The 72089-nt window shown below is 35.3% G+C and overlaps 2 protein-coding genes across 2 annotated transcripts; one reads left to right on the forward strand and one right to left on the reverse strand.

Moving 5' to 3' along the window:
- Positions 1-12858: 12858 nt before the first annotated feature.
- On the reverse strand, positions 12859-25419 carry LOC107849274. The gene is made up of 18 exons (XM_047401568.1): positions 25123-25419; positions 20878-21677; positions 19953-20553; positions 19403-19489; positions 19228-19302; positions 19031-19111; positions 17325-17813; positions 17014-17091; positions 16909-16961; positions 16328-16694; positions 16096-16188; positions 15548-15634; positions 15371-15445; positions 14664-14728; positions 14380-14566; positions 14165-14253; positions 13632-13746; positions 12859-13142 (listed from the first exon to the last, which is right to left on the reverse strand). Exons 3-18 carry the CDS (start codon positions 20340-20342, stop codon positions 13095-13097), a joined length of 2379 nt encoding a protein of 792 aa, XP_047257524.1. The 5' UTR covers positions 20343-20553; positions 20878-21677; positions 25123-25419; the 3' UTR covers positions 12859-13094.
- A 569-nt stretch (positions 25420-25988) lies between these two features.
- Positions 25989-26321, forward strand: LOC107849273 (CBS domain-containing protein CBSX5-like). The gene has a single exon (XM_016693892.1). The coding sequence runs from the start codon at positions 25989-25991 to the stop codon at positions 26319-26321; it is 333 nt and encodes a 110-aa protein (XP_016549378.1).
- Positions 26322-72089: the final 45768 nt, after the last annotated feature.

A 72089-nucleotide genomic window follows, 5' to 3' on the forward strand; every position in this document is an offset into this window, starting at 1 on the left:
CTCATCATAAAATTTCCAAAAGACTCAATTGAAGTTGTAGTTGACCCTATGAGAACTCACCCCTGGTCCTAGATTAATCAATTAAGGTATTAGTTAAACATATGAGGTAGTAAGAATTGGTTCAACTCAGAGTGATTCATCAACGACTCTGGTCGAGAGGAATGCAATACCGTCTCATCATGCAATTGAAAAAAAAAACTCAATTGAACTTGTAGTTGATCCTATGAGAACTCACCCCTGGTCCTAGATTAATCAATTAAGGTATTAGTCTAACATATGAACTCAATTGAAATTGTATAAAAACATATCTTCAACCTATTGCAACAGATTAACCATCTGTTGTAAATTATCAAACAAATTAAGTCATTTGTTGCAACAGATTACTCATTTATTGTAAATAATCAAATAGATTAATCCATCTATTGTAACAAATTACCCATCTGTTGTAAATTATCAAATAGATTATCTTATATCATAACAGATTACCTATTATTGTAAATTATCAAATAGGTGATGCCATCTATTATAGTTGACCCTATGAGAACTCACCCCTAGTCCTAGATTAACTAATTAAGGTATTAGTTGAACATATGAGGTAGTAAGAATTGGTTCAGCTCAGAATGATATCAATGACTCTGATCGGGGGAACGCAATACCGTATCATCATGCAATTTCCAAAAAACTCAATTGAAGTTATAGCTGACCCTATGAGAACTCACCCCTGGTCCTAGATTAATCAATTAAGGTATTAGTTAAATACATGAGGTAGTAAGAATCAGTTCAGCTCAGAGTGATCGATCACAGATTCTGGTTGGGAGGAACGGAATACCGTCTTATCATTCAATTGCGAAAACACTCAATTAAAGTTGTAGTTGACCCTATGAGAACTCACTGTTGGTCCTAGATTAATCAATTAAGATATTAGTCTAACATATGAAATCAATTAAAATTGTAAAAAAAAAAAATGTTCAACCTATTGCAATAGATTAACCATTTGTTGTAAATTATCAAACAGATTAAATCGTTTATTGCAATAGATTACTCATCTATTGGAAATTATCAAACAGATTAAGTCATCTATTGCAACAGATTACCCATTTATTGTAAAATATCAAATGGATTAAGTCATATATCGCAACAAATTCCTCATCTGTTGTAAATTATCAAATAGACGCTGCCATCTGTTGTAGTTAATCCTATAAGAACTCACCCCTAGTCTTAGATTAAAAAAATTAAGGTGTTAGTTGAATATATGAGGTAGTAAGAATTGGTTCAGCTTAGAGTGATCGATCGACCATTTTGGTCGGGAGGAATACAATATCGTCTCATTCTACAATTGCCAAAAGACTCAATTGAAGTTTTAGTTGACCCTATAAGAACTCACCCCTGGTCCTATATTAATCAATTAAGGTATTAGTCTAACATATAAAATCAATTAAAATTGTATAAAAATAAATGTTCAACCTATTGCAACAGATGTATTTTATTTTGGATTTAATCAAACAGATTAAGTCATCTGTTGCAACATACTACACATCTATTGTAAATTATCAAACAGGTGCTGCATCTATTGTGGCAGATGGCCGATCTTTGGAAAATTTTAAACAAAAATTGTTATCTGTTGCACTTAGATGTTTTAAGAATCTTTTTATAGCAATTTAGGTATTTCCTTTCCGAGGTAAAAAGTTAAAATACTAAGGCGGTAAAAAATATTACTTGGACAACTCAAAAATATCCTGAGTGAGTAGTCTTATCTGATCTTTTCAATGTCACCGTCTCCCCGTGCCCCTCAAAAGTTATTGATGAATATTTAAAACCCATTTCTAGAAGAATACTCTCTCCTTCAGCCATAAAGTAAGACTCAACTCATCTATCACTCTTCTTTATTCTCAATTCTCTTTCTTTTCTTTTTTCGTCTCTTTTCTCTCTTCTTTCAGATAAGGATCCTTTCGGATATCAACTAATTAATATCTTTTCTCGACTGAATTGAATGTTCTGGTCCCTTTGCTTTTTTTACATTGCAGGTATGGTTCACCATTGCTCTTTCCATCTCATCTTTTTTTTTATGTCATTTAAATTAGATATTTACATTTGTTACTATTAATGATTTACCTATTACAAGTTTACTATTTATTGAGAAAATTGAAGGAAAGGTGACTTTTAAGTTCTAAATGAACGAACTATTGTTTTTATATCTATTGCAAAATGCCTTATCGATTGAAAAAATGGGTAATCTATTGCATCAGATTGGTCATCTGTTAATTCACTCAATTTTGTGTTACCTTTTTGTACAGACGGAGCAACTGTTTGAAAAAATCAAACCAGTAGAAAGGTTAGTTTGATTTATTCCAACAGATGACCCATCTATTGCAATATGTCATCCATCTGTTGCAAGAGAGGCCTCATCGATTGAACAGATAGGTAATCTGTTGCATCAGATCATTCATCTGTTGTTTTGCTCAATTTTGTGTTACCCTTTTGTAATGTCCTTTTTGTTCTTCTCTTGTGTGACATCAAATGTATTTATCTTGTTTACAGATAAAAGAAAGTAAAACTGGATCCACTTTTGCCCGATCAGCATTAAAGGCTAAAGTAAAGATGGGTTCAGAGGAATAAGTTGCTTACAGATGGAACCACTTCATATGTAGGAGGTATGTATTACTGATCAATCTATCGTGAAAACACACATCCAGTACAATAATTGTGTGAATGTTTGTTCTTTACTCATTAGGCATTAATTCTTCAAACAAGATATGACATTTTACAGTTAAGATTGTTAGGTTTGAACTGGTAAGGCTGAGGGACCAAGTACGTAGTGTCGATACCCTGTTAGAATTTAATGACTGTTTATGCTTATGTTTTTGTGTTAAGTTTGGGGAAGGGTTCAAGTTTTTTGTGGCAGTGTAAGTATCCAATAGTGATTAGATAGGTTTTAATGGCTCAATGGACTTCTTGAAAGGCCTCCGAAGCCTCGCACTGCTGCAAACAATGATGGAACCAATAGAAATTCCCCTGGTCTAAATTTATATAGATGGGTTGCTAGAGGAGACTATTATACAGCAGTAGGTGCTTCAGAGAATACCTGTGCGGGAAGGGGAACGTTGAGAAGGCCATATATCATCGAACTTGAAACCCAAATAAACCACAAAATAAAAAAAAATGACCAAAATAGGCCACCTATTTAATAAGTTACCAAAATAAATTAAACGTAATAAATTATTACATTTTTCACTTTTTTCTTAACGGTCAACTGACGAAAATGAATAGTAAACATGATTTGTAAAACGTAATAAATTATTACGTTTTACAAATAGTATTTGTAAAACGTAATAATTTATTATGTTTTTCAAAAAAAATTTAAAAAAAACAGTGTGATATCACATTAATTTTTATGTCAAATCATGTAGTTTGTAATAATTTATTACGTTTTACAAACAGTATTTGTAAAATGTAATAATTTATTACAAACTACAAACAGTGTTTGTAAGTTGTAATAAATTATTACAACTTACACCTTCCCATGTCACGTCACCTTTACTTTCCCCCACTTTTAAATGTAACCCCACCCCACCCCACGTAGAACCCTTCTACCCTACCCCACGTAGCTAACCCTCCCACCCCACCCCAACCCCACCTAACCGCCCCTACCTCTGCCCCTTATTTAAATATGAACTTTAAATATAAACCCCCCACTCCACCCCTACCTAACTGCCCCATCCCCTCTCCCATTTACTTAGTTCTTTTATTTTTTTTTTGTGTTAAAAATATGAAATTAATTTTTTCGATTAATGTTTAATATTAGTTTCTGATTAGTATTTCGATTAGGATTTTGAGGAGACTCACATGGACAAATACATTTTTTGTTACAATTAATGGAGTAAGAAATCGTAATTTAAGTTATGGGTGTATAAAAATTGAACCGATTAAAATGTTGTTGATTTATCTTTATTGGGTTAATGATTTTTTAATGATTTTATGAAAAAATTATTGGGTTATTGATTCGATTTTAATTTTTTATTGGGGTATTGAGATAATATATTTGAGGTGCTGACACGTACATACCGTGGCCGTGGTGGTAATAAACACATAATAAAAAAATCAAAACCGAATCAATAACCCAATAATTTTTTTATGAAATCATTAAAATATCGTTAACCCAATAAAGATAAATCAATAACATTTTTATCGGTTTGATTTTTATACACACATAACTTAAATTGTGATTTCTTACTCTATTAGTTGTAATAAAAAATGTATTTGTCCATGTGAGTCTCCTCAAAATCCTAATCGAAATACTAATCAGAAACTAATATGAAACATTAATCAAAAAAATTAATTTCATATTTTTAACACAAAAAGAAATAAAAGAACTAAGTAAGGGAGAGAGGGGATGGGACAGTTAGATGGAGGTGGGGTTGGAGTTTTACATTTAAAGTTCACATTTAAATAAGGGGCAGAGACAGGGGCGGTTAGGTGGGGTTGAGGTGGGGTGGGAGGGTTAGCTACGTGGGGTGGGGTGGGAGGGTTCTACGTGGGGTGGGGTGGGGTTACATTTAAAAGTGGGGGAAAATGAAGGTGACGTGACATGGGCAGGTGTAAGTTGTAATAATGTATTACAACTTACAAACACTGTTTGTAGTTTGTAATAAATTATTACGTTTTACAAACAGTGTTTGTAAAACGTAATAAATTATTACAAACTACATGATTTGACATAAAAATTAATGTGATAGCACACTGCTTTTTTGTTCTTCGTTTTTTGTGGAAAATGTAATAAATTATTACATTTTACAAACACTGTTTGTAAAACATAATAATTTGTTACGTTTTACAAACTGTGTTTACTATTCATTTTCGTTAGTTGACCATTAAGAAAAAAAGTAAAAAACGTAATAATTTATTACGCTTAGCCTATTTTTGGTAACTTATTAAATAGGTGGCCTATTTTGGTCACTTTTTTTTATTTTGGGGCTTATTTTGGTTCCAAGTTCTATATCATCTCAGACCTTGTTTAAGAGAAAACACAGGGTATGAAGAAAAGTGTAGCAAAATTGGCTGATGAAATTGACATGAAAAATGAAAAACTGGATGAGCTGCGGATGTGAAAGTGTACCCAAAAATGAAAATCCATCAGTCGTTGAAGAAAAAGAAGAATGGTCAAGAGGACTGGAGCTGGTCACTTTGCTAGAGGTTGTAACTAGTGAGTGTGGCCTCAATGAAGACCCACAAAATACAGGACCAGAACTCTAAGGAAGCAGCTTCGCGGGCACGAAAGGTGGTAAGATTGTCGGTCAAAATTAAAACCTGAACCAACTACTCCTGAATTAAAAATACAGGATCAAGCCAAGGTGAGAATTTCTCAAGTTAAACTTGTATCCCATGCCTCCTATTTATGGATCTGGTCAGGTCAAAGGCAGTGGAAATAACAAGGCATGGGATTTCTGCCGAACTTCAGACGTTTTTGTTTCTACTTCCATTGACTTGATCATAGCCATAAATAGAAGGCATGGCATACAAGTTAGACTTTAGAAATTGACGTCTTGGTTTCCCTTATTTTTAATTCAGGAGTTGTTGGTTCAGGTTTCAATTCTGACCGACAATCGTACCAATTTTTTGTGCTCGCGAAGCTTTTTTCTTAGAGTTATGGTCCTGCACTTTGTTAGAGCCTTTATTGAGGCCATGCTCGCTAGTTTCATTCTCGATCAAAGTGCCCATCTCCAGTCCTGTTGCCATTCTCCTATTTTTTCAATGACTGGCGAACTTTTATATTTGGATACACTTCCACATTTGAAGCTCATCCAGTTTTTTCGTTTCTCATGCCAGTTTCATCAGTTAGATTCGCTAGAAGTTTCTTACTTGCATCCTTGCGTTTCCTTTTAAATAAGGTTTGAGATAATACATGGCCTTCTCCACCTCTCCCTTCCCGTACAGGTATTCTCCCAAACACCTTCTACTGTATAAAAGTCCAGCAAACCATCCATATAAATTTGGACCAAGGGAATTTCTATTGGTTCTTTGTTGTTTGTTGTAGTGCGAAGCTTCAGAGTCTTTTTAAGAAGTCCATTGCGCTATTAAAATCGGTCCAATCACTATTGGATATTTACACTGCTTCCAAAAACTTGAACCCTTCCCTAAACTTGACACAAAAACATGAGCATAGACAGTCATTAAATTGTAACAGGATATCGACACCACCGTCTTGGAACCCTTCGGCCTTATCAGTTCGCACCTATCAAACTAAACTATATAATGCAAGATCTTGTTTGAAAGATCAGTGTCTAATCGGTAAAAAGTTACATTCACAAAATCATTGCACTTTATGTGTGTCTGTCACGGTAGCCTGATCAATAGTACATAACTCCCACGCATGAAAGTGGATCCATTGCATGCACCTTATTCTTCCTACCACATCAAGACATGTCAGACAGTGTTTTTTATTTATCTACACGCATGTGATAACTATTAAAGAAGAGGTGTGAAGAGTCGTGACTTTTTATCTTAACACATTCAAAATAGTTGATGAATCAAAATCTCTATCTATTGTAATTGATGAATCAGCTGTTGGAAGAAATCAAAACATCTCCTCCAACATATGGTCCATCTATCACAACAGATAATTCATATGTTGCAACAGATAGTAAATCTGTTGCGACAGACCAAACATTGTTTATTTATCTGCACGCATGTGATGACTATTAAAAAGAGGCGAAGAGTCATGACTTTTTATCTAACACATTCAAAATAGCTGATGAACTGAATTCTCCATCTTTTGTAACTGATGAATCAACTGTTAGAAGAAATCAAAACATCTCCTCCAACATATGGTCCATCTGTCCCAATAGATAATCTATATATTGCAACAGATGGTAAATCTGTTGTGACAGACCAGATAATGTTTATTCATTTGCATGTATATGATGACTATTAAAAAAGAGGTAGTCATGACTTTTTATCTAACATATTCAAAACAGTTGAAAAATTGAATCCTCTATCTGTTGCAACTAATGAATGAGCTGTTAGAAGAAATCAAAACACCTCCAAAAGATGGACCATCTGTCGTAATAGATAATACATATATTGCAACAGATATCTCAACTATTGCACAGATAAACCATCTGTTGCAACAGATGGTAAATCTATTTTTGACAGACCATCTATTACATATACAGATAATCTGTTGCAATAGATGATAAATTTATTGTGACAGATGGATGATCTATTGCAACAACTCAATAATAACGGTTGTTATCAAGTCTCAAAACTATTTTGAAAAGGTGAGAAGTATTAATGTGAAAGAAAAAGTCGCGAATTTTCACAGAAAATAAAATGCCACCAGTTTGACTGTAATTAATACAATGGCACTTAACAGTCATTCCTTTTGGCCTGACACATCCAGATTCAATCCTCTATAAATAGGTCCCTCCTTAATCTTCATTCTACTAAACTTTATTTATTTCTTGCATTAATTCTTTTCGTGTGACATCTTCAACCACTTCTCTTCAAAGAGCATATTCCTTTCTCATTAAAGTAAGTTTTTTTTCCATTGTAAATCTACCAGTTGGTAGTATACGTTGTATTATATTTGGACTTTTTTTCTTTATATTTGTTAATTCATGCGTGTTCTAGATATGACTGATCTTATTTGGGACATTGTTATTTCGCGCGACACAGTGCGGAAACTTCAGAGATAGGTTAATGACCTGCAGAGGGGGTTGGTCGCCATGAGAGCGACGATGTTCAGAGAGATATAGATGTTGATGAGGGCCCTACTGCTGCGAGTTGATTGGCCGACTGTCATTAATGATGATGATAATAACAATTAGAATTAGAATGCATTTTTTTTAGCATATGTATTTTAATATTTCTATATCGGATCTATACGTAATATATTTTATTTTTTGTTTAATGAAAATTTTATTTTTAGTCGACTTTGACTTTTTAATTCTTATTCAATTTTCATTGTCTATTTCTTCTAAACATACATGTTAATGTTAACATATCAACAGTTGGAGGTAAGGAGAAATTTTGAATCCAGTAGCAATAGAAATTTTGACTTTTGAGTTCTTTCAACAGATGGACCATGTGTTGGAATAGATTGGTCATCTGTTGGGTTTCTGTCAACAGATTATCTATCTGTTGCGACAGATTTGTCATCTATTGGAGGAAAATATTCTAGTTTGATGGAACTGTGTTGTGTTCTTCCGGTTAATGTCCATCTATTACCACAGATGGTTAATCTGTTGAGAATAATTATGGTCTGCTGTATTATTTAGTTCATGTTTTGCCTCTTTTTATTGATGCACAAGTTATTAAAAGGGATATTTTATATATAATAAATGATAACATTACGTTTACAACAATGAGTTAAATATATAAAAGTCCACAATAAACAACTACATAAGTTTCTGCAATTACAACGATCATGGTGGATTTCGATCCGGGAATGTAGTTCTTTTGTAGCCAGCGCGCTTACATACGGAGCACTTATTTCTTCTTGATGAAAGTGATTCTCCGACTCCACGCCTCCTCTTAGATGGCTTTCTTCCCGGTTTGATAGTGCTTGGGTCAATATATGGAGGAGGTATTAATCTCTCCAAAATCTCTGCAGGAACAACCCAAGATTCTTCGGGAGGCACCAGAGTAATATGCCCACTATATGCCATTTCATATTCTTCCACCGAATAATATTGAGAGGAGTGCTCATAAAATTTAGGTCCATTTTTTGGACCGTATTAAGCTCAAAGCGCTGCCATGGCATGTGGACTAGGTATTTTGTCCAAGTCAAAAACTCTGCAGGTACAAGATCTTGTTTGAAGATCGACTATGGCAACATCACCATGAACGGTGATACTGAATTTTTAATCTTCTATTTTTATGAGATAATAACCTATTCCCCAAACTGACGTTCGTTGATATTATTTTTTTGATTTCGAGAACAAATCGGGTTCTTTTTAGGCCCTTAAACTGCACATGCCTTTCATTAAAAAATCGATCATACTTCTTGTTTATTACTTCAAGCATAGCCTTAATGGAAAATTCTCTTTCATTGCCAAATAATGAATTCATCGATTAAACAATATTTGATGTCATAATATTGTACCTATACAACAGAATCACTTAGTACGACATTATACTAAACTTGTAACTCAAACAAGACATTAATTTATAAGAATGTACCTATCTGCCGGACAAAATGTCCGGCTCCATCTTTTGAAACCGACATGTATGAGAAGTTCTGCTACCTTGGGATTCACATCTATTATTTGATTGAAATGGTATAAAAACTCCTCTCTACTATATGCTTTAGCTGCTCTATAAAAAAGGGTCACGACCCTTTCATTATGATAGTTGGTCCGAATATTCTCTCCAAGATACCTGATGCAACAACCAAAGTAAGCTGAAGTAAAGGAAAATGAACCTATCTTTGGAATACTTGAATTTCTATCCGAAACAAAACACAACTCTTCGGTATCTTCGACGCAGCTTCGCAATTGTTTGAAAAAAATTCATAAGAGGTATTACATTCCTTGTCCGCTACACAAAAAGCGATAGGAAAGATGTGATTCTCCGCATCCTGTGCCACCGCCGCTAGTAGAACTCCATTATACGTGCTCCTCAAGAAAGTACCATCGACAGCTATGCCTTTTCTCAAATATTGAAAACCTTGAATCCAAGCACCATAGGATACAAAAAAGTACTTGAACCTTTAATTTTCATCAATATGCAATGATGTCTTACTTCTGAGATTTGTCGACTCAATCATGTAATGGTAGGCCTTCAGGACTGTATACCCATGCTCGTGTGTCCCCCAACCAAGTCTTTGGCAATCCCCACGGCCGTATATGTCTTCCAATACTGACCAGGACACCCAATTCTATAAGGAGTTGACTGGCCAGAACCCTTGTTGAAAGGCCTTTGCCATCGGGAAAATTACTCTTGAAATATTCACCGAGGACCTTTGCCGTGGCGTGAGGATTTTGGCCAGATATGTGCTCCGAACCACATGTGTAATGCTTTTCATGTTTATGAGTGATGAATCTGTCAGAACTTTCGTACTTCACCGCTCTCAACCACCACTTGCCGTTCGCATTAGCACATTTGAAGTAAAAGACATTGCTCGAATTAATCACTTTCTTTATTCTGAAATCTTTTTTCAAGAAAGAAATAAACAAAGTGGTAGATAGTTCATTCTTGTCATTGAATAACATTCCAATAAAAAAGTTGGTCCCGTCATCTTGAAGATTTCCAGACTGTGTCGATTGAGAAGAACTACCCATCGTATTGGTTGCATCAACTGGTGTAGGTGTTTGATCATTATCTTGAATATTCATGTCTAGATCATCCAACCTATCATCAAAGATGTCTTGTTGTTGTTCTTCTTCCACGTTTTGGTTCTCATTCTCTCTTATCTTTTCAACCACGTACACCCTTAACACCGGCCTGGATGAATCACTAAGATAAGCACGCAACCAAACCTGATCGGTTATCTTGAAAGGCAGTACCCTCTGATTTTCAAAGAAGCTGTGCATGTAGCTGATGACGAGTTCTTCCGGTTGACAATTCAGTCCACAATAAATGATGCTTAAGTTTACAAAATCATCATACAAAACATCACTTTGGACTATCATAGATATCTTCTCTAGCATTTCACCCTTATTCCAATGTCATACATATCGATTACTCTTCTTGATCCATTGACCATGACAATCCACCCCTATTGTTATTGATCCCTTCATTAGTGGTACCTAAATAAAGTCATTTGTTAAAAAAAGTTAATAGTGATTTCATAGTGCGGTAAATCAATCCCAACAGATGTGTGATTAGTCGCAATAGATTACTTACCTATTAGGATTCATGTTACGCTCCTGAAGCTGATTTCAACAGACGACTCATCTGTTGTAACGAGTGAATTATATATTGCAATAGACTATATATCTGTTGGGATTGATGTTACAGTACTAAGGCACCTTTGAAGCTGATTCCAACAGATAAGTGACATGTTGTAACAGATAATTAACCTGTTGCAACAGATGAGGATCTGTTGGAATCGAGGTCAAGTTTTATCGCAATATATTAGTAATATGTTGCAACAGATATTTATCGTCTGTTGGAATCGAGTTCAGGTTCTTTTACAACAGGTTAATAATCTGTTGTAACAGATATTTACCCCATTGCAACAGACAACACGTCTGTTGGAATCAAGTTCAGGTTCTGTTGCAATAGATTAATAATTTGTTGCAACAGATATTTATCACTTTGCACCAGATAACTAATCTGTTTAAACAGATAAATTATCTGTTGCAACAAATGACCCATCTGTTCGATTCATGTTACGGCCTATAGAACCATAAACATGAATCCAACATATCATTTTTCTGTTGAAACGGATGTCTCATCTGACGCAACAGATGATTTATCTGTTTAAACAGATGGCTCTTATGTTGGATTCATGATCGGGTTTTATCCATTGTTGGAAAAATAGTACAATAGCAATTACCCAGATGACAAATTCAACTAAAAATCGTAATTTGACTTACCAAAGTCTCCTATGAAGTAATGTTAAAGTGGAAAGTGATGTACGAAACAAAATTTGACCTAAGAAATTAGTCAAATAGCAATAGTACTGGTAACAACAACAACAACAACAAATGGTCAACAAGAAGAAGAGGAAGATGATAATGAAGTAGAAGATGATGATAATGAAGCAGAAGACGATGAATAAAGCAGCAACAACAATGAACAATAAAAATCGCTAAGAGAGAGAAAAAATAATGGATGAGAAGCAAGAGAAATACGCCTTTTTCCCCTCCGTTTTCCGTTATATTAGGTAAACATTGGGATCAAAGTGTAAATTTAAAAACTTCTGAGCTATTCTCAAACTTACCGAACTTTCTTAATTCATAATAAAGTAATTGTCACCTTCCTTCAATAATTAAGACTTGTGTCACCTACACCTTATTTTAAAACTTTTTTATCACCTACAGCTCAAAGCCCCTAGCTACATACTATATAATCCTAAGAAATGAAGACGACAAGAAGAAAAAAGAATGTGCACCAACCAAGAAAGAAATATCAGTGTCAAATTCACACAGTTAGAATTCGTCCCTCCTTAAAAGTGCTCAGATTATATTTGAAGGACCAATATTGATCTACTCCAACAGAGATACTTTTAGCCCAAAACTCTACTCATAGCCATCATAATCATGTTTTTAAAGCTGATGATCTTAGATCGCCCAAGCTCTAGAATTATTAGTTACTCTTCACGTGGGCATTGGATAAATCCGCTCCTATGAAATAGAGTACAAACTACAAGAGAGATAAATTGCACTAGACAAGTCTGGTGCACAAGTTGTGACTGAAAAGTCTGTTGATGCATGGTGAGGGTAATCCATGCCGAGTCTCCTATGTAAGAAATCACTCAGCCAACCCTTGCGGGTTTAGGTTTTTGTTTTGATATGTTCTGAAATTATATTCTTTTAATATGTTATAGTTGGGAAAATTAAAGATCCCTAGATAAGCAATCGAATTCAACTACATGGTGGAGATTTGAACAGCCCATCAAGCGAACTCAACTAAGAAGAGAGGTAAGAGAAATGCAAGTTGCTCACAGAGAGATCAATCCGTGCACTGAGATTTACTACTTCAGCCCAATTGCTACTTATTAAAATTAAGACGTCTGGTTGAACTCATTTTATTAATATTTAAGCTCTAAAAGCTGAACACCGGATAATTAAGTTTGCAGTTAAGGTGGTGATTGGAGTAACTGATGGTTCTTGCTAGCAGTGGAGGTGATTGGTGCAAGTTATAGGTAGGGGTCAAACTGATGTGAATAAACCAGATCTATTAAGAGCAAATAAGTTCCCAAAAAAAGCACAGAATGGATTGAGCTCTGAATAATTTATTCATACTTCCATCAATTGAAAATAAGTAGGGCTCTAAGTGTCATGATTGATTAAAATGAGAATATTCTTGCTGCCCGAGTATCCAGAGCCCTTAATGAGTCATTGATATCACTAACATCCGAATTTTAACACAAAATCAGCTGTGGTTTCGCAATTACAATAACCAAATCAACAGTCTTCAGATATTCTGGATTAGCCTCCGTCTGTACCTTTGAACTTGGCATCATATTCATAATGTTGCTGCACCAGCACAACAGAAGAAAAAATACATTCAGAAAATCTGTGTTTTTTCATTTAAAGCTAGGCTGTGATAATTAACCCCGAAGTTAGTAAGCACCCAAAAGATTGATGGGTTGGGTAGAAGAATGCGAGGCCTAGTAATTTCACTGCGTTACGAGTTGTTCTTACTGGGGATTTTTTTTTTTTTTTTGGGTCTGAACTCCAATGTCACTTCACAGATACCTGCCATTTCTTTCAATAGAATATCTTTGCACAGAACTTAAATTGAACAGAGTATCTTCCCTGGAATCAAAATGCCACAAATAAACAGAATAGGAACAGGCAAGCACTTTAAGAAAAAGACTAACAGGCTAGAAATTAAGATTCCCCACCGCCGCCACCATCCCCCCACATCCCCGCCCCAAAAAAATGAACAACACATTCCATGAACCCTTAAAAAGGAGAAAGCAGATAAGGACATGAAAATGCTCAGAGAATTTAGGCATTTACCAAGAAGATGGCTGAAATTGATCTGCCAGCAAACCATCGCTTGTGCATAGCTTGTTGAGCACGAGATGCAGCTTCGACACTATCAAACCACAAGTACACGTAACCAGAGCTATTCCTGCCAAGTGATACATCTAGGATCAATAGCTGATGAAAATACCGTTTATTTAACAGTAGGTAGCTGAATGATATAGCTGATTATTGGATCATGGTATTTGAGAATGAGAGTTGTCAAACAGGAATGAAGAGCTAGCCAATTGAAAAACCATAGGTCATTCGACAATCAAATTTGAGTCACATGCATAGTTTAGTTCGATTATAAACCTAAAAATCTCTTAGGTCTTTCCTTTTTCTCCAAGACAAAGAAGAGGCTTTTTGTTGTCTAGAATATAAAGAAAGACCGGCTGCAAAGAAGAGGAAAAGGAAAATCTTATATGGAAGTACTCAAATAAATTAAAGGATATCCCAGTCAAAGAAACGAATGCATTTTAGAAGTCAAAGCACAAAACTCGACACCAAATAAATTAACCACATACTTGTCCACATGGATATGCTTGACCCTACCATACTTAGAACACTCCTGCTTGACATAATCTTTAATATCCAAATAAAATTCTGGATCCATCTGCAACACATAATTGAAAGATCAATATATTGTGAAATAATAATATAGAGAATCAGATATGCACCTCTCTATCCTTGATGCATCACAAATTTGCGGTTAAATATGAAATTCCACGGTGACACAAACCTCAGTTGCAGGATCAAGCATGATTTTCAATAGCAAACACTCGCTGGGAATTCCAATAGGTTCGGGAACCATGGAAGCAAAGTCTTGCGTTGGGAGCATATTTGGAAAAGCTGTTGCCCCACCTGTTGGCATGCTCATTGCTGGCTGACCTGGAGCTTCTGCAGGAACTCCAAGTGTACCCGCAACACTGTCGAAGAAAATTTGAGCATTAGATTTGCACGCAAAACATGCGACAAATATACCTGAAGCTAGAGCACCCAAAAGAGGGGGAAAGCTGTACAAACCCTGAAACAGCACCCACATCGTCCAATATTGCCATAAGCAAGGCCCTTGATAGAGCGTTGAATACCTGGAATATAGAAAAATGATTCAGATGGGTTTGCACTTTACGATAGAGATGGCAATGATAAGCAGCCTCCTACAGTTCTCAAATGGAAGTTCTTTTTTCATCTCTGTGCAGCTTAATATCAGAGCAAATGAAATCATCAGATTTCTAATGTAACAGTCATCCATATTCAGAGTTACCAAAAACATTTGATTAAAAAAAACATTTTTCGTCAGTTAAAAGGAATGGGAAGAGAGAAAAGAAAGACTTCCCACTAATTTTCATATGCATATTATGAATTAAATTAGGTTGCTGCTTCCTGAGCAGCTTCAGAATGGACAAGCTAAAAGTTAAAAGTTCCATTCCCAGTACTTCAGACCTCCTAGAGTGGATGAAATCAGATCACTGCTAACTGAGATCCTTTGAGGATGTTTAGTCAAACGTGAGAAAATTATGCATCAACTAGTCGAAAAGGTGCATTCGATGTGTGTGCCCTTAGATAATTACTTTTTTTACATTGCAGTGGTAGAAAGAATGACGGATGAAACCATCATTGAACCAAAATGGCCACTCAAAGCTCAGTAATACTATCATCCAACAGTATTCAGAGAAAAGCATGGTCTACGACGACTATCTCATCACAACAAGTTCAGTCTACAGACATACCTTGATGGTGCGACCCGCAATCTCAAGCTTTCCATTCAAACTTTGAGCCGCCTTTGCATGCTCAAGTTGAGCAAACTAAGATGAACCCAAATTGAAACATAAAGGCATTACTAAAAGAAATAAAATAATGATAGAAAATATACACTGGATCATATAGCAGTTCACTAAAATACTGACTTGAACAAATCCAAATCCTTTGCAATGTCCTGTTTCAGGATCTATAGGTAATTGAACAAGCTCTACTGGCCCAAAAGCTTCAAAAATCTGAATACACCAAACATAAAAGGATACAATTAGAAACAGAAAATAAAAGCTTAGTCAGAGATGGGTCTTATTGTAGCAAGGACATTGGAAAAGTAAATTGAACATGCTGAAGAACCAATTACTGTTATAGAGGAAATAAAGTTCAGGCAAACGCATATATGGTCGTCTGTATCAAATACATCATTTCAAAAAATAATAAATTCCTAATGAAAAAAACCTTAGCGATTTTTTCTCTTATAAATGAAGTATTTGATGCATACACCCATATAAGTGTTTGTGTGAACTTTATTTCCTCTGTAACATTAAATTGTTCTTCAACATGTTATATTCTACAAGGAACTGTAGATCAGCATCGCGGAGTATTTTGCATTTAAGCCTCCACCATTATGTGGTGAACATGACGAGTGAATATTCTAGTGCTTTATTATTGTACGCAGATAAAGAGATGCCAGTCTAGTTACCTGTCTAAGCTGTAACTCTGTCATGTTAAAATGAAGATTTCCTACATAAAGTTCTCTCTGAGGCAGCCTTTGGCCCTTTATTGTGACATTCATCTCTCAGAACCCAGTCTCTAGCAGCTTCATTGGCTTCTTCATAGATATAGAGAAATGCACAAGTTATATGTTTCAGCAAGTCAAAAATTTCCTTCAACCTGTACATAGTTATTGGATTTGGCTCAGGGCGACCATTAACATACTGAACAAGCATAACATTATCGGACTCCACAAGCAACTTCCGTGCATTTGGTTTTCCTTCTTTGCATCTGACCAGCCCAAGCCTCAAGGCTTCTAGGCCAGCAATCGCATTGTCTTCGACATCAATCTCACCCCTATACCTACTTAAACCCATTCCATTTTCATCTCGGAAGACACCACTAAATTGTCCTAGCTGGTTACCCTTTGTGCCAACACCGTAGATGTTTAGCTTTATCCAACCTGGAGGAAGAGGAACCGAGATGCATCTCAAATGACGAGGGCCACGAGTATGACCCAAAATTTGTGCAAATCTCTCACTAGACTCATTCTTTAGCATGCGATATATAAAATCTATTCCAAGATACCTGCAACACAAAATTTACAAGTTACACCTTTAGGAATGAAGTTCTCCGTATCTACCTATTGATCCTTTAGCTCAGCTCTACTACTATTTTTTCCTGGAAGCAAATAATTTAAAAGTACTTTGCATGATCCAACAAACAAAATACGGACCCTACAACTAGCACTTAAATCATTTTACATATCTTATGACGAGAAGAAGAAATGGAACAATCATACGCAACAGAAATTAAAAGGCCTTTGTTACCCAGTATCAATAGAACAACAGAGAACTGTATTTGATAACAAATGGAAATTTCAGTATCTAGTCACAAATCCAAGTACCTTTGCATTTCTAACCAACAACTTCCGTTTTGTCAAGGTCGTTGTTGGGAACCACGTCAAAGAAATGCCAGGCAAATCCTGAAAACAAATTAGCATACATCTGATCGTTGCTGGTTTATATGTCAATCACTGTTGTGAAATCATGAATACTACATAAGAGTAGCATTGTTTCTAGACTATTCTGATCACAAACTGGCATCTCGGTGCACGTGTTGCGAAATGATCTTGTCAGAAAAAAAATCTGGTTAAGACAACATGAAGATCAGTTCGCTCCCAATAGGTTGCCAATAAGATTATAGCGAGGACTAGGCATGTAGAACATTTGTTGGTCCCCCAGCTTTCCTCTTACAATTTTCATCAATGGTGAGAACCTCAGGACCTAGTTCCTTGAAAACTATGATATCAGCTGGAGACATGACAGGATTGTATATTTCTACATTGCCAATCCAATTGGAAAAATCTCGTTTTAGTAGGAGAACTAAGGCAAGATGAAATTGTGAACTGAAACTATATTCGATGCTTCCCAAAGCACAGATTACCACCTGAACATGTGAATGGGAGCCTAAAAGGCGAAACAAATGTTTTTGGATTGTCGCATTCTGTTTGAGATCCAATCGTATTCCAGCATAGAATTCAGAGTTCTCAACATTCTTCATCATTAGTTCAATCTCTTTAAGCAACCTTTCTGCCTCATCTTTTATGTGAAAATCAACATTTGACTCCATATAGTCATTCATGTTTATGAGGTTCAGATTAACGTTGGCCTGTAGCAGCTTAAACACTATTTGGGACCTGCAAATCTAGAACTCCAAGTACAAAATCAGTAGCAGGGGGAAGAAACAATGCATTTCTCTTTATCTGAAAGTGTAGAACTCAATAATACAGAATAGCTAGAAGGCTGAAAGTAGCTTGTCTCCTAGAAAAATATCGCACGTTTCAAGCCAGAAATATATTTGAAGAAACAACTCATTGACATCTTCTCTATTATAAATTGGTGCGACTGATACAAAAGAGTGCAGCTAAAGCTAAGAGACATGATCTGTTCAGAGACAATTACGTAGGATTTGCAATCATATACAAGCTCTTCTAAACTCAATTCTTTTATCTAGGTGTATTTCAGTCAACTACTTCGACTGCCAGTACAAATCCCAAAGAAATCATAGATCAAATTCAAGAGAAATCTTTTATTTTTCCTTTTTCTTAGAACTTCCTTTTGCCTTCAAAAGTATAACAGAGTCTCTATATCATGTGGATGACGAGCAGTTCAACTACAGGCAAATTAAAAGAGTTGCTCTTCTGGACTTAAAATGAAATAGCAACACAGGAACTTTTGAACGATGGAAACACATAAGGAAATGCTAGATCCTTAGGTCGAATTTAAAAAATCAGTATTTCGAACAGAACATAACAGAATGCTCACAAAATATATACAGCAATTTAGTTTTACAAACTGATCGGAAAAGGAGTCTGTATATATTTCATGTGGATAGCAAGCAGTGCAACTACCAACAAAGGAAGACGGAAATGCTAGACCCTCACAAAACATATAGTACTATATTTTGGTTTTAGAAAAATGAGGTAAACGAGGAGATACTGAAAAAAGAAAGTAGGTGAAAGTTTGCAAGTGTTGCAGTAAATGGTGGTCATTGATGATAGAGAAACTTTTGGAATTGTAGTGGATTTCAGCTTCAAAAATTAAATAAAACTTTATGATCATAAAATTTATATATTTATATTGTCAGTTTGCGTCACTTTTTTCTTGAATACCTAACAAAACCCACAGAAAAAGGAAAATAAGAAGAGAGAGAGAGAGAGAGAGAATAGACACTATATCGATGATGCAGCTAATTAACTAACACATCCTTAAATAATTTTTCTTTGGTCATTTCTAACACAAGAACATGTATGGACCTTTTACCACCTCCGTCATACTCATAATTTCTGAAGTATCTGACCTACTTAAGGGAAAAGATGGCATGCTAGGTACTCCAATATAATGAGTTAAAAGCAAACTCACCGAGTCACCTGCATCATCATCAAAATCTGCAGTTTTAACTCCAGCATCTTGTACTCCAACATGTTCAGTAAAGGATGAAACCTGCATTAAACCGAAAAGGCCAGTCAAGGCTCAACAATACTGTAATCCAACAGAATTTAGAGAAGCAAGTTCTACATAGACTATATATCATCAGCGAGTTCAGTTTATCGACATACCTTGATGGTGCAACCCCCAATCTCAAGCTTGCCGTTCAAACTTTGAGCCGCCTTTGCATGTTCAAGTTGAGCAAACTAGATGAATCCATATTGAAACATAAAGGTGTTACTAAAAGAAATAAAATAATGATAGAGAATATATACTGGATAATATAGCAGTTCACTAAATACTGACTTGAACAAACCCAAATCCTTTGCTATGTCCTGTTTCAGGATCTGTAGGTAAGTTGACATGCTCTACTGGCCCAAAAGCTTCAAAAATCTGAAAAGACCAGACATAACAGAATTCAGTTAGAATCAGGAGACAAAAGCTTAGTCAGAGATGGGTCTTATTGTCGCAAGGACATCAGAAAAGTCAATTACACATGCTTAAAAAAAATTAGTTTTATAGAGGAAATAAAGTTCAGGCAAATGCATATATGGGTGTCTGTATCAAATAGATCACTTGCAAGAAACAAAAACTCCCTATGAAAAAAAATCTTAGGGAATTTTTCTTTCTTATTGATGAAGTATTTGATACATATACCCATATAAGCGTTTGGCTGAACTTTATTTCCTCCAGAAAAATAATTTGTTCTTCAGAATGTTATATTCTACTAGTCGAGATAGATCAGCATCACAGAATATTGTGTATCTAAGCCTCCAGCATTATGTGGTGCACATGATGAGTGAATATTCTAGTGCTTTGCTACTATACGCAGATAAAGAGATTTCAGTTTAGTTACCTGTCTAAGCTGTAACTGTGTCATGTTAAGATGAAGGTTTCCTACATAAAGTTTTCTCTCTGAGGCAGCATTTGGCCCTTTATTGGGACATTCATCTCTCAGAGCCCAGTCTCTAGCAGCTTCATTGGCTTCTTTGTAGATATAGAGAAATGCACAAGTTCTATGTTTCAGCAAGTCAGAAATTTCCTTCAACCTGTACATAGTTATTGCATTTGGCTCAGGGCGGCCAATAACATATTGGACAAGCATAACATTATCCGACTCGACAATCAAGTTCTGTACATTCTGTTTCCCTTCCTTGCATCTGACCAGCCCAAGCCTCAAATCCTCTAGTCCAGCAATCACATTGTCTTCGACATCAATCTCACCCCTATACCTACCTAAACACATTCCATTTTCATCTTGGAAAACGCCACTAAATCATCCAGGCTGGTTACCCTTTGTGCTAATGCCATAGATGTTTAGCTTAATCCAACCTGGAGGAAGAGGAACCGAGTTGCATCTGAAATGACGAGGGCCACAATTACAACCCAAAATTTGTGCAAAACTCTCACTGGTCTTATTCTTTAGCATACCATACAGAAAACCTATTTCAAGATACCTGCAACAAAAAAGCTACAAGTTATATCTTTAGGGATGAAGTACACTTTACCCTCCTATTGTTCCTTCAGCTCAGCTCTATCACTCTATTGTTTCCTGGAAGCAAATCATTTAACAGTACTTTGCATGATCCAACAAACAAAATACAGATTCCCCAACTAGAACTTGAATAAATTTACATATCTTATGATGAGAAGAAAGAAATGAAACAATCATACCCAACAGAATATAAAAGGCCTTCGTTCCTAGTATCAAAAGAACAACAACAGAGAACTGCATTTGATAATAAATGGAAATGTCAGTATCTAGTCACACATCCAAGTACCTTTGCATTTCTAACCAATAACATCCCGGTTTGTCAATGTCGTCGTTGGGAACCACATCAAAGAAATGCCAGGCAAATTCTGAGAACAAATTAGCATACATCTGATCGCTGCTAGTTTTTATGTCAATCTCTGTTGTGAATTCACGAATGCTACATAAGCGTAGTATTGTTTCTAAAAGATTCTGATCACAAAGTGGCAGCTTGGTGAATGTGTTGCGAAATGAGTTTGTCAGCAGAAAAATCTGGTTAAGACAAGATGAAGACCAGTTTGCTCCCAAAAGGTTACCAAAAAGATCAGGATAAGGATTAGGCATGTAGAACATTGTCGGTGTCCCAGCTTTCCTCTTACAATTTTCATCAACGGTGAGAACCTCAAGATCTAGTTACTTGAAAACTATGATATCAGCTGGAGACAAGACAGGATCGTATATTTCTATATTGCCGATCCAATTGGAAAAATCTCGTTTTAGTAGGAGAACTACAGCAAGCTGAAATTGTGAACTGAAACTATACTCGATACTTCCCAAAGCATAGACTACCACCTGAACGTGTGAATGGGAGCCTAAAATGCGAAACAAATGTTTTTGGATTGTCTCATTCTGTTTGATATCCAGTCGCATTCCAGCATAGAATTCAGAATTCTCAACATTCTTCATCATCAGTTCAATCTCTTTAAGCAGCCTTTTTGCCTCATCTTTTACGTGAAAATCAACAAGTGACTCCATATTGTCATTCATGTTTATGAGGTTCGGATTAACGTTGGCCTCTAGCAGCTTAAACACTATTTGAGACCTGCATATCTAGAACTTCAAGTACAAAATCAGTAGCAGGAGGAAGTAAAAATGCATTTTTCATTATCTGAAAATGTAAAACTCAAAATACAGAATTGCTAGCACGCTGAAAGTAGTTTGTCTCCTAGAAAAATTGGTTCAATTGATATAAAAGAGTGCAGAAAAAGCTAAGATACATAATCTGTTTAGAGACAATCACGTAGTATTGCAATCATATACAAGCTCTTCTAAACTCAATACTTCCATCTAGGTGTATTTAAGTGAACTACTTCGACTGCCAGTAACAATTCCCCGCGAAATCACAGATTGAATCCAAGAGAAATTTATTTATTTATTTATTTTAAGAATTTCTGTTTCCTTCAAAAGTAAAAGGGGAGTGTATATATTTCATGTGGATAACAAGCAGTTGGAATTAAAACTGTTTTCTGGGCTTAAAATGCAATGGCAACAACAGAGGAACTTTTCAACACACCAAAAATTGTGTAATGATTTAAACACATGAGGAAATGCTAGATCCTTGGGTCGAATTTAAACAATCAGTATTACAAACACAATACAGAGGAATCCTTAGAAAACACATACAGAAATTTAGTTTTCCAAACTGATCGGGAAAAATGAATGGAGAGTCATCCCGAGTGAGAATCTTTCGACCCAGCATAGGCTCTTGGTTATGGATTTGGGTATAAAGAAGAATAGAAAGAGGAGGAGTAAGGAGGGTAGACCGAGAATTAAGTGGGGCGGCCTGACGCCAGTGAATGCGTGGGAGATAGGGGAGAGGTTGGCGGGAATGGGGGTGTGGGAGTGTAGGGGGGACGTGGATAGTATGTGGGACAGGGCGGCAAGGTGCATCAGGGAGAATGCAAGTGAGGTGTTGGGTGTTTCTAGGGGCCGGGCCGGGCACCATCGGGGGGATTGGTGATGGAATGAAGAGGTGGAGAAGAAAGTGGGGACCAAGAAAAGGGCGTATGCTAAGTTGGTGGAAAGTAAGGACGAAGAGGAGAAGCGGGTGTACAGGAAAGAGTACAAGCTAGCGAGGAAGGAGGCGAAGTCAGCAGTCACGGCTGCTAAGACGGCCGCTTTTGAGAGCTTGTATGCAGGGTTACAGGGGAAAGGAGGGGAGAAAAAGTTGTTTAGACTCGCTAAGGCTAGGGAGAGGAAGGGTCGTGACCTCGATCAGGTGAGGTGCATTAAGGGGGAGGACGGTAGAGTGTTGGTGGAGGACGGCCACATCAAGAAGAGATGGCAGTCGTATTTTCATGGGCTCTTGAATGACGAAGGGGATAGAGCTATTGTGTTAGGGGAACTGGAGCACTCAGAGGAGTGTCGGGATTTTAGCTATTGTAGACGTTTTAAGGTAGAAGAGGTTAGACAGGCTGTCCGCAGGATGCGAAGGGGTAGGGCGACGGGACCGGATGAGATACCGGTGGAGTTTTGGAAGTTCGTTGGAGAGGCTGGTGTAAGGTGGTTGACTGGATTGTTTAATGAAATTTTCAGGACGGCAAAGATGCCCGAGGCGTGGAGGTGGAGTACCATGATCCCTCTCTATAAGAATAAGGGGGACATTCAGAGTTGCAATAACTATAGGGGGATTAAGTTATTGAGTCACTCGATGAAGATCTGGGAGAGAGTGGTCGAGGTGAGGCTGAGACGGATAGTGTCTATTTCGGAGAACCAGTTCGGATTTATGCCCGGCCGCTCGACGACGGAGGCAATCCACCTGGTACGGAGGTTGGTGGAGCAGTATAGGGAGAGGAAGAAGGATCTGCACATGGTGTTTATCGACCTGGAGAAGGCTTACGACAAAGTCCCCAGGGAGGTGCTTTGGAGATGCTTGGAGGTGAGTGGGGTGCCGCTGGCATATATCAGAGTAATTAAGGATATGTATGATGGAGCGAAAACCCAGGTGAGGACGGTGGGAGGAGACTCGGAGCATTTCACTGTCCTGACAGGATTGCATCAGGGATCTACTCTTAGTCCCTTTTTGTTTGCGTTGGTGATGGATGTGTTGACGCGGCGTATTCAAGGGGAGGTGCCGTGGTGTATGCTTTTTGCAGACGATGTAGTTCTGATAGATGAGACTCGAGGGGGTGTGAATGACAAATTAGAGGTGTGGAGGTGAACTCTTGAGTCTAAAGGGTTCAGGGTGAGCAGAAGCAAGACAGAGTATGTGGAATGCAAGTTTAATGACGTGAGGCGGGAGAATGAGGTAGTAGTGAAGCTGGAAGCTCAGGAGGTATGTAAGAGGGACAAGTTCAAGTATCTTGGGTCCGTGATCCAGAGTAACGGTGAGATTGACGAGGATGTCTCACACCGTATTGGAGCGGGATGGATGAAGTGGAAACTCGCGTCGGGGGTGCTGTGTGATAAGAAGGTGCCGCCCAAGCTTAAAGGCAAATTCTACAGGGTGTTAGTCCATCCGGCCTTGTTGTATGGAGCGGAGTGTTGGCCAGTTAAGAACTCCCACATCCAAAAAATGAAGGTGGCAGAAATGCGGATGTTGCGCTGGATGTGTGGACTGACTAGAGGGGATAGAGTTCGAAATGAGACTATCCGGGAGAAGGTTGGTGTGACTTTAGTGGAGTGCAAGATGCGGGAAGCACGATTGAGATGGTTCGGACACGTGAAGAGGAGGGGCATGGATGCCCCGGTCCGTAGGTGTGAGAGGCTAGCGTTGGATGGTTTTAGGCGGGGTAGGGGTAGGCCGAAGAAGTACTGGGGTGAGGTGGTTAGGCGGGACATGGAACAGTTACAGCTCACTGAGGACATGACCCTAGATAGGAAGGTCTGGAGGACGTGAATTACGGCAGAGGATTAGGGCCAGTTCGGGTCGCTAGTGTAGGGAATTACTTGGTGGGGGTTTTATTCTTGTCATGATTCCGTGTTCCGTGTTCCATGTTGTATTACGAATCTGTGTGCTTTCCCCTGCTTTCCTCTGCTTTATATTACTTATGGGTGTCGTATTTATGTTATGTAATCTGCTTCTGTGCTGCACTATGTGTTTGTGTGGTATCTCGTGTCTTGAGCCGGGGGTCTATCGGAAACAACCTTTCTACTTCATCAGAGGTAGAGGTATGGACTGCGTACATCTTACCCCCAGACCCCACTAGGTGGGAATACACTGGGTTTGTTGTTGTTGTTGTTGTCTATACAGCAAGCAGTTTAACTACAACGACATAGTTGTTCTTCTGGAATTAAAATGAAGTCGCAACAAAAAGGACAACGGAAATGGAAAACAAGCAGTTTGAATTAAACCAGCTGCTCTTCTGAACTTTGAACATAGAAAAATTTGTAGAACTATGGAAACACATCATCTGGATAACAAGCTGTTCAACAATCCTTCACCAATCGAGTTCAAACCATCACTACTATGAACGGAATTCTCAGAGAACACATACAACAATTTAATTTTACAAAACAATAAATAAGAAATTTGAGTAAAAGAGGAGATACTAACAGCAAAAATGGGTGAAAATCTGCAAGTGTTGTATCAGTAAATGGCGCCTTGAGACGCCATTGAAGTGCTACATTGACGATGAAAGAGCTTCAAATGATGGAGAAACTTTTGGAATTGTAGTGGATTTCAGCTTCAACAAACTTTATATAAACGACATCAATGGGAAAAGCTATTTTTCTGTTCCATTTAAACGATTTTGGTATTGGCATTTTTGCTGTGTCAGAGAGTACAGTACAGAGTAGCAAATATGTTGCTGCGCGCCTTTGCCTAAAACTGCCTCGGCCATTTTGCTTTTTGGCGTTTTCTTTCACGTAGTACAGTTGTCATTTTCCCTTTTTTTTTTTTTTACATATTCAAGTTGACTAAATTTTTAAATCAAAACTTACACATTCAAAAACTAGGGAAAAGGGTCAAATATGCTCTTAAACTTTGCGAAAAAGTTTAAATATATCTTCTGTTATAAGTTTGGTTCAAATATGCCCTCGTTGTTAAAGTTTAAGAGCAAATATACCCCTTTAGACGTTAAGTGATTTGCTGGAAATTTGCAAGTCCATTTTTTTCTTTTTTTTTTTAATTCTTAATGGCCACATAAGCAAATAATTGCCACATCACAAAAAATAAATTCCACTGGTGTCTTCTCTTCTACGCCTATGTTATCAATTGAGTCCCTCAATTCTAGTGCATACTGAACAAACAGTAGTGGCAGTTGTCGATGATGATAAAAGACTAATAGGGAAAATCTCATCTTCCACTCTTGCCTACTGCAATAAAGATATTGCAGCAGCAATTACGACTCTTTTATCCGGTGATCTTATGCATACATCGATTGTGATGCTCCTTCGGAAAACTTGATTGGTTTGGTGAAAATGAGGTTGCAAGAGAAAAAACTTAGCCTAATGATGGAACTGATGGATGAAGAATTTCCAGCGTCGTCTTCATCATCTTCAATTTTGAGTTGTTCTTCTAATGATAAGTTGAGGTTGAGCAGAAACGTGTCAGGACGATCTTTAACAAGACGGTCAGAGGCCATTGCTTGTTATCCAGGGAGTTCATTGGTGGTTGTGCTGATTCAAGCACTTGCACATCCTACGAGTTTCATTTGGGTCATCGATGAGGATCACAATTTAGTTGGAGTGGTAACATTTAAAGAAATCCTGAAAGTTTTTCAGAGTATTGCAAATGCAAGGTTGCAAACCTGAAATGGAGAATTCGTCAACTCAATAATAAGACCAGCTTGTATCCATCCATATATATAAGTAGACTAATATATTGCAAACTATAGGTTATACATTTTACATGCTTATTTGAGAAAAAGACCTTTTTGATGGTGATTGATATAATCTAAGTTGCTTGAACTTTCCAAAAACGTTGTTGCACCAGTGTCGGATTCTTCAAAAATACACTTATGTTGGAGGATGCGATGCGCACCCATTTATGAAAAGTCCAAGCCACTTAGAATGTAATTTGTGTTTAGATTTTTTAGAACTCATTCTTTGTCTTATTTCCTCCGCGAGGTTAGAGTAAGGTCTATGTATACTTTATTATCCCCAGGCACCCCACTTGTGGGATTTCACTGGATATGTTATTGTATCCGTTTTGTTGTTTTGTTAATGACTAGTTTAAGCTCTATGGTTATAATACCTTATTGTTTTGCCACAAGAATTTAGTTGTATTTCTTATTCCCTTCCCTGTACCCATGTGTTGGTAGAGCTGCTCCCACCCACCATCTCCAGCAATGACCTACAGTCAGTAATTTAAGTAGTTAAAGGGGTAAGTGACCAGAAGTGATGGCTGCTATGGCTTCAATTGAATCCATGGTCTATTACAATGAGTTTGAGGTCATGTTGAAATCTCAAGGACGACAGGAAAATTATCCTCTGTAGCATTCCAATAAGCTGCTTTGTATATATAAAACATATGGTGAAATGGGTTAGGGTATTACGGTGATTAAAAGGGTCTTGGTCGGATCTTGGGTTGGGTCAGGGTATAAAAGAGTAGGGTGAATTTATTTTTTGTGATGTGGAAATTATTTGCTTATGTGGCCATTAAAAATTAAAAACAAAAAGGAAAAAGGGGCTTGCAAATTTTCCAGCAAATCATTTAACGTCTAAAGAGGTATATTTGCTCCTAAACTTTAACAACGAGGGCATATTTGGACCAAACTTGTAAGGGAAGGCATATTTGGACCTTTTCACAAAGTTTAAAGGTATATTTAACCCTTTTCCCCCAAAACTATATGAAAAAATAGTATAAAGTAGTAGTTTTTTCTTTTTTAATATAATTAAAAATGTATATCTTATATTGGTCAAATTACCATACCAAATTAATTGAGTATGATTTGATATTTTAAAGTTTGATTTTGATATTTTTGGGATGGTAAATTAGTAAACATAGTTTGCTCAATTTTGACTAACATATACTCGTATAATAGAGAATAATGAATTCAACCTGTTGAAAAATATTTCAATTGTATCATATTACACATTACACCTATAGAAATATAATTGGGAAAAATCATCAAATACATCCTGAATTTATCCCAAAAAGTCAATGACACACTCAAACTATTATGACGACCTATTACACGCCTACTCTACTTGAAAGTGAATTTATTTTCACCTTAAAAGCTGATGTGACATAAAAATTAAAAAAAAATAAATAGGCACGCTTATTAGAATTTATTTGTGTTTTTTTAGTTTTTTTTAAACTTTCAAACCATTTTATATTTTCTCTTTCTTCACTTATCTTCATCATCACTTTCTCTCTCTTCTTCAACAAGAGACAATTTTCAACATTTAGAACTTCAAAAACTTCATTTCTTCACTTTTTTTATTTTAATATTATTACTTTATCATTAGATATTCCATCGTCATTCTTAATTTTTTTAAAATAAATATCATATATCCATTTCATTTAAAAAAAACTAAAATAAATAATGACTTATGGGCTAAAAAAAATATAGCATTTGGTGATGGAGAATTGTTGTTTCATTGAAAAAGTACAAAATTTTCATTGAATTTTAAGTGAAAAATTTATTTTTAGGGAGACTCAATTCAACAGATTTTTTTTGGCATGCCCAATTCAACAGTTTTTTTGGCATACCTAATTCAACAGAGTAATTTTTATCAACTTCATGATCGATTATCTCTGTACTATTGATATAATTTCTCTAAAAGTGTAAAATTTTGATAAAAAAGACGTAGATCTGAAAGAAAAGAAAAACTAATGTACTAAGAACAAGTAAACACTAATGACAATTTTGTGATGTGTTGTTGTAACTATTGGGTGGTGAAGAAGAAGAAATTGAAAGTGACTTTTGATGGCGATGATGGCGATCTTAACGATAGAATTGATTTTATATGTTGAATTTTGTGGTCTTTCTTTGCATTTTTTTGAGGGGACAGTAGTTTTGGTGTAATTTCAATGGTGATTTTCTTGTAGGGGTTGAAACTTGTGATGATTATTTTTATTTTTGGTGGTGAAATATATGAATTTAGTGATGGTATGACGACAATAATAGTGGTTTTATGGTGGCTTTGTGGCGTAGAATGAAGAAAAAGCAATTAAGTGATATTGAGAGAAAAAAACTTGAAATATGTCATAGCATCTGATGTGACAGTAATATAGCGACGATGTGGCGTGAGTCTGAAGTGAATAGAGTCAGTTATGACGCTGACCACTAGTGGTACTAGGAGTGGCGCCCTGCTGACGCGGATCTCTACTTTTCTGAGCTAACACTCTACACTCCTGTATTCTGTGACCTGGCTTACCATATCCAAAATATACCTGACTATTAGCTCTGCACGCACCTAGATGGTTCTTGCCATACTCTCCACAAAGAGGATAGGTGTGCTCACTTCTAACACTACTCTGGGCTTTGGAGCCTGGCACCTCATCATGACTGATATCTCTGAAGTTTAGTGCGGGCACACTAGCTGAGGATGGAGCTGAGACTGAGTCTTCTGACTATGATGAGAACGATTACCACCCTGTGACCCAGCCTGAGAAAAGATGTAACTACCTGTTTTGAATATCTTATTAGATCTCTCCCTCTCCTTAGATTTATCTGTCTCTATCTGTTGGGCATGTATTATTAACCTAGCAAGATCCATGTCTCTATTGAGCATAGCGGTTCTACACTCCTTCAAAACTAACCCGGATACACCAGTCACAAACTTACTCATACTCGCTTTAGGGTCAGCTATCAAGTCAGGAGCATACTTAGCTAACTGATTAACTTAAGACAATACTCCTTCACTATTATGGAGCCTTGTCTCAGGTTCATAAACTCTTTTACCTTAGCTTCTCTCATCTCTAGCTGGAGAAACTTATCTAAGAAGGTATCCTGAAATATCTGCCAAGTCATGGGAGCTGTATCTTCCCCTCTACTCTTCTTCCACATCACTACCCAATCATGAGCAATATATTTCAGCTTATAGGATGCTAATTCCACACTCTCCTCCTTTGACACATGCATAATTTGAGTGATCTTCTTCACCTCCTTAAGATAAAGTTGTGGGTCCTCACCTGCTACTGACCCAAAGAATTCTGGCGGGTTCATTCTCATGAAATTTCTGATCCTAGCTGTAGTTGAATCCCTATCTTGCTAAAGTGGGGCTGCAGCCTGACAATTTCCCTAAACATTAGTGTTCACAGCTTGGGTTAGCGCCTGAAAAGCTGCCTAAAACTCTACATGTGACACATTCTCATTCAAAGAATCTACGGGCTGAGGTGGATGATTGTCATTTCTATGGGCATTATCTCTGCGAGGAGGTATGTTCTGCAAATGGAAAAGGAACAAGGATTAGACTGAGAGTTCAACTTCAGCTCTTGCTCACTGGAACGACATGAATACTGAAAGAAGGGAAATTGTTCCTAAAATATCTTATAGCCTCCTGTACATAAATATGGAACGCAACACACCCATGCACAAGACTCTACTAAATGCGGCTTTTCAGATATCTTAGGACTCTATTGAACCTGGCTCTGATACCAAGTTTGTAACGCCCTGATTTTCTGAACCGGAATACTATACGGTGCTCATGACCCCGAAGGACCACAAGCTAACCCATGACTGATATCTGTACCTGTACAATGCATAATATATGAATATAAAATATGGAAAGTTGGCAAAAACTTACCTTAAGGTTCAAAACGTCTAAAATACTCAAAACTGAAAACTGAATACTAATACATCTATCTGAAAAGCCTCTAACTATATGAACTGTGGAGTTGATGGGACATGTCCCCAACTAACTCCGTCTACTGAAAATAAACTGAATCTAATGAAATAGTAAAAATAAGGATCATCCTCGAATGAAGAGGACTCACTGCTACGTCTACTGTTGCTGACTGGATCTGGACTACTAAGGGTACTCTGGGGCTCGTGCTTTTAAACCTATGGCATAAAGTAAACCACCATAGCGCAAATGCGTCAGTACATGGGAGTGTACTCAGTATGCAAGATGAGGTAAGGCTAAATGCAAAGGATTATGCATGAACATTACTTAACTGAATAACATGAGAGTACAGATTGGGAATATATGCATGAATGCACAAACCAAAATTGGAATCGCAGTAATATTGAATACTGGTCTCTAAATACTGACTTACTGATGACTAAATCTGCTAGTACTGATATATGAGTTTACTAACTTGGGGAGACTGAATAACTGAGTCTATTGAGATTGATGTCTAACCTTACTAATACTGATACTGATTTATTATATCTGAGATCAAGCCTATATAATATGTGACCTCTGAGTTTACTGCTAATGATATCTGATACTTGATAAACTGAATTTAAGATCAAGCCTAAATAATGGGTGACCTCTAAGCTTACTGATAATGAATACGATTGTCTGGATTTGAGATCAAGCCTATATAATGGGTGACCTCTGAATTTATTGATAATGATATCTGATTTTCTAAATTTGAGATCAAGCCTATATAAGGGGTGACTTCTGAATTTACTAATAATGATATCTAATTTTTTGAATTTTAGATCAAGCCTATATAACGGGTGACCTCTGAGTGGTAGTCAAGCCTAATATAATGGGTGACTACTCAACTGAATTCTATTTTTGAGACTGAATCTGAAGCTGAGACTTTGGGAAGTATTCATCTAACCGACATGCCCCTTCTAGCTTATTTGGGGTCCAACTTGTAACCCCAGTTGGAAGGGTGTCAGTACCATGCCACGGGTAAAGACACTGCTATCTGAACCTAGGATGCCATGCCTAATATGACGGGTGACACCTGGTGGGAGCCAAGCCTAATATGACAGGTGACTTCGGGGAGGTAGTCAAGCCTAATATGATGGGTGACTCCTTATCTTGCGCTGGCTACGCAGTTCTGGATATATGGGGATTGCTACTAATGACTCTACCTAAATAATAGGAAAGTCGCCATCCCTGCCCTCGCTCGGTACTGAATCCTACTCCCAACTGAAAGACACTGACTTAATTCTTAGAACTGTACTTGGAATGAGCTGAATCTGTTACTGGTTATCTTTAACTGAGCTAACTGAGTTCACTTGGTTCCGTTATCTGATGGAATACTACTGAATCTATTATCTGACTGAATGATACTACATTCTGAATTGATTTCTCGAATGCTACTGAGATCTGAGCTGAGTACTAAACTGAAGCTGGAATGCTAACGATACTTGGATTACTAAGATTTCTTAAGTTCTATATCTATCTGAGAGTTCTGAATTCTGTAACTGACTAAATTTTACTGATCATAGCAGACTGTAATTATCTTGAGACTGACTCGGCTCTAGGTACACAGCTATATTTTTTGGGTACAAGTACCCCCAGGACTCGATAGAAGGAAACTGACAAAACATGACTTCTTAAATTCATGACCAATCATCAACATCATAGCAATAGATTCAACATACACTCAAAAAGGCATCTCTTCAAGCACTTAGAAATAATAAAATATATTTACCTAGGGAATGCATGCCAATACTTCATAACTCATCCCACAAGGTCTTACAATAAACACATAACATGCATTCAAGGGTACATAATTGGGGACTTCATGCTAACATATAACAATTCATTCAACAAGGAATGCACAAGGATATGAAAGCACACAACATACTATAATTCATTCACTATAGGCTTTCAACAAATATTTGGCGTGCATGGCTTATACTAAAATTGGGGTTTTCAAGTCAACATGCTATAATGACCCAATTTCCTTCACACAAGCATTTTATCAAACACATGGGGAGCATGCTTTGGTCATATAACAATTTATGCACCTAATTCTCATGAAAAATTAATCAACATATAACTTGAAGGGCTTTATCATGAACATCACATAATTACTACGTAATAGGGTCAAAGATTGTAACTTTATAATCATAACATGAATTAAACTCAACAACAACATGACCTTCAAACTCAATTCACATAAACCATGAAAACTCATGAACCATATATCTTGAATTTAAAACAAAGGGATTCTTGAACTTCTTAGGTGGAAGGAACCCAAGAATCAATACTTGCATACCTAGCTATAAAATTCTTGGAAGATTTACGGAGGAACCTTGATGATTTGGGTCTTGAACTATGAACTCTAGCTCTTGTTCTTGAACAATTTTGAGAGAAAATAACAATATTTGGCTGAAAATATGAGGAATCTCGTGTTAAAGGGTATATATAAGGGTTGGAAGGTTATAATTTTGCCCTTGGAAACACGGATTGGGACTGCTGAATTTTGGCCCAGGGCTATAGCCTAGGTAGCGCCCTGCCTAGCTCGGGGGAGAACCCTGGGTGGCGCCTAGCTACAGCGGTGCTGTAACCAGACTGACACCTTGGCTACAACGGTGCTGAAAGCTGGGCGATGTGGGATAAATGCCTTTTGCTACTGATTTGACACACCAAACGTGCCCTTATGCTACTCCAAAAATTTTGAAACTTACCCGAGATGTACTACAACCTTTCCCATCGCAATGCAACTTGAAAATCTAAAAACAGAGGTCGGGAAGGTCACAAAATAATTCGTCAAAGTTTGGAAGGCTTATGGAAATGAAAAAGTTTCAACACTTAGCCAAATTTTTAAGTCTTAAGCATTTCTTTGCATGCTTCGGAAGCTCTAATGAGTTGAAAATTTTACGGGGTATTACAAAATCTATGATTTTTGGGTATTCAAAACCCCCAGGACTCAAAACAATAATAGTAGCATGATACTCAAGTTTAGAGGACATAATATGCAAGCCTTTAACAAATCTTGATTCTTGTAGGCATTTTATCAAACACTTGTAGTTCATACTTTAATCAAATCTTTGAAATGTTATGGAAAATGTAGTAAATAGCATGAATTCAATATGAATAGAACTAAATCATGATTTTAATTCATGGAATGATAGCATTAAAACGTGAAGAATTGAGTATCGACAATAATTTCATCTATACATGGTGTAAAATCATAGTTCATGGAGATTCATGGGTGAAGTCATAATTTAAAATGAAATAACTTGAAAAGATCAACACTTTGCGATTTAAATCGGATACTTGGACTCCATGGATGAAAGGAATCCATTGATGAATATTTACCATACCAGGATTAATGAATTTGAGAGGATTGATGGAGAGTTCTTGAGATTTGACCTTGAATTTAAGAGCTAGGGTTTTTGAGTTCTTAAAGAGAATGGATCCTGTTTTGAGTAATTTGAGAACTATGGACATATAATACCTTATTAGGCTTTAATTTCGTGTTTAAGACGAGTTTAGGGCTTAGGAAAGTGACCAAACAGCCCCTTGGGAATTTAAAACTCGAAACTGGAAAATTGAAAATCCCAATTTGAGGCCCTGGCTCGACGCGCCAGGATCGCGAAGCATCACTGGAAATTGACGATTGGGACCTGGATGCTTCGACCGATGCGGTGAAATCGTGGTGCCTTACTGGATGGGAATTTCACCCTTGGTGCGACGCGCCATGATCGCGGAGTTACACTGGAAAGTGACAATTGGGAAATGGGACATCACTGCAATTCGATGGAATTGTGGAGTCTCACTGGAATTTGTCAATTGTGATTTTACACTTCTCCGCGATGCGCTACAGGCCCAAATCACGATATTTTACTACTGAAACTTAAAATCATCATAACTTCTTACCCAGTTATCAGATTTGGGTGAATTTTTATCGTTGGAAAGGTAATTGAGTTTTCTACGTAATGGCAGACTCTAAACTGATAAATAATGGGTATTTTGAAAATTTTATATATTAATACTCATGTCATGGGACTTAAATTATGCTAGGAAAATGCATAATATTACAATATCTCCCCCTTGGGATCATTTGTCCTCGAATAAGACTAGTCAAGCTGAGGAAAACTGATGGACTGAGCTTACACACTGAACATGCATGTTTGATGCATGGATTGCATAACTGAACTGATTTGTAAATACACAACTGACATGAACATGATGTGTAATTAAAACTGAGCATAATAGAGAGAAATCTTAGAAAGATTAATACCTTAAACCGAATCTGAATTAGCGGAGAAAAAATGAGGGTACTTGGTCCGCATATCTGCTTCTGCTTCCCAAGTGGCTCCCTCAACGGACTGATTCTACCAAAGAACTTTGTCTAGTGGAACTTCTTTGTTCCTTAGTCTATAAACTTGATGATCAAGAATTTTGACTAGAACTTTCTCGTAGGAAAGACTTCTCTGAACATCTACGCTTTCTAGGGGAACGACTATAGCTGGATCACCAATACACTTCATCAACAATGAGACATGGAACACTGGGTGTACTAAAGCTATATTTGAAGGAAACTCAAGCTCATAAGCTACCTTTCCAAAATGACTAAGAATTCTGAAAGGACCGACATAGCAGGGACGGAGTTTCCCTTTCTTGTCGAACCTCTTTACCCACTTCATGGGAGGTATTTTCAAGTACACAAAATCACCAATCTCAAACTCAATATCCTTTCTCCTCACATCTGCATAAGATTTTTGTCTGCTCTGGGTTGCTCTAAGCCTTTCTCTAATCAATTGAACCTTCTCTAATGCATCAAACACCAAGTCTGGCCCTAGTATTTCAGCCTCACCCACTTTAAACCAACCAATCGAAGATCTACATCTCCTTTCATAAAGAGTATCAAATGGAGCCATCTGGATACTGTAATGATAGCTGTTATTATATGCGAACTCAATCAAATGCAAGTGGTCATCCCAACTACCTTTAAAATCAACTACGCATGCTCTCAGCATATCCTTAAGAGTCTGAATGGTCCTTTATGCTTGACTGTCTGTCTGAAGGTGGAAAGCTGTACTAAGGTGGACTTGGGTACCAAGACTTTTTTGGAATACTTTCAAGAAACAAAAGGTAAATTGGGTACCTCTATCTGAGATGATAGATAAAGGAACACCGTGAAATCTAACCAACTCTCTGAAGTAGAGTTTGGTATAGTCCTCAGCCGAATAAGATGTATGGACTAGCAAAAAATAAGCTGATTTGGCCATCCTATAAATGATAACCCAAATGAAATCATGTTGCTATCACAAAATCCATGTTCACTTCCTCCCACTTCTAAGTGGGAATACTGAACTCCTGCATGGACCTACTAAGTTTCTGGTGCTCAATCTTAACCTACTGGCATGTAGAACACTTAGCTACGAACTCTATAATATCTCTCTTCATCCCACTCTACCAATAGATCTCCCACAAATCACGGTATATCTTAGTGGCCCCTAGATGAATCGAGTAACGTGCACCGTGCGCTTCCGCAAGAATTTATTGCCTCAAATCATCTACACCAGGCACACATAGCCGACCTTAACAATGCAACAGACTATCTCCCCCTTGGGAGAAAACATCTACTTTCTGATCTCGGACTGATTCTTTTAACTTAACTAGACTGGGATCTCTATCCTTCTTTTCCTTCACTTCGGAAACTAGGGATGATTCGGCACCATACTGCACCCATACACTACCTTCTGCTAAATCGACTAAGCAGACACCTAGTCAGGTAAGCTGATAAACTTTCTGAGCTAATTTCTTCTTCCCATCCTCAACATGAGCAAAAATACCCATAGACAAACTACTAAGAGCATCAGCCACTACATTAGCCTTGCTCGGATGATACAAATACTCATGTCATAATCTTATAATAACTCTAACCACCTTCTCTGATGTAGATTTAAATCTTTTTAAGAAAATACATATTGTAAGATTTTGTGGTCTATGAACACATCTACATGCACCCCATACAAATAGTGCCTTCAAATCTTTTAGGCAAACACTACTGCTGCTAACTCAAGATCATGAGTAGGGTAATTCTTCTCATGGGGCTTAAGTTGTCTAGAGGCATAGGCTATAACCTTACCTCTCTGTATAAGGACACAACCCAAACCTACTTTGGATGTATCACAATACACAATAAACCCATATAAACCATCTGGCAAAGTCAAAACTGGGGCAGAGGTGAGTCGAGTCTTCAACTCCTGAAAACTCTTCTCGCGGAATCTAACCACTGAAACTTAACTTTCTTCTGAGTCAATATGGACATGGGGGATCCAATAAAATAAAAACCTTCAACAAACCAACGGTAATATCCAGCTAAACCCAAGAAAATCTTGATATCTGATGGAGAGATGGGTCTAGGCCAGTTTCTCACCGCCTCAGTGTTTTGACGATCAACTCTAATGCCATCACCAGAAATAATATGGCCAGGGAAATCTACAGATCTTAGCTAGAATTCACACTTACTGAATTTATCGAACAACTGATGGGCTCTAAGGGTTTGTAATACTATCCTGGGACGGTCTGCATGATCATTTTTGCTACGGGAGTAACAAGAATGTAATCAATAAAGACTATAAAGAACATGTCCAAGTACTGCTTGAACACTCGATTAATAAAGTCCATGAAGGCTGATAAGGCATTGGTAAGATCAAAGGACATTACTAGAAACTTAAAGTGACCATACCGGGTTCAAAAAGATGTTTTTGAAATGTCATATTCCCTGACCCTGAACTGATGATAGCCTGATCTGAGGTCTATCTTGGAAAATTATCTAGCACCCTAAAGTTGGTCAAATAAGTCATCGATTCTAGGTAGTGGATATTTATTCTTGACTATGACTTTGTCCAACTGACGGTAGTCTATGCATATTCTGAGAGAACCATCCTTCTTACGCAAGAATAAAACTAGTGCACCGTACGGGGAGATGCTGGGACTGATGAATCCCTTATCTAGGAGATCTTTTAACTGTTCTTTCAATTCTTTGAGTTCAGCTGGAGCCATTCTGTATGGCGGAATAGATATAGGATGAGTACCTAGAAATTCCCTGACTGCTAAAACTGACACAAGAGTTGGAGTTTCTGAGCTAGCGTATTTGACTCGCACAAGATGATGGACACATCCATTGGATATTATTTTTCTTGCTCTAAGGTATGAAATCAACTAACCCTTAAGCGCTGGAGCACTACCCCTCCATTTAACAACTGGTTCATTTGGGAACTAAAAATGAACTATTTTGTTTCTACAATCAGCTGAGGCATAGCATGAGTGGAGCCAATCCATGCCGAGAATAACGTCAAAATCTGTCATCTCTAACTCTACGAGACCAATGGAAGTAACTTTCTGAGATACTATGACCGAATAGTTCCTGTATACCTGCCTGGCTATAATGGAAACACTTACTGGGGTAAACACTAAAATAGGTTCTGCTAGAGTTTTAGGACAGACTCTGAAGTTGACGGCTATATATAGAGTTACAAAAGAAAGAGAAGCACCAGTGTTTAGCAAAGCGTAAACATATAAGTGAAAGATCTGCAATGTACCGATAACTATATCAGGAGAGTTTTCCAGATCTTGGCAAGACAGAAGAGCAAATAATCTATTCAGATGCTGACCACTGGTAGCACTGGAAGTGGCACCCTGCTAAGTTGGGCGATCGGCTGGAACTAACGACTGATGGGATTAGCCCTGTTGGCGCAACTCCCTACCTTTCTGAGCAAGTACCCAATATTCCTGAATTTGATGAACTAGCTTGCCACACCCAAAACACACATCACTACTCGCTCTACACTCACCCTGATGGTGTTTGTCATATTTCTGACATAGAGGATTCGTCCAGGCACTGTTAGCACCGCTTTGGTACTTAAAACTATAACGTCCTAAGCCTAGTGCTCAAAATGCTACACGGTGCTTATGACCCCAAAGGACCACAAGCTAACCCATGACTGATATATGTACCTGTACACTGCATAATATAACATAATAATGTAGAAACATGTACTGAAAGAACATAAGGTTCAATACTGAACATAATCTGAATAATATAACATCTGTGTGGGGTAATATGATACCTAAAACAAAACTTAAAATACTGAAGTCTAAAACATAATAGTCTAGAAAGCCTCTATAACTGAATAATCTGAAGAAGAAGTTGATGGGATATGTCCCCAACTAACTCGTCTAGCAAAACTGAACTGAAATAATAAGTACTAATTTTATCCTCGAAGAATGAGGACTCACTGCTGAATACTGGAATGCTACTGCTGATCTAAAACTCGCGTCTCTGAACCTATGGTGTAAAATAAAAAGAAAATACCATAGCACAAATGTGTCAGTATGATTGAATGTACTGAGTAGGCATGTGAGGTAGGCTAAATGCATGGGATTCATATGCATGATTATTACTAACTGAAACGTGAGAATGCATGCATAAATACATAGTAACTGTAACTGAAGTCGTGATAACATGATAATTGAGTATGAGTACTGGTAACATATGTTTACTGATAACTAACGTGACTGATATAACTGATAACATGAGTGTCTATTTCTGACAGTCCTGAATCTGATGGAACTTTCTGAGTTTCATACTGTAACTGAGTTGACTGTATTTGACAGTCCTGATATTCTGAAGAGCTATCTGAGTTCTTTTACTAAGACTAATACTGAAATTGTGGGAAGTAGTCATCTAACCGATATGCCCCAAATACGCTATTATAGCTAAGTTGGGGTCCAATTTGTAACCCTAATTAGAAGGGTGTCAATACCGTGCCACTGGTAAGGACAAGCTGTGAGGACCTTATACTGGCAGGTACTCAAAATGAGAATGGTGGGAACCCTAAACTAATAGGTTAAGCCACCTCATCAACCCTAAACTGACAGGTTAGATGTCTCAACCTACGCTGGCTACGTAGTTCTGGAACACAAGGATTGCTTCTGAGAATCATACCCTAAACTAGCAGGTGAGTTCCCATCCTTGGGTTTACTTGGTGCTAATTTCTACTCCCATCTGAAAAGACTCTGAACATAATTACTGAAATGTACGTGGAATGAGTTTACTGAATTCCGCTGACTGACGGAATACTATTGATGTCCAATAACTAACTAAGATCATGAGATTTTTGAGATTTCCTGAGTCACTTGACTGACTGAATTCTAATGAACCTTGCCTGACTTAGGATATCGTGAAAACATGACATGGGATAAAGGCACACAGCTATATTTTTTAGGTACACGTACCCCCAGGACTCGATGGAAGGAAACTGACACCACATGACACTTCTTGATTATAGGAACAAAGTTCACAATTCATAATGCCATTAGTAGGGGATTTCATACTACACATTATTCTCAACATCTTATACATGAAAGGGGATGCATATAACATGTAACTACTTGCATTCCAATGTCATGAACATTCCATATCACCACAACAACACGTAACAATAGCACAGAATTCATGTGGGATCATAAGGGATAGCATGGACTTGTCATTTAGGTACTATTGGGTCATGAAAACATGAATTGTAGTCTCCTAGGTATTTTATCAAACACCTTGCATGCACTCTTTATGGCATAGGTGTATTTATAAATTTGACAATTCAAACCACTCAAAATTCATATATTTCAACTAACATGCCCTCCTAGTTTCATACAAATATATAAAGATTTCATCTTAGAATCGTTTAACATATAAACACGATCAAAATCAAGTCATAACATGAATATCATCATATATATTTTAAAAGTAGGGTTCTTGAGCTTCATAGATGAAAGGAGTCCATGAATCAACATAACGCATACCTTAATGAAAGTTCCTTAATGATCTACGGTGAAATCTCTTGGACTTGGGTCTTCAAATTGAAACCCTTGTTCTTGTTCTTGAGATAAATTGATGAAACTGAGTATATTTTGCTTCAATTGAGGCTGAATCCCGTGTTTCGTAGCTTATATATGGGTGGAAAAATACCAAAATGCCCTTTAAAATACGGAGGTAGAATGCAGATTTTTGACCTAGGGCAATCTACAGGGCGACGCCTTGCCTTGCCCAGGGGACTACCTTGGGCGACGCGGGCCTATCGCCTTTTGCTACTGGTTTTGGCACCCAAACATGCCCTTACTTTATCCCAAAAATTACGAAACTCACCCGAGATATACTACGACCTTTCCCTATCGCAACACAACTTGAAAATAATAAATAAAGGTCAGGAAGGTCGTCAAATAAATTCCTGAAGTTCGGAGGTTGAAAATGAGACTAAGTGTTGAACACTTAGCTGAAATTTTTTCTAAGTGTTGGGCCTTCTATTGAGCTTCAAAGAGCTAAACTGGTTGTATTTAAACACAAAGTTTTCGGGGTCTTACAATATCTCCTCCTTGGGAACATTCATCCTCAAATAAAACTGACTGAGAGGAGAGAAAATAAGCTAAACATGAACTGAACATGAATGAATGAAACATGATCTAATGACTGACATGACTGATAAACTAAATATATAATACTGGACATGCATATCTGATGCATGTGTAACTGCTTTATGAATGCATGACTGAGGTTTCTTATAACAGAAGTTCTCACAATGAGAATGCATATCTGATGCATGATTATATAACTGAACTGATACATGTATGGATGACTGAATATGCAAAGGTACTTGGTACCAAGTTTATAATGGGAACATGCGCATGAAACTGAATACCAAGTTTGTACTAAATACTGAACGTGAAGCTGAATAAGCTTAAGAAGAACTATTACCTTGAGCTTGATTGAGCTTGATATGGACTGGCAGAGAAGAGGTGAGGATACTTGGACAGCATGTTTGCTTTTGCTTCCCAAGTAGCTCCCTCAACAGACTGATTTCGCCAAAGAATCTTGACTTGAGGGACTTTTTTATTCCTCACTCCATGAGTCTGATAGTTAATAATTTTGACTGGAAATTCCTTATAGGAGAAGCTGTTCTGAACATCAATGCTCTGAATAGGGACTATGACTGATGGGTCACCTATGCACTTCTTGAGCAAAAAAACATGAAAGACTGGATGAACTGAGGCTAGATCTGAAGGCAACTCGAGCTCATAAGCTACTTTGCTAAAACTATTGAGAATCTTAAAGGGACAGACATATCGGGGACTGAGCGTTTCCTTCTTGCCGAATCTCTTCACTCCTTTCATGAGAGAGATCGTTAGATAGACAAAATCACTAATCTAGAACTCGAGATCCTTCCTACGGACATCTGCATAAGACTTCTGTCGGCTCTGAGTAGCCCAGAGTCTTTCTCTAATAAACTGGACTTTCTCTAGGGCATTGAATACCAAGTTAGGCCCTATAACTGCTGCCTCACTAACTTCGAACCACCCAATTGGAGATCTGTACCTCCTACCGTAGAGAGCTTTGAATGGAGCCATATTAATACTGGAATTATAGTTGTTTTTATATGCAAACTCAATCAAAGGCAAGTGGTCATCTCAACTACCCTTGAAATCAATTGCACATGCCCTTAGCATATCTCTAGAGTCTGAATGGTCCTTTCTGCTTGACCATCTATCTAAGGATGAAAAGCTATACTGAGATAAACTTGGGTGCCAAGAACCTTTTGGAATGCCTTCCAGAAGTGAGAGGTGAACTGGGTACCTCTATCTGAGATGATAGATAAAGGAACACCATATAATTTGACCAACTCCCTGATGTAGAGTTTGGCGTAATCCTCGGCTGAATAAGAGGTATGGACTAGATAAAAATGAGCTGACTTAGTCATTCTGTCTATAATGACCCAAACTGAATCATGTTGATGACGAGTTCAAGTCAAACCCATTACAAAGTCCATGTTCACTTCTTCTCACTTCCAAGTAGGAATAGAGAACTGAACGGAACCACTAGGCTTTTAATGCTCTATCTTAACCTGCTGATATGTAAAGCACTTAGCCATAAACTCTGCAACATCTCTCTTCATCCCACTCAACCAATAGATCTCCCACAAGTCGTGGTACATCTTTGTAGCCCCTGGATGAATAGAGTAGCGCGCACCATGCACTTCTGCAAGAATTTGCTACCTCAAGTCATCTACACACTTGGGATGCAGAGACAACCCTGACAAAGAAGAACACCATATCCTCCTTGGGAGAAATCCTCTGCTCTTTGTTCTCTAACTGACTCTTTCAGCTTGACAAGGATAGGATCTCCATCTTGCTTTTCTTTTACCTCAGAAACTAGAGATGATTCTGAACTACTCTGAACACATACACCACCCTCTGAAGAATCAACTAAGCGAACGCCTAGTCTGGCAAGCTGATGGACTTCCTGGTCTAACTTCTTCTTACTATCCTCCACATGAGCAACACTACCTATAGATAATCTACTGAGAGAATCGGCCACTACATTAGCCTTGCTAGGATGATAAAGGACACTCATGTCATAGTCCTTCAAGAGCTCTAACCACTTTATCTAACGAAGATTGAGATCTTTCTGAGAAAAGATATACTGAAGACTCTTATGATCTGTGAAAACATCTACATGAACTCCGTAGAGATAATGCCTCTAAATCTTCAAGGCAAAGACTACGGATGCTAACTCAAGATCATGAGTAGGATAATTTCTCTCATGGGGCTTAAGTTGTCTGGAGGTGTAGGCTATGACCTTACCATGCTGGATGAAGACACAACCTAAACCCACTTTGGATACATCACAATACACTACGAACCCACATGAACCATCTAGTAATGCTAGAACTAGAGCTGAGGTAAGTCGAGTCTTCAACTCCTGAAAACTCTTTTCGCATGAATCTGACCACTAAAACTTGACTTTCTTTTGAGTCAATCTGGACATAGGGGATGTAATAGAAGAAAATCCCTCAATAAACCGCCTGTAATAGCTATCCAAACCCAAGAAACTCCTAATATCTGATAGAGATACAGGGCGAGGCCAGTTTCTTACTACTTTGATCTTTTGAGAATCTACTCTAATGCCATCACCGAAAATGATATGACTAAGGAATGCTACTGACCTTGGCCAAAATTTGCACTTACTGAATTTGGTGAATAACTTGTGATCTCTGAGAGTCTGAAGAACAACTTTGAAATGGTTTGAATGGTCTTGCTCACTGCGGGAGTAAACAAGGATGTCATCTATAAAGACTATCACGAACATGTCCAAGTACTGCTTGAACACCCGGTTCATTAAGTCCATGAAAGCTGCAGGGGCATTGGTAAGACCAAAGGACATGTCTAGGAATTCTAAATGGCCATACCGAGTATGGAAAGCTATCTTTGGGATGTCATATCCTCTAAATCTGAGCTGATGATATCCTGATCTGAGGTCTAACTTAGAGAAATAACTAGCACCCTGAAGTTGGTCAAATAAGTCATCGATTCTGGGAAGTGGATACCTGTTCTTGACCGTGACTTTATTGAGCTGACGGTAATCTATGCACATCCTGAGAAAACCATCTTTCTTGTGCACGAATAAGATTGGTGTGCCCCATTCGGAAATACTAGGTTTGATGAATCCCTTACCTAAGAGATCTTTTAATTGTTCTTTCAGTTCATTGAGCTCTGTTGGTGCCATTCTATATGGCTGGATAGAGATAGGAAGATCAATGGCGAAGTCTATTTCCCTTTCGGGAAGAATGTCTGGAAATCTTTGGGAAAGACATCTGAATACTCATTCACAACTGGGACTAATTCGAGGTGGATAGGAGTTTCAGAACTAGAGTTCTTAACATGAACAAGATGATAGACACATTCTCTAGATATCATTTTCCATGCCTGAAGGTAGGAAACAAGCTGACCCCTGAAAGATAAAGTACTACCCCTCCACTCTAAGACGGGCTCATTTGGAAATTGAAACTGCACTATTCTATTTTTGCAATCGACTGTGGCATAGTAGGAATGAAGCCAATCCATGCCAAGAATGATATCAAAATCAACTATCTCTAATTCGACTAAATCCGTTGAAGTGACTTTTTGAAATATCATAACCAGGCAATTCCTGTATACCCATCGAGCTACGATGGTTTTACCCACTGGGATAGATACTGAAAAGGGCTCTACTAGAATTTTGGGACTGACTCCAAAATCTCCTGCTATAGAAGGAGTAACAAAAGACAAGGATGCACCTGAATCTAGTTAAGCATAAACATGCACATGAAAGATCTGTAACATACCAGTAACTACATTAGGAGAATTTTCCTGATCCTATCGGGTCTGAAGAGTATAGAGTCTATTTGAGCGTTGCCCACTAGTAGCACTGAAAGTGGCGCCTTGCTAACTTAGGCAATCGGACTGAGCTGTGGAATGATTCTGCTGACGTTGGGAACCTGTCCAAGGGAACTCTCAAACTCTGTAGCCTGGCTTGCCACATCCAAAACAAACATCACTACCAGATCTGCAAACACCCTTATGGTTCTTACCACAAGTCTGACAAAGGAGATAAGTGCAGGCGATGCTAATATTTCCCTGAGAGTAAGAGCCTGGCACTCTATTTTTGAACTTAGGAGCTGAAGCAATGGATGAAGAAGAAGTTGTAACTGATGGCTTAGGATGAAACTGAGAACAGTTTTCTCCTTCTGATTTGGGTTGAACAATGTTGAAATTACTTGATCTTGCTCTCTTATTTTGCTTCTCCCTCATTCTAACTTTCTACTCCTCTATCTGCTGGGCATGAGTCATAAGTCTGGCTAAAGTCATGTCACTATTCAGCATAGTGGATCTGCACTCATTTACCATACTATCATTCACCCTCAAAATGAAATTACTCATCTTAGCCCTGTTATTCGCGACCACATGAGGGGCGTATCTAGATAATTGAGTAAACTTAAGAGAATACTCTATCATCGTCATATTGCCCTACCTGAGGTAGATAAACTCTAGCACCTTATCCTCCCTTATCTCTTAGGGAAAGAATTTGTCTAAGAATGTTGTGACAAACTCCACTCACTCAATAGGACCTGCATCATCTAACCTTTTAGACTTCCACTGCTTGTACCAAGTATGAGCCATATTTTGCTACTTATATGCGGCTAACTCAACACTCTCAACAGTAGTTACCCCCATGATATCTGTCACTTTCTAAATTTGATCAATGAATTGCTGAGGGTCTTCATCTGCCTTAGACTCGAAGAAGGATGGAGGGTTCATTCGAGTGAAGTCCCGAACCCTGGCTGTAGCTGAATTGGCCACTGGGTTGGCCGAAACGACAGTTGGTCGTTCATTCTTGGCAGTGACTGACTGAGCAAGAGTAGTGAATATGGATCTGAACTCCGCATGAGAAACATGTTCGCCCAAAGGATCTTCAAGCTGAGAGGCTGGCTGATTTCTTCTCTTGGGAGGCATGTTCTGAAATCAAGAGGAGAAATAGATTAGATTGAGAGATTAACTTGAGATTATTCTCACTGGCATGACATAAATACTGAAAGAAGGGAAAATGTTCCTTAAACATCTAATATCCTCCTGTACATAAATGTGGCGTATAACACACCCATGTACAAGACTCTACTAGATGGGGCTTTCAAACTACGTAGGACACTATTGAACCTTAGGCTTGATACTAAGTTTGTAACATCCCTAGCCTGGTGCCCGGAATGATACACGATGCTCATGACCCCGAAGGTCACAAGCTAACCCATGACTGATATATGTACCTGTACAGTGCATAATATAACATAATAATATGGAAACATGTATTGAAAGGCCATAAGGTTCAAATAATAAACATAATCTGAATAATATAACATCTGTATGGGGTAATATGATACCCAAAACAAAATTAAAAATACTGAAGTCTAAAACATGATAGTCTAGAAAGCCTCTATAACTGAATAATCTGAAGAAGGAGTTGATGGGACATATCCCCAACTAACTCTGTCTAGAAAAACTGAACTAAAATAATAAGTACTAATCGTGTCCTCGAAGAATGAGGACTCACTGTTGAATACTGGAATGCTACTGCAGATCTGGAACTCACATCTCTGAACCTATGGTGTAAAATAAAAAGAAAACACCATAGCGCAAATGCATCAGTACGATTGAATTTACTGAGTATGCATGTGAGATAGGATAAATACATGGGGTTCATATGCATGATTATTACTAACTGACTGTCTAATATGAACATGAGAATGTATGCATGAATACATAGTAACTATAATTGAAGTAGTGATAACATGATAACTGAGTATGAGTACTAGTAACATATGTGTACTGATAACTAACGTGACTGATATAACTGATACCATGGGTGACTATTTCTGACAGTCCTGAATCTGATGGAACTATCTGAGTTCCGTACTGTAACTTAGTTGACTGTGTCAAATAGACCTGATATTCTGAAGAATTATCTGAGTTCATTTATTGAGACTAATATTGATACTGTGGGAAGTAGTCATCTAACTGACATGCCCCAAATATACTATTATAGCTAAGTTGGGGTCCAATCTGTAACCTAAATTAGAAGGGTATTAATACCGCACCACTGGTAAGGACAAGCTGTAAGGACCCTATACTGGCAGGTTCTTAAAATTAGAATGATGGGAACCCTAAACTAACAGATTAAGCCATCTCATCAACCCTAAACTGACAGGTTAGATGTCTCAACCTACGCTGGCTATATAGTTCTGGAACACAAGGATTGCTTCTAAGAATCACACCCTAAACTGGCAGGTGAGTTCCCATCTTTGGGTTCGCTTGGTGCTAATTTCTACTCCCATCTGAAAAGACTCTGAACATAATTATAGAATTGTACATGGACTGAGTTTACTGAATTCCATTGACTAACGGAATACTATTGATGTCCAATAACTGACTGAGATCATGAGATTTCTGAGATTTCCTGAGTCATTTGACTGACTGAATTCTACTGAACCTGGCCTGACTGAGGATATCGTGAAAACATGACATTGGCTCTAGGAACATAGCTATATTTTTGGGGTACAAGTACCTCCTAGGACTCAATGGAAGAAAAATGACACCACATGACACTTCTTGATCATAGGAACAAAGTTCACAATTCATAATGCCATAAGTAGGGGATTTCATAATACACATTGTTCTCAACATCTTATACATGAAAGGGGATGCATATAATATGTAACTACTTGCATAACTCCAATGTCATGAACATTCTATATCACCACAACAATACGTAACAATAGCACGAAATTCATATGGGATCATTAGGGATAGCATGGACTTGTCATTTAGGTACTATTGGTTCATGAAAACATGAATTCTAGTCTCCTGGGCATTTTATCAAATACCTTGCATGCACTCTTCATGTCATAGGTGTATTCATCAATTTGACAGTTCAAGCCATTCAAAATTCATGTATTTCAACTAGCATACCCTCCCAGTTTCATACAAACATATAAAGATTCCATCTTGGAATCGTTCAACATATAAACATGATTAAAATCAAGTCACAACATGAATATCATGATATATAGTTTAAAAGTAGGGTTATTGAGCTTCATGGGCGAAAGGAGTCCATGAATCAACACAACCCATACCTTAATGAAAGTTTCTTAATGATCTACGATAAAATCTCTTGGACTTAGGTCTTCAAATTGAAACCCTTGTTCTTGTTCTTGAGAGAAATTGATGAAAAAGAGTATATTTTGCTTCAATTAGGGTTGAATCCCGTATTTGGGAGCTTATATATGGGTGGAAAAGGACCAAAATGCCCTTTAAAACACAAAGGTGGAATGCAGATTTTTAGCCTAGGGTGATCCACAGGACGGCGCCTTGCCTAGACCGAGGGACTACCCTGGGCGACGCCTTGCAATAGCGGTGCTCAACCCAGGGAGGTGCCCTACCTAGAGTGGTGCTCTAGCCTGGGTGACACGGGACTATCACCTTTTTCTACTGGTTTGGGCACCCAAACATACCCTTACGCTATTCCAAAAATTTTAAAACTCACCCGAGATGTACTACGACCTTGCCCCATCGCAACATAACTTGAAAATTAAAAATTGAAGGTCGGGAAGGTCGTCAAATAAATTTCTAAAGTTTGTAGGTCTAAAATGAGACTAAGTGTTGAACACTTGGCTGAAATTTTTTCGAAGTGCTGGGCCTTCTATTGAGCTTCAAGGAGCAAAACAAGTTGTATTTAAATGCAAAGTTTTGTGGGGTCTTACAAAATCCTACTGCCCTATCCCGATTATCATTTCTAAATTTGGGTATTGGGGCACTGGCTAAAGAGGGTGCAGGGGATAAAAACCTCTGATGAAATTGAGGATGATTTCCACCTTCTGACCTTGGTTGACTAAAAGTAAAACTACCCGTTCTAGCCTTCTTGTTCCCTCTCTCTCTCCCCTTAATTTTTTGCTCCCTTATTCTGTTGAGCATAGACCATCATCCTAGACAAGTCCATCTCCTTAATCAGCATTGCAGTCCTACACTCTTTGACCACATTATCAGACACACCAGACATGAACTTACTTATCTTAGATCTGCTATTAGCCACTACATGAGGAGCATATCTAGTTAACTGAGTAAACTTGAGGGAATAATCCTTCATGCTCAGGCTACCTTGCCTCAAGTTAATGAATTCTAACACCTTGGCCTCCCTCAACTCCAATGGGAAGAATCTGTCTAAGAAAGCTGTAGCAAATTCTTCCCATTCTACAAGCCCTGCATTAATACCCGTATCTACATTCCTCTGCTTAAACGATGTATGGGCTACATCCTGCAACTGATATGCAGCCAAATCAGCACTCTCACTGGATGTCACCCCCATAATATTCGTTACCTTCTAAACCATATCTAACAATTCCTGTGGATCTTCTTCAGACTTAGACCTCATAAAGGAAGGAGGATTCATCCGAGTGAAGTCCTAAATCCTAGCTGCAGTAGTATTGGACACTGGGTTGGCCTGAACAATAGTTGGCCGTTCATTCTGAGCTGCTACGAAGTTTTCTAGGGTGGTGAACCCAGCTCTGAATTCTACGTGAAAGATATACTCTTCCAAAGGATTTGCCTGGAAGGGCGGAGGTGCTAGCTGGTTTTCTATTCTTCTTCCATTCTTTTGGAGAGGCATGTTCTGTAGAAGGAAGGAAGAAATGGATTAGACTGAGAGTTTAACTTGAGTTCATGCTCAGTCGCACGACATGAATACTGAAAAAAAACTTTTTCCTAAATGTTTTGTAGCCTCTTTCCCATAAGTGTGGCACGCTACACACCAATGCACAAGACTCTACTTGACGTGACTTTCAAACTTCCTAGGACACTTTAAAACCTTAGGCTCTGATACCAATTTTGTAATGCCCCAAGAGTACACCCTGGGCATCACACGGTGCTTACAGTCCCGAGGGACCACAAGCTAACCCATGAGCTAGTACCTGATGTAAGCACTGAATAACATAACCATAAATGTGAAAGAATATCTGATATGCCATAAGGTTTTAATAACTGAAACAAATGCTAAATTATGAATCTGAAGAAATAACTATCTGGGTCTGAATAAATACTAAAATTTTAAATCAACTAAATAACTGACGCTGAAGTCCGAATACTAAATAATTGACTGTAGTGTCTGAAAGCCTCTAAACTAAATAACTATGAGTTGATGGGATAGACCCCAAATAATTCCAACTAACACTAGACTGAAAGCATGAAATAAAATAATCCATCCTCGAAATATGAGGACTCACCACTGCTACTGCTGAGAGTTTGAGAAGTCTAAGTGCGGTCCAGAAATTGAGCATCAACACCTATGATATAATACATCATAGAGCAAAAGAAAGGTATGTGATCAGTACTTTGAATGTACTGGTATGCTAAATAAGGTAGGCTAATATGGATGGTTTCATGAACGAAAATAATAACTAGCTGAATATACATGTAAAATATGGGGTAATGAATGGAGCACATGAAAACTGTAAATTTTGAAAATATGTGAGATCTGTAAATACTGTGTATACATGTAAGCTTGTAAATACTGAAGGTACATGAAATCTGTAGATACTGGGGATACATAACTAAGCATATAGCATGAATTGAATAAAAGTCTGTAAACTGAAATATTGAAATAACTGGTATCTGTATGCCTTGATCAAACAACACTGAGACTGAATTACTGGTCTAATTATTGGACTGAGACTGTGGGAGCTATCATCTAACCAACATACCCCAATCTGAGCTAATCGGGTTCCAACCTGTACCCCCAGTTGGAAGGGTGTTAATATCGTGCCACGGGTACTAACGCTATATATGTGGATCCACTATACTGATGTACTATCCCAAAGGACTAAGGGTGTCAAGCTTGAACTGACGGTTGACCCCTACGAGATAGTCAAGCCTAAATTGACAGGTGACTTCTCATATATGTTGGCTACGTAATTTTAGAATTTAGGGACTGCTGCTAGTGACTCTGCCTATTTGATGGGTAAGCCGCCATCCCTACCCTCGCTCGGTGCTAAATCCTACTCCCAACTGAAAGACACTGAAATACTAGACTGTTCTGAGTTTAAGTGACTGTTCTGATAATGCTCATAATATAATCTGAAGTTATTCTGAAGATACTGAGACAAGGCTAAGTGAAACAGCCACGGTTTTTCGGTATTCAATACCCCTAGGACTCAAAACAATAATATTAGCATGATACTCAAGCTTAGAGGACATAACATGCAAGCCTTTAGCAAATCTTGATTATTGTATGCATTTTATCAAACACTTGTAATTCATAGTTTAATCAAATCTTGGGAATGTTATGGAACTTTTAGTAATATCATGAATTTAACATGAATAGCACTAAATCATGATTTTAATTCAAGGAATGATAGCATTAAAACTTGAAGAATTGAGTATCGACAATAATTTCATCTATACATGGTGTAAAATCATAGTTCATGGAGATTCACGGGTGAAATCATAATTTAAAATGAAATAACTTGAAAAGATCAATACTTTGTGATTTAAATCGGATACTTAGACTCCATGGATGAAATAAATCCATGGATAAACATTTAACATACCTGGGTTAATGAATTTGAGAGGATTGATAGGGAGTTCTTGAGATTTAGCCTTGAATTTAAGAGCTAGGGTTTTTGGGTTCTTAAAGAGAATGGATCCCTTTTTGAGTAATTTGAGAATAATGGGCATATAATGTCCTCTAAGGCTTTAATTTCATGTTTAGGATGAGTTCAGGGCTTAGAAAAATGACCAAACAACCCCTTGGGAATTAAAAATGTGGAACTGAAAAATTGAAAATCCCAATTTGAGGCCCTAGCGCGACGCGCCAGGATCGCAGAGCCTCACTGGAAATTGACGACTGGGACCTAGAAGATTGGCGCGATACGGTGAAATTGCGGTGCCTTACTGGATAGGAATTTCACCCTTGGTGCGACGCGCCATGATCGGTGGAGTCATACTGAAAAGTGATAATTGGGAAATGGGACATCACCACGATGCGATGGAATTAAGGAGTCTCACTAAAATTTGACAATTGTGATTTGACACTTCTCCGCGATGTGCTATAGGCCCAAATCATGGTGTTTTATGACTGAAACTTAAAATCGCCATAAATTCTTACCTGATTATCAGATTTGGGTGAATTTTATATCGTTGGAAAGCTAATTCAATTTCCTAAGTAATGGTAGATTCTAAACTGAAAAATAATGGATATTTCAAAAATTTTATATATGAATACTCATGTATTTTGACTTAAATTATGTTAGGAAAATACAGGGTATTACAATAAGCCATTTTCATAATTAAATTAGAGAAATATTTCTTTTCTCTTAATATTATATGAGTTGTAGCATTATCAAGAAGGCATATATCTCCATTACTCATCTTGGATCCAATTGAAGATTGGAGAAATTTTGTTATCTTCACAAAATAAAAATACATGATAAGAAATGTAAAATTTCACAATCTTACAATAAAACTTAAATGCTTATTTTTTTCTTGAAACGTAAAAACAACATAATGAAAAATATGCTAAAAAAAATAATAAAATAACATTATTTATTTCCCCTATAACTTGATCAATATTAGTTTTGATCTCCAAATAAGTATTCAACTTCTAAATGAGTTATATCATCAAGTCCATCAAAATCATCATCTTTCAAGACCAAGTTTCCTCAATATTGTCAACATATTTTTGTGAAGGTCCTGCATCATCATCATTTTTAAAAGTCAAATGTGACTCCATTCCGGCATTAGAAGAGATCCCCCCCCCCCTTTATTTTTGTTTCTTTTGAAAGATCCACAGCGATGACAATTACCTCTTGAAGGATTGTTTTGAGGACCTATTTGGTTCTCCTTTTTTTATCTACCACTACTACTACGATTAATATATCATCCCCCGTTATTGCCACATCCACACATATTATTATAACCCCGATCTTGTCATCTTTTAGGCTGGCCATGTGCTTGTACCCCATTTACTTCCGGTAGTGGGGCATTGTGTTGCTCAACCACTAGAAGGCATGAGATCAGGGGCGGACCTACATTCATATTTAGGGTGCTCCGACATCCATTAAACTCGACGTGGAATAGATAAAATTACATAGAAAATATACGAAAATAGGTATATAATATATAAAAGCACCTACTGAAACAAAAAGTTGGTTGGGTGCATTGGCATTGAGGTTGACCTTAAGGTTCTCCATTGAAAGGGATGCCCCAGGTTCGAACCTCATTAAGGTTAATTTTTATTTTTTTTTCAGTTTTTAAACTTTTTAAGCACCCACTATCCTTAAATCCTGGGTTCGCCACTGCATGAGATCAATTCGCAATACTTCTGAAAGCCTTTTTCACGGTATTGTTGCTGCAATATCACATTTGAGGCATGAAAAGTAGTTAGTGTTTTTTCATCATGTCCTCATCATTCATAGTTTTCCCACGTAATATATATTATATAATCTTTAAATTTGATAGTCCTTACATAAATCTCTTTTATCCATGTTTATCCTAATTGAATTTTAATGACTTTGCAAGCTTTCACTCTTTTAGTAAACTTGAACAATTATATGAACTTATTAAATTCCATGCAAAGAGTGATGATTCATAAAATAAGTGAAAATGACACCATGAAAGATCTTTATCTAATAAATTAAAAATTAATTCAAAATTTGTGGTCTTCTTTTATGTGAAAATAATAATAATAATAATAATAATAATTTATTTAGTCCTCACCAAGAATTTTTTATTTGTTCTATCCCTAATTGAAGTTTTAATAACCTTGTAAGATTTCACCCATCAAAGAAACATCTACCAAAGTATTTTTTTAATCGGACCTGTTAATTATTTTATTTAATTTAAATTCTATCTTAATTTATATATTAATTTTATTGACGGGATCACACAATAATTCATAGTATCAAATACTTTTATATCATTTAAATATTATACTATTAAAAAAATAGTTAGCCAATATATATGTTTAATTGAGAAAAAATAATGAAGTTAATTTAACATAAGACCAAAAATTAATTTAGACCGTTAAAGAATTTAATTTAAGAACTTCTAATAAAATAAAAAGGAGAAGAGTTTTAGTGCATGCATTTGCATGAAAAATTAAAAGAAAGTCTATAATATACTCTTAAAAAAATTATTTTTAAACATATAAAAAATTTTACTCCCTTCCATTCAATTTGTTTGTCGGATTTTGACTTAGCACAAAATTTTAAAAAGTAATGAAGATTTTTAAATTTTGTGGTCTTACACTAAAGATATGTAGAAAGGATTAAAATTAGGGTTATTGAAAATCAATCCGTAATCAATAACTCAGCTGCAAAATTAGCTTTAGTTTATTAGTAATGAGTTATCGGATTAAAGGGTTGGTGAACAAGTTAAAATTTATAGTTAATGACTTATCGTGCGGGCAGATTACTAAATTTTTTATCGGACAAATCGTTAACCCATTAAGAATTATCTTATTTACATATTTACCCCTAGATATATAAAGTATCTCTTGTATAAACTCAAAAATTAGAACCTCAATCAGTATTCTATTTACTTCTTAGATTAGAAAATAAGCAAGGCAAAAAATTAATTTAAACCATTAAAGACTTTAATTTAAGAACTTCCAATAAAATAAAAAGGAGAAGAGTTTTTGGTGCATGCATGCATTTGCTTGAAAAATTAAAAGAAATTCTATAATATACTCTTAAAAAATTATTTTTAAACATACAATTTTTTTTACTCCCATCCATTTAATTTGTTTGTCTAATTTTGACATAGCACAAGATTTTAAAAATTAATGAATATTTTTGAATTTTGTGATCTTACACTAAAGATATATAGAAAGAATCAAAATTAGGGTTATTGAAAATCAAACCGTAATTGATAACTCAATTGCAAAATTAGCTTTAGATTGTTGGTAATGAGTTATTGAATTAATGGTTGGTGAACAAATTTAAATTTATAGTTAATGGCTTATCGTGCGGGCATATTACTCAATTTTCTCATCGGATAAATTGTTAACATGTTAAGAATTGTCATATTTACATGTTTATCCCTAGATATATAAAGTATCTCTTGTATAACTTCAAAAAATTAGAACCTTAGTCAGTATTCTATTTACTTCTTCGATAAGGAAAGAAGCAACTTATTGTGATTTCTAACCATAAAGTGTAGTTGGTCTCCCTAAAATATAAATGAAATGAAACCTGAAGTTAATTCTTAATTGAAAAGATAAATTATTCTTAACAACATGAAGGACCACAATAAAAATGAAACCCCAATGTGTTCTTCACAAAGTTTAATATAAAATTGAAAAATTTCAAACAATATCAAAGTTTCGATTTTTGTATTCGACCCAATAATTAAAAAATATTTCTACATACATTTCAGTTTGAAGAAAATTCTTACTTCCTTCCCATTTTATGTGTTGCCTTTTGAACGGACACAAAATTTAAAAACTAAATTGATTATTTTGTGAAGTTTACAATACCCCCTCTTAAAGTCATTTTAATATTTATTTTTAGTTGTATTTTTTAAGTGAGATCCAGTAAGAATAAAATAGGGATGCTGCTACTAAATAATTGTCAAATAAGGAAAGGTAATATTTTTTTTTAGAAATGGACCAAAAAGAAAATTGTAACGCCCCGATTTTCTGAACCGAAATGCTACACGGTGTTCATGACTCCAAAGGACCACAAGCTAACCCATGACTGATATCTGTACCGGTAAACTGGATAATATCTCATAAAATATGCATAAACATGAACTGTAAGGTCATAAGGTTCAATACTGATACATATCTGAAAAACATGGTATAACAATACCAAAAAGAAACATAAATACTGAAGTCTGAACATCTAATCTGAAATCTAGTCCGAAAGCCTCTAACTGAACTGAATAAGGAGTTGAAGGAACATGTCTCCAACTAACTCCATGAACTGAAAAACTAATCTGAAATACTGTAATAAAGTAATAATAATGTTGTCCTCGAATGAAGAGGAGCACTGACTGCTAAAATCTGCAATACTACTGCTGCTCTAAAACTCGTGCCTCTTTACCTATGGCGTCAAATAAAACACCATAGCGCGAATGCGTCAGTACGACTGAATATACTGAGTATATGACTGAGGTAGGCTAAATGCAAAGGGTTTTATATGCATGAACAATGCTGACTGATATGAACGTGAGAATACATACATATATACGTAACTGCATCTAAAATCGTGGTGATACTGACTACTGAGTCTGAATACTGACAACATAATTTTACTGATGTTGAGATACTGAATGACTGAGTTTATTGATATTGATATGTAATTCACTAATAAGTGGGGAGCTGATACTGTATTACTGAATATTGGGAGACTGATACTATATTACTGATAAAGGAATGATTGTTTCTGATAGTTCTGATTATGAAGAACTAAATTGATTGACCGTATATAACAGTCCTAAAACTGAGCTCTTGATAACATGACTACTGAGTATGAATACTGATGACATGTATTTACTGATAACATATCATGAATGATAACTGAATTTTGATAATTGATATATCTGATAACATGAGTTCTGATAACTGATAGCATGAATGACTGTATCTGACAGTCCTAAATCTGATGGAACTAGCTGAGTTTCGTACTGTATCTGACAATCCTGATATCCTGAAAAACTATCTGAGTTCTTTTACTGAGACTGATACTGAAACTATGGAAAATAGTTATCTAACCGACATGCCCCAAATACACTATAATAGCTAAGCTGGGGTCCAATCTCTGCCCTGATTAGAAGGTTGTCAATACCGCGCCACTGGTAAGGACAAGCTGTGAGTGACCCTCATCTGGCAGATACTCTAATGAGAATGGTGGGAACCCTCATCTGACAGGTTAAGCCACCTCATCTACCCTCAACTGACAAGTATTGATGTCTTAACCTATGCTGGCTACATAGTTCTGGAACGCAAGGACTGTTTCTAAGAATTACACCCTCTACTGGTAGGTGAGTTCCCATCCTTGGGTTTGCTCGGTGCTGAATCCTACTCCCAACTGAATGGCACTGAACTGATTATACTGAACTGATTTCCTAGTTCATACTAGAATTAACTAAACTGTTACTGATTGTTCTATTTAATTGAACTATTACTGATTGTTCTGTTTAACTGAACTGGACATGGACTGAGTTTATTGAGTTCCGATGATTAGTGGAACACTACTGAATTCTATTAACTGACTAAATACTACTGAGTTCTGTTAGTTGACTAAGTTTACTAATGTCTAAACTGAATATTGAACTAAATTGTACTGATACTGAGATTTACTGAATTCCATAGACTGACGAAATATTACTGAGATTACGTAGATTACTGAGTCATGAGTAAAACTGAACTGATACTGCCTTTACATGAGTTTTCCCGAGTCATGAGACTGACTGAAGTCTACTGAACATGGCTTGACTGAGAGTATCGTGAAAACATGACATGGATCTAGGCACACAACTATATTTTTCGGGTACAAGTACCCCCAGGACTCGATGGAAGGAAACTGACACTTCTTGACATTCTTGAATACATGATCAATATCAACCATTCATAATAAAATAAGTTGGGGATTTCATGAAGTACCTGGTTAACTTAATCTTGTTCATGGTAGGAATGAATATAATCAAGATCATAATTTCATACTCTAACATCATGACATTCCAACAACATATTCATTGTATAACAATAGCATGTAAGCCATTCAAGCATGAGGTCAATGGCATGAATTCACCTTTTAGGCCATATTAATCCATATTACATGTTTTTTTGTTTCTCTTAAACATTTAATCAAACACCTTTCATGCACAACTTAGGCATAGGTGAAATCATAAAATTTTCACAAAGTATAAATCACCAAATTCATGAAATTCAACTTATATTTCAACATAGTTTCATGATTTCACATAAAGATCCCAACTTGGGAATCATTCAACACCAACAACATGAACATCAACGTCCAACTTGCAATTTCAAGAACTTAACATAAAGTTCATATGAATAATATTACAAAATAAATTAGTTTTCATAATTCTTGAGATAACTCATGGAATTAAAAACTCAATTTAACATCATCAACATGAACATAATCATCCCACCACAAAATATTCATGATACATAACTTAAAACTTGATTCTTGAGCTCTATGGATGAAAGGAATCCATGGATGAACACTATCCATACCTTAGTTCTTCATTTTACAAAGATCAACGGAGAGAATTTCTTGAAATTAAATCCCCAATTGCAAACCCTCTTCTTGTTCTTGATGAATTTTGAGAGAAATCAAGAATATGTTTCTAAATTATGCTGAATATCGTGTTTATGTATATATATATAGAGAGGTGGGAAAAACTAAAATACCCCTGGAGAAAGAGAGAAAAACGCAACTGTCCTCTGTTGTTTTCAGGCTGATAGGCTGAAGTAAATTGATCATAACTTTTTACTCCAATGTTCAAATTATATGAAACTAATTGAATTAGAAAGAAGACTCAAAGATATTTCTATTGATATATAGCATCTCTCACAGTTCATTATATGCAGGAAGTTATGATAGTTTGAAGTTGACTGAATTTTTTGACCTGAAATGCGCCCGGAATATGAGAGCATTTCAAACCAATGAGTTAGCCACTGAAATGCACCCAAAATGGGCTCGGAATGTGTCCAATACGTACTAAGGACTTTCTCCATCACAACACAACTTGAAAATCTAAAAACGGAGGTCGGAAAGGTCATCAAATAAATCCCCGAAGTTAGGAGGTCTAAAATGAGAGTATGTGTTGAACTTGAACACTTAGCAAAAAAAATTTTCGAAGTGTTGGAATCTCTCATGGAGCTTTACAAGCTGAATTTGACATGTAATTTTTACAGGGTCTTACAAAAATGGCGACATATAAAATGAGATGGAGGGAGTATTTGATTTTTTGTTTTAACCTATTAAAAATATTGTACGAATAAAACTCAACAAGCCTAACCGATTGATAAATAGATGAAAAGTATATACAAATAACTTAGTCAGTGACGAAAGGAGGACATATAGATAACCTCTTAATATTCCATTTTCACTTAGATTTATCCAGTACACTGCTAAATAATCGTCTATTCATTGCTAATTAATCTGATATTGAATTAATCGTTATCTTATTAGTTGGCTAGCAGATTAGTACATTTAAAAAACAATAATCAATAAGCCAAGTCGGTAAGTATAATTATTTGTCTGATCCGCCAATAAGAAATCTAACCAAAAATCTTTTAATCGTATGGTCTTAAATATGTCATGTGAAAAGTCGAAATTAAGCATTCCCAAGAAAGGAAAGAGACATTCTCTGGAACAAACTGAAAAAGAAAATAGGACAAAAACATTGAAATTAATATATAATTTAAAGTTTTAGAAATTGTTAAATTATCTTTAACTAATATAATGTAACAAAAAAAGTAAATTAAAAGTAAAAAAAAACAAAATAATTTACAAATATAAATGTTAATATAGCTTAGCACTAGCTAGATGACACTAGTTCTTTTCCTACTTATAAAGAAAAGGGAGTTGGTGAATGACCAATGGCAAATCTATTATAAAACTCATATACAAGGGTAACATGGTCATTATAGATATAGAAGACCACAAACTCTTTTGGTTTCACTATCCTTCTAGATCGTTCTCTCCGCTTTCTATCAATTCCAGATTACTCATTTTCATTGAGAGAGAATGAAATCACTCAAGCTAGGGAATAGGCAAAGTTTTGGTCATCTCCTTTAAACCCAATTCGTATATACACTGAAGTTCTCAAGATAAGCTCTTAATTCTTAAGAATGGTATCCAAATGAAATATGAAACCCTTGGTTTCTTGAAATTTATAAATTATGGAGTAAAATATTTGACAAAAATTCAAAGAGAAAGGCAGATTACATCACCAGAAATTTTCTTGTTTGGTAAGCTTTAAATCTTCTTTGATTATATTTTATTTATTTATTTTTTATATTATAATTTCCATTACATTTTGGAAGAATTGAACTTCAAACTTTGAAAATAAATATATTCATCTTCTTTTGTCTCACTACTCTGTTTGAGCGGTTGTTTTCCTTTTTGTTATATGTATTTGCTTGTTAATAATACGTATGTGTCCCGTTAATAAAATTTAGTACTTATTTAGGTTGTTATTTTTTAATAACATTTAGGGGTTGTTTGGTCTGAGGTATAAGGAATAAATAGTCCGAGATAAAATGAAGGACTATTTTATTTCATGTTTGGTGTGAGGTATAGTATCGAGATTATTTATCCACCATTTATACCATAGTAATGGGATAAGTTATCCCATATATATGGTGGAATAACTAATCTCGGAAGTAATTATCCGAGAGAACTCTTTCCCAGCCAAACGACCGTAAGATGCGATTTTTATTTGTCCCCAAAATTTAATGACAGTGTGCTTTTGGAAGGTTCAAATAGGAGAAAAAAACATTGTACATTGGTGTTATCAAATACTTATGTTGGTGCATTGTCTGAAGTTAGTGCAAGGCGGCTCGGACAGTAAGAATTGGATAACTCTCTGAAAAATCCTGTCATACCTTCTAACTCTCTAAGCATTCAGATTTCTCATAATTATAATATTACGTGAGATTGCTTCTGTTCTCAGCTACAGTCCTATTCCTGCCTATTTTCTTATTCTTTTAAATAGAACTATCATATTTTATTCATATCGAATATACCGCTAACACACACTGTCAGGAGCCACCATTTTCCGCTTCAAAACCTACTCGCTCCTTTCTCTTAAGGTGAATTTGTAATAATAACGAATCCTAAAATTTGGTACACCACTCTTAGAAATTTTGTTAAAGCCTTATTTCTACACGTTATAACCATTTGGGTCAATTAGGTAACTAGGTGAGCTAAATCAGATATATGGAGAAAAATATTTCTATCTTTTCTTATTGTTCACTTGACTTCAGTCATTCAATCCAAAATAGATCTTTAGCTTGTTACTAAGTAATTCCCTTGAGGTATGAGTGGCTGATAGGTTTAGATGAGCTTCATAAAATTGTGTTTTTGTCCATTATATTATCAACATTATAGTAACTTAAATAGGTAATCACTGATGTATATAGTTTTCATGTTGTATGGGTTAAATAGGATAGAACAGAATGCGAGCTTTGTCTCTCATAAGTTTGTGCAATGTTGTATATTTATATGCATACATTTTCTCAAGGAAATCATTAAAGTGGACTCTGCAATATAAATGTTCTCTCTCTTGTAAATCTCTTTGAAGTAAATATAAGTGTTTACAGTTTGCTTGATTGCATTTGACGAAGATTTAAGCAGCTGATTGAGGAGCTTTCGATCGTTCTCCTTTCTGACCAAAGGGTACTATTGTCTTTTTAGAATCAATTGGTTATCTAGCACCATCGGCAGCTTCCTGTAAAAATTTCTTGAGCTTCTTTGCACTTCTAAACTTCTTTGACCATCCTCTGAATTTTCTCTCTGATATTAGCAACTACATAGCTTAAAAGCTTCTGCAGTTGGGTACTTCGTGGCCTTTCTGTCAATTAATTAGTTCTCGAATTCTATAATTTTAAAATTTTGGGTTATGTAATGCAAATTAAGGAGGTTTAAATTGGTGTCCCCTTATGACTCTACGTTCATAATTTGATTGATTTTTATCTAGATATTTGTTGATTGTTAGATAATTGATAAAGAATTTGAGCTAAAAAATAATTTTTGAATAATGAATTTCTTTTATATCTAGCTGGGTATTGGTTTATTGTTAGATAATCGATAGAAAGTTTAAGGAAAAATTGCTTTTCTAGAGGTGCAAATTGGGTCAAAAGGTGAATTATGAGCCCACCATAGTTATTAGTAGCTTCTCAGCACATTTAGAATATATAGCGTGTTGTTGCACAAAATTGCGATGGATCGGGTTGGGGATATTTGGATTCGTGATTAAAATTGGGTACTTTGAGTTGGATATTTAGGGTAAATGTGCATTCATTGATTTATTTGCTAGAGTATTTACTGATTTATTTGCTAAAAAGGGTTATAAACTTTACAACCTTCTCGCAATACCTTTTTCATATCTAGGGATGTCATTTTTCATGAGACCATCTTCTTTTTCCTTTCCCCTGATTCCCCTTCTCCCCCTGTCATTTCTCCTTTTATTTTTGATGAATTTGTTCTACACACTTCTCCAGTTTCTCTAGACCCAACTCATGTCCCACCTGTCACTATTTCTGCCCCTCTTCCCCCTTCCAGGAGGTTATCTAGAGTGTCTCATTCTCATGGTTATCTTCAAGATTATGTTTGTGCTTCTATGTCTGGTCAACAACTTATATGTGAACCTCGGAGTTACTCTCAGGCAACTCTTTTTCCTCAATGGTAAGATGCTATGAGGAAAGAATTTTCAGCCTTAGAAGCCACTAATACTTTGTCTGGATCCCAATATATTATTTATTAGCTGAAAAAATTTTCAGCCTTAGAAGCCACCAATACTTTGATAGTTACTAAATTTTCCTCTTCAAAAGGAAAATAAGTGAAAATATGGAGGACTAAGTTTCACATAGAGAGCTTTTTCACTTGCTTAGTGCTGCTCTTATTTGTATTTTTTCCTGATTTCTATCCATTTTGGGTTAAATATATGATTCCAAAATATTTGTATTATTACTCACTTCTTGGCTTCTTCCTAATTTAGGTGTCCAAAACTGAATTTAATTTCTTTGTATTTTGAAAAACAATAGTAGCTGACATTTAAAATAGGTTAAAATTTATCAATTGAGTAATTTGGTTTTAATAGCAAGAGTATGCAAAGTATAAATTATGCTTCAATTTTGTGTTGTAAGAGGTAGCTGATTATATTGTAATGTGACTGAATTGTATTAGGTTGTCGATTGTAGGTTAAGGCAATAATTTTTATTTTTGATTATTTGGTTCAGAAAAATGGCTAAGAGATCATTCAAGCAAGAGCATGACCATGATTCATTTTCCTTCCCTGTTGTGGTTTTTTCCGTCAAAATTATGTAATCATTTCACTTTATTGTTTCTGATGATGTTCATAGAAGAGGCATGCTGAGACTACTAGAACTACAGAATAATAGCCTGAGAAGATTCAGCTGAGGATAAAGTTTTATATCAATGCATTCATTTTTCTATGTCAATCTAGGTTTATATTTAATCAATCTTGCTGCATCATACTTTTTGTAGTACAAAAATCGATATTAGTTATTTGCCTTTGTGAGCATGCTACTACATACTTACGTTGATAATTCGTCCTAATATTTACTTTCTTATTAGAACAAAAGCTACAACATGAATTTGTGTGACATGATCTTTGTAAAGATGATCGGCACATTTTGACGAATCCGATGCAGGTATGTTATACCTCCTGCATACATAATTGTTAATGTAATTTTGGCTGCGTTAAATTTTTAACTAAAAATCTTGCAAAATATTTCTTTTTCTTTTATAATAGTATTTTGTTATTATGCGATTCATTGAATTTGGCACAATAGATCCACAGGCAGCAGTTCATCGTTATTCAGAATGAAGCTAATTATTTCTGCTCCTACCAAGGATGTTCTTACATTTGTTATTGGTGTGAATAACACAATTCTTCTATGAAAATAAGAGAGTTAATTGATTGGAAAAACATAATTGACAGTTTGATTGTAAATTGGATACTCTCAATGAATTGTAGAGCTCCACCAGAAATAGGGGAATATGTCAAGACACCTTCTGCTCTGCATTACCTTAAAGCTATTCAAGAATAACTTAAGAAATCAAAGAAGTATGCTTGTGTTAGTATGGCCTCACACCTACTTGGGCACTTACATGTTATCCTCTTTAATTAAGCTATCTATGTCACTTTTTAAATCACAAATACTAATTATCTGTGTAACGAAATGATTTTTTAAGGCCCGAGAATGTGAACGGGACAACAAGGCATCACCTACAGGACTATTTACATGTCTAAATCAAAGTGATATGCAGCTCATACATCTATAACATTTGCTTTATGGGCAGTCTTATGTGCTCATAACTAAACAACTCAACTATGAAGTAATATTTGATTTCATGTAAGCTCATGTCGATGTTAACACGCGACCATGTTGGGCCCGTGCAGAGCACGGGCACCCCTTATCTAGTTTTTTTATTAAATTTTTATTATATAGAAGAGTGAGTTATGGGACGACTAAGGCATTATAGTCATTTCACAATACAAATTCACCATCCAAAATCCATCTCTTTTTGTGGACTCCATTTTCCATTCAATATTTTTCTCTCTGCTTTAAAATGCAATACTTGTCACTTCTCACTTCTCACCTTTAGCTATATAACCCAAAAGAAAATTCTCAAAATAATCTACAATTTAATGTTTATTATACTATTTTAAATTAATATCATTTTAACAAGTTTTGAATTTCAATAGGTGCATTTAGTTGGCAACTATCCAATCAAAAAGATTATAAAATTTTGTTCCAAGTTATTATTTTGTAATATAATGTTAAATACTCTCAAATTGTATATGAAAAGGCCTCACTTTAATACACTACTTGATAATAATTTCAAAAAAGATTTTGAAAAATATAGTCATTTTATATATGTAGCATTGGAAGTATCATTACGTAGGAGTATATTACTTTTGTTTATTGAAAGAATTCTTTTTTCTGATTCACTATAAATTCAATGTTACATAAATAATTTCTATTACAAAGGAACTAAAAATTTCAAAACAATTGAAAATACTAAAAAAGTATAGCAATATATTTTAAATTTAATAAGAAATTATTTTATAAATAATATTTTTAGGATAATTTGATCAAATTTTAAATTTAGTGGTGTACAACTCTTTTAAAAATAATAAAAAATTTAAAACCTATATAATAATATTATAAATTGGGTTAAAAAATTAATATACTATAAATTATCATGCAAAGTGTCAAATTTGATAAGTATTATTAAAAAGTGACTGATAATTTTGAGATATTACTAAGATCTCAAAAATAAATAAATATAGTGAAAAGAAAAATAATATATGAAAATTTGTCTCTTTTTTTTCATAAAACAAAGAGCATATTTATATTTTTTTCATTTTAAAGGTTTATAATATGTTTAATTATCAATAACTCATGAAATATTAGTAAACAAAAAGAATGATCATCTAGTTTATATTTATATAGAAAGATGTGTAGTGGAATTACCAAGGGAAACATTGTAATTTTGATCAACATTAATGACATTTATCAATTAGCTATTTTGGAAATTTTCTTCAAATATCACTTAAGTTTTATTTAGGACCACAATATTACTCAACCATCACTATTTTCCTCAAAATATATTAAACACCTCAAAAGTATTCTTCTCTATTAATTGGCATGTCATTTCATTAAAATCATATTTTCTTAAATAATAAATCAATTAATTCATCAAACTCATTTAACCAAAATTATAAATTTATTCTTTTTTTCTAAAAAAAATACATTAATCTAATTTTCATGCTTAGGAATTCTTTGCCACACATCTTTACCATATTATTCTACATGCAAATTAAAATATCTAGATAACTTATTTAATTTAATGATATTATTTTTTTTAGAAAGCATCTGATCTTTTTAGGCAATTAATTATATATAAAAACCTGAATGATCATCTCGAAAAATAACTCTAGAATAAAAGTATAAATACCTAAGTATGAGAATTTCTTCTTAATAAATTAAAATATTTTTTTTTAAATAGGATCATAATTTTGGTTAAATGAGTTTGCTGAGTTAATAGTTTTATTATTTTTTAAAAATGATGTTTTACTAATATGACATGCTAATTAGAAGAGGAGAGACTTTTGAGGTATTTGGTGATTTTTTGAGAAAAATATTAATAACTGAGTGATATTATTGTCTTAGCAAAAACAAAAGTGATTTTTATAAGCTATTTCAAAAACATGGATAACAATTCAAGAAAATAACTTTAGAGAAAATAAAAAGTTTAAGTAATGGTAAAATATTTTTAAGCATGTAAATTTCTTCTTAATAAATTAATATATTTATTTTAAAGAAAAGAATAAGAATATAATTTTGACTAAATAAGTTTAATGAGTTGAATATGTTTATTATTAAAAAATGATTTAATGACATGGCCTATCAATTATTAGAGAAAGATACGTATGGTATTTAGCTATTTTTTTTTTAGAATAATAGTGATAGTTGAGTCATATTATTATCTCTAAAAAAATTTAAAAGTAATTTTTGTAGGCAATTCAAAAAATATGAGTGGACATTCAGAAAAATAACTCTTGAAAAAATATATGTCAAATTTTAGTATCGATAAAGTTTTCTAAGTATAAAATTTCTTTATAATAATCTAATTCATTTTTTCAAAAAAAAAAAATTATAATTATATTTTTGATTAAATGAGTTTGATAATTTATACGTTTAGCATTTTAAAAAAAAAATTAATGACATGACATGCCAATTAAGAGAGAAGAAAGTTTTTGAGGTGTTTAGTGTTTTGTGAGGAAAAAAGTGATAGTTGAGCGATATTGTGGTCTTAAATGAAACATAAGTGATATTTGAAGGAAATATCTAAAATTTGGGTGATTATTTAGAGAATTCACTCATATTCTTTGTGTTTTCTAACCCGATTAGTTTTTCTATTGATGTCTCTATCAATACTTTGAATTTTGAGACACTCTCTCAAGTTTACCTGCAAAAAGTTCAAACCTGGGTTAAATCTTCAATGGAGCTTCTTTTGCAAAATTTTAACCCAGATTCAACTATTCTTTCTATTCGAATCAATCATCGTCATCAATTTCAGCAATAAGCACGTACACCCAATCGATTATCTTTAACCTATTTTTAGATCAGCAATAATTCAATAGTTAGAAAAATCTCATCAACAAAAACTCAAATGGTTTGTATGAACAAGTTATTCTTAAATTGATATCACCAAGTCAAATTTATCTGTCAATCCCCAAAAATAAAAAATCAACAATGACGAATTTCAAAAATTTTTACCAAATGAATTGTGATTCTGTCTTCAAATTTGACCTCAAAAGATCATACCAAATCAGATATGGAGCTTCCAATTTCATCTTCAAAGGCTTCAATATTAGAGTCTCAAAATGTGTACGGTATACTAACTATATTTAAATTTGTGTGTGTTTATATTAGATGTACTAAATGTTTTCTTTAGAAATTGTAAACTTAGTGTTATCTTAAGAATTTATGAGAGTATAAGCGCAATAGCTAGACGGTAATTAACTTTCCTACATCTGAATATTTATGATTCATGCATTAAGACATTTGATATAATTTTCTTTTCCGAACTTTTTCTGTTATTTTTCTTATGGCCATGTGGAGATGAGAGATTTTCAAAACTTTAAGGGATTGTCTGGTAGTGTCTATTAAAAAATACAATGCATGCATTAGATTTGTATACTATTAATACCTTATTTGGTACATTTTTGTAAGCCTATGTATAACTATGTATTAGTTATACACTCAATTATATATTGAAGAGTGTATTAACAATACCAATATTTTTTATGTATTGGTAATACAAAGCATTACAATACATGCATTAATTTGGTATTGACATTATTACCCCTTTAAAATATTTGTCAGTTTCTTTTTCCACCATTTTTATATTTTTTAATTTATTTTTCCACCATATTATGTTGTAAAAAGTTGGTTTTGTCTCATCTCAGTCTTTTTCCATGAGAAAAAAGGTGATTTTTTTCATCTTCTTTCTTCTACTTAATCAAACACTGTTTTGGGGGCTTTCAAACACAATGAAAAATCAAAATTAGCTTCACAATAACTAGATTAGAAACTTACCGGAGCTTTCAAATATTAAAGTGATGGTGTCACTTTCATTATTTTTTTATGTTAATAAGGTTCATCTCGATTGAAATTTTATGGTCATAGTGATAGTTTTCAAAACCCTCAAATCGGAGCAACAGCATCACCAGAGTAACGATAGCTCAAATTCATAGCCTACAGAAAAATTCTTAGAGGGGTGGATGAGGTGGCAAGAGCTCTCTTCGTATCTTCAAGTTATTGTAGTGAAAAATTTGAGAAAGTTCTTTATGATCAATGAGGTGATTAATATCTAGGATTTTATTTTTATATACTATGTGCATCTATAGCTATTTTGTGAACCAAAAAAAGGGCTAAAAAATTTTGTTGAAAAGACAATGGGTATTTTTGTAAAAAAAAAATATTTTATTCAAATAATTTATTCCACATTATTTCTAATATGTCACACCAAGTCGTGTATATATAATAATGTCAGCATAAATAATATTAGCATAACTAATACAAGCACTATAAATACAACTTATTTCAGCATTATTCTTATATACTCTACCAAATGATCCCTAATTATGAATGTGTAAAGAGTATTAAATACTTGATAGTCAAGTTTGACCATATAGTATTTTAAAACTTTAAGAATCACTTATTTAACACTACCTATTATATACATCTACTTGTCGTTGTGTAAAAGTTGCAACAGTTTCCTACAAAATATTGAAATTTCTTTATGGATGTTTTGTTGCTCTGTCAGCTATACATATTGAGAGAGTTAATGACTTCAAAATCTCCATTCAAAGCTTAATTCGATTCCCACATTAGGATGTGAGCATATTTGACTTATGTAGATGAATTGAAAACGAGAAAGACTGAAATTAAGTCATGTAATACGCAACATACCACAATAGGCGTTTTAAGCGTTTTCTCTCAATTACATAATGAGAGTGGTAGACAAATTATTTTTTCCTTTTTGATGTCTTAGGGTCTAATTCCTGCATCTATTTATTTTGTAAAAGTTTTTATAAAACAACTTAGTTGCTATATTTATAACATAACAGAAATTAAAAATAAAAAAAAATTGAATATTCAAATAAATGAGACGGGTTGAATGATTTTTGTTTTGTATAGACTGATAAGATTGTATCAGTTGTAAAAATAATTTAAAAATAACAAGTCTTTTTGTCTCCAACTCGTGAAAAGCGTTTGACATAGGCCATATAAAAGATATGTTTATAAGCAATGACCTCTGCTATGCAGAGACCTAACATATTGGGTTTTGATGCATTTTTTTGTGACAGTTGTTTTTTAATAATACAACTAAAATAATTGACTATACTTGATCAAAGGCCTTGATACTAACACGGAAAAATATGATTTTCTTATAGATATACATGTGTGAAATTGGTAATCAATTTTTGGGGCACAGAAGCAGCTTAATGGAGTTGAGATATAGGAGCAAACACTCTTAATTATTGTAGTTTAGATACTTGAGTATCTAATAACAATGAGATTTCTTTTAGTAAAAGACCTTTGGACCTCTTAACCATTATCTATGACTTGTTGTGAAGAATTAGTTTTGTGATTACAATGAAAAATATATAAAAATGATATTGTGTTATTTAGAAATTTATATATTTATGTATGTTAAATTTATTTTTTTTCTCTCTGTTCGGGGTCTCTATTCAATTAACTTAAAAGCTAGCAGATTTATGATGGTTAGAGACAGATATATGATTTTACTTATTCGATCTTCAGTGCATTCTAAAATCAATTTTGTATATCAGTTGGAAAGTGATAATATCGGTGATTCACCTAATTCTGAGTAAGGTCAGTATCTAAGTAGTGGTCTTGTTATCTTATATAACACTTGGTATAGAAAAAAAAATTTCTAAAGTTTTTGAGTAGATAAGTTATAACTCAGAAAAATGATAATTGACAAAGCTTTATTGAGGTTTTTTCTATAATAAACTTTCAGTCTGAATCGATCAAAGAATTTTGACCTCTTACTAAATTTCGTCAATTAAATTACTTTTCAAGAAATGAGAGGCATTTAATCAAGCGACTAGAGAAATATTTTCATTGATAAGAAAAAGAACAAAACACAAACGGGAGATTTATTAAAATACTGATCAAATAATGATGAAAATTTTATTTTGAATTTGAAATTTAAAATTTTGTGTTGTTTTGGTTGAAGATCTATGAGTTGTGGTCTGTCTTTTAAAAAATTAACTTTTCGACTTTATATCCCTATTTATAGCTCTCGAAATTAGTTATATATATTCATCAATAATAAAAAATCACACATAAGAGAGAAACCAAGGTTGAAAACTATTTTCATGAATACTTACTCTGCAACATTGACTAGAAAGTCTCTCATCCTAAGAAGTTGTGATTGTTTTGTATCTATTCATTCATTCTACCTGCTTAAGTGAGTGTTTAAGTTATATTTCTTGAAGTTTATATTAATAAGGATTTCTTGTGTTTGTATTATTCATCAGATCACTTTATTCTGCAATAGTATCATCCAATTCTATGTAGATTCCATATTCATGACACTTGTATGGACAGGTCATACACTTCTTCTATGCCGTATGGTTTAAAAATGAAATCTGTCAAACGGTTATTCAATTGATGAGTATTTTATTGCAAATTTTGCACTGTGAAATCTCTCAATCTTTATTCTATTGATTAATATTTTATAGCGGATTGAATTATGAAATCTCTCAACCTTTATTCTATTGATTAGTACTTTATTATAGATTTTAAACTTTTATTATACAAAAGTAAATATTTCTTAAATATTATCTGAGTTGCTATATCTCAAGGAAAATATTATGTTGCATCATCAACTTTTTCTTCGTAGGTTCTTTATGTAGAGATGAGAAAGAAATATAATTTGAAATGCAATTGATGTGAATTCTTTATCAAAATAACAATCATGGTGGATAGGAAAAGATGAAAAAAATACACTCAAAGAATAATCTATAAAATCAGTTGTCCTAATTGTTGATAATCGAGGTTCAAACTCTCAATTTAGATTTTATATTTGATCTAGCATTGGCCAAAGAATGATTTTCATTCTCACACTTGAATTAGTTTTCCTGGACATAGAATTAACTCTGTTTTCTTTAACTTATATAGTGTCATTCTTGTTCCAATATGACCTTTCTTATGCTTGCTACTTTGTAAAGGATGAAACTTTACTTTTTTATTTATAAATTTATGGTTGTTATGAGGTATGTATGTCAATTTAGTGTTCAAATAATAGATGCAACTAACATTAAACACAGATTAAATATATTTGAATTCAAAATTTTGGATCGTGCTATAGTAAGGGAGGTTCCTTGAGTTTGGTAGTCCTCACATAGATTTGTTTTGTCTATTTTATCCCTAATTAAAATTTTAATGACGTTACAAAATTTCACCCATTTTAATAAAGAAAAAACTATAGGAAATAGCATATCTAAGACTTAAATTATAAAAAATAGCAACACTTTAATGAAATCGCATTGTGTAGCAAAAATAGCATTATTTTAAAAGTGGTCTCCTACTTTACCGCCTTGGAGAAGTTACCGTGTTTAGGTTCCCTTTTTCATGCTTTTCTCTTTCTCTTTCCTTTATTTGATTTTTACTTTACCTTTTTTCACGCCATTATCAGATTTCTCTCTTTCAATTTTTTTTCTTTCTCACGTTTTTTAGCATGATTTGATAAGGATAGTGTTCTACAATTTCATCTAACTATTAATTCAATTATTGCATGTTATCAATTTGTCAATTGTTTTTATATTTTGTACTGTAAACAATTTCTCAACGTAGACTTAAAGATTTTTATGCTCTAATGGTTGAACACATATCAAAATTACGAACAAATAGGGGTATACCGCCTATTAATTTATTATTGAATAATGCCCCATCTTTTAGTCTTGAATTAACTCAAGACGAAGTAGTTAAAGTTGTTTCTAATCCTATATAGTCGAACAAATCTATGAGTACGAAAGAGCTTAGGACCAAGTTTTGTAACGATCTTGTGAAGACGGCTGATATTTAGAAAAAACGGTTGAAAAAAATTTCTTCTCCAAAAGACAAAAAAATATGAGGAAAAAAGGAAAGCAAAAGAAATTGCAGAGTCAAGCAATGTTGATGACTATGTTGAGAACTCTTTTGCTAATGAATCTGAAGAAGACATGGAGGAAAAGGTATTTTTTGTTGCATATGTATTTTTATTTACTGATATATATTTATGAATTTCAGTAAAGCTGTTATGAATTTGGGATTATATGTATTTTTTGTGAATCTAATATGTATTTACTGATCAGCTGATATGTATTTAGGAATTTCAGTAAAGTTGATTTGTGAAGATGCTAGGTTAAATATACATTTTGAGTTAACATATATTTATTTATATTTTTTGTAAAGCTTCTTTGTTTATTTGTATTTGTTTGTTAAATAAATTTGCTAAGTTGCATGTATGGAAAATACAATTT

The sequence above is a fragment of the Capsicum annuum genome, chromosome 12, assembly GCF_002878395.1.
Source record: "Capsicum annuum cultivar UCD-10X-F1 chromosome 12, UCD10Xv1.1, whole genome shotgun sequence".
NCBI lineage: Eukaryota > Viridiplantae > Streptophyta > Magnoliopsida > Solanales > Solanaceae > Capsicum > Capsicum annuum.

Excerpts from the sequence above, each read along its gene's own strand:
- LOC107849273 (XM_016693892.1), top strand. The coding sequence starts at position 25,989 with ATGAGGTTGCAAGAGAAAAAACTTAGCCTAATGATGGAACTGATGGAT.
- LOC107849274 (XM_047401568.1), bottom strand. The coding sequence starts at position 20,342 with ATGTGTTTAGGTAGGTATAGGGGTGAGATTGATGTCGAAGACAATGTG. Across the intron at positions 17,814-19,030 it reads ATGATGATGCAGGTGACTCG|ATTTGCAGGTCCCAAATAGT; the intron begins GTGAGTTTGCTT and ends TTGGAGTTCTAG. Across the intron at positions 15,446-15,547 it reads AAGGATTTGGATTTGTTCAA|TTTGCTCAACTTGAGCATGC; the intron begins GTCAGTATTTTA and ends GGTTCATCTTAG.